General features: G+C 51.9%; 2 protein-coding genes across 4 annotated transcripts; both read left to right on the plus strand.

Annotated features, from left to right (window-relative positions):
* The first annotated feature begins 8376 nt into the window (after positions 1 to 8376).
* Positions 8377 to 32049, plus strand: MED12 (mediator complex subunit 12). 3 transcript variants are annotated; one of them, XM_078147750.1, is made up of 44 exons: positions 8377 to 8564; positions 8923 to 9027; positions 9709 to 9900; positions 10394 to 10553; positions 10655 to 10827; positions 10979 to 11089; positions 11224 to 11478; positions 11784 to 11930; positions 12060 to 12159; positions 12257 to 12393; positions 12788 to 12919; positions 13472 to 13598; positions 14406 to 14635; positions 14764 to 14844; positions 14982 to 15152; positions 15353 to 15496; positions 17068 to 17187; positions 17376 to 17519; positions 18222 to 18385; positions 18576 to 18707; positions 19011 to 19241; positions 19412 to 19556; positions 19687 to 19807; positions 20025 to 20126; positions 20811 to 20924; positions 21359 to 21525; positions 21653 to 21832; positions 23137 to 23208; positions 23637 to 23773; positions 23929 to 24090; positions 24414 to 24525; positions 24669 to 24758; positions 25067 to 25176; positions 25454 to 25589; positions 25770 to 25931; positions 26502 to 26876; positions 26987 to 27134; positions 27380 to 27585; positions 27789 to 27866; positions 27952 to 28169; positions 30667 to 30907; positions 31253 to 31399; positions 31571 to 31652; positions 31824 to 32049. In XM_078147750.1, exons 1-44 carry the CDS (start codon positions 8466 to 8468, stop codon positions 31865 to 31867), a joined length of 6504 nt encoding a protein of 2167 aa, XP_078003876.1. In that variant the 5' UTR covers positions 8377 to 8465; the 3' UTR covers positions 31868 to 32049. The 3 variants fall into 3 exon arrangements, with proteins under 3 accessions (XP_078003876.1, XP_078003878.1, XP_078003877.1); XM_078147752.1 differs by having other exon boundaries at positions 31253 to 31336; XM_078147751.1 differs by having other exon boundaries at positions 31256 to 31399.
* A 1542-nt stretch (positions 32050 to 33591) lies between these two features.
* NLGN3 (neuroligin 3) lies at positions 33592 to 51258 on the plus strand. Its single transcript, XM_020976601.2, is given in 10 exon segments — positions 33592 to 33753; positions 35344 to 35977; positions 36890 to 36949; positions 40220 to 40279; positions 41380 to 41433; positions 41978 to 42127; positions 45890 to 46075; positions 48138 to 48927; positions 49491 to 50199; positions 50201 to 51258. Coding segments are annotated over 9 exon segments (2604 nt in total). The 5' UTR covers positions 33592 to 33753; positions 35344 to 35520; the 3' UTR covers positions 50339 to 51258.
* Positions 51259 to 67444: the final 16186 nt, after the last annotated feature.

Raw genomic sequence — 67444 nt, forward strand, 5'->3', positions numbered from 1 at the left:
GCTTCACTGCATCCCCCCTTCCATCCCTCCATCCACCTGTCCTTCCCTCCACTTCCCCTCTATCCTAGAAGCTGATCAGCCTTCACTGTCTTCATCTAGTCCAGCCTCCCTAAGGTTGAGAAATGTCAATCACCTCCCTCAGGGTCATCAGACTGACACCCAAGGTGGTACTGGAGCCCCGCCTCTAATCTCAACTGGGCTCTCGCTGCTGCTCAGGAATACTCAGCATCCTTCTGTTGTTGATTTCCTAGCCAACTCCCCATAGCAGCTGGCCATGATCTTTTTCAAAATCACTCCCTGCCCCCTTTCTGCAGCTTTACTGAGGAGACAGGCTAGCCACCAGGCTTGCAATGCTCTCCCTCCTCACTTTGGGCTCCTAGTTTCCCTGGCTTACTTCAAGACTTCTGCAGGAGGCTTCTCCCAGTCTTCCAGCTGCTTCTGAGATTATCTTTTATTTAACTGTCTATGCCCTGTTTAAGGGGAAATGAGGTGGCACAGTGGATAGAATCCTGGGCCTGGAGTTAGGAGTTCAAAGCCAACCTCAGACACTTACAAGCTGTGTGATCCTGGGAAAGTCATTGCCTCAGTTTCCTCATCTGTAAAATGGAGATCATCAGGGTTGTTGTGAAGATCAAATGAATAATAATTATAAAGGGCTTAGCACAATGCATGACACAGAGGAAGTTCATACAATATAAATATTAGGTATTATTATTATTTTTTGTACGTTGTCTCCCCACATTAGAATGTGAGCTCCTTGACAGCAGGGGCCATATTTTTACCTTTCTTTGTGTTTCCAGCACTATGCTGGGCACAGAGTAAACACTCACAAATTCATTTTACAGATGAAGCCTGTAGCCTTTGGCCTAAGTACCAGAGAAAGTAAATGACTTATCCAACACCGCAATGGTTGTTGGGATTTGAATTCAGGTCCTTTGACTCCAAATGTAGTGCTTTCTCCCATGTTGTTGTTGTTCAGTCACGTCCAAATCTTTGTGACCCCATTTAAGGTTTTCTTGGCAAAGATGCTGGAGTGGTTTGCCATTGCCTTCTCCAGTTCATTTTACAAATGAGGAAACTGAGGCAAACAGGGTGAAGTGACTCACCCAGGGTCATCCAGCTAGTCAGTGTCTGAGGACAAATTTGAACTCAGGCCTTCCTGACTCCAGGCCCAGCACTCTATCCACTGCAGTGCCACCTAGCTCCTCATAATATATATTACATATGTACTAATGTTTAGTCCTTTTTTAGTCATTTCCTACTCTTTGTGACCCCATTTGGGGTTTTCTTGGCAAAGATACTGGAGTAGTTTGCCATTTCCTTCTTCAATGTAGTTAATTCCCAAATCTCTATCTCCAGACTTTCTAATCTCTCCCCTGAGCTCCCTCCAGGCTTAAACTTTCAGCTGCCTATTGGCCAAGCCTGGCAACCTTTCAAAGTTTACATGTTCCAAACAAAATCACAGAGTCTTCCTTCCCAAGCAAGCCTGCTTCCATACTGTTCTTACCTAGATCTTCCTCTACCCATCAGATAGCTCCTTTGCTGGCCCATCATCCATTTCTGGCCCACTGAGTGTGACTTCTGGAGAAAGGAGTGGGCCCTTGAGACTCTCTCTCTGTCCCTGACAGTGTCAGGGAATCCCAGTTTCCAGGAGTTCAAGTATCATCTCTGTGCAAATCACTCCCAAATCCAGATTTCTTGATCTCACTTTTACTCTTACTCTCAATCAGTTTCTGCATGATCAAGATGCCGGCTGGGCCTTGACTCTCCTTCTTCCCTCATGTCCTGCCTTCTTCCATCATTTGTCTAGGAGTCTTAGGAATTCCACCTCCTTAACACGCCTTACATTTGTCCTCTTCTCTCCATTTGTCCCTGAATTGTTGGAATAGTTTGTTAAGTGGTCTCCCCGTTTGCAGTCTCTCTCTTCCCCAATCTATCCTCCTCAGAACTGCCAAGAGAGTCTTCTTACAGATCTAACCATGCTCTGTCCCTACTCAAAAACTTTCAGGGACTAGCCTTCGATTGCTGAATAAAGCAGTTCTTTACCCCAGCATTGATGGCCCTTAATAATGTGGCTCCCACCTACTTTCCTCACTCCCCTTTGTACATTCCAGGGTTGAGGGACACCCAGATATTGGAGTGGTGGCCAAGAAGTGTTTGGTCTGGGAAATCCCAGTTGTAGTGGGTGGGATCATAGAACAATTGATTGACGTGCCCTTCCCAGAAATGGTAGGTTTTAAAAAAAATTTGTATTATTTATTTATTTTCAACATTTTTTTGGGTTCCAAATTTTTTCCCTTTCTCCTACCTCTCCCCCTCCATCTAGCAAGCAAAAAATGTGATATCAATTATATGTGTGAAATCATGCAAAACATATTTCCATATTAGCCATGTTGCAAAAAAAAAAGTAAGAAAAATAAAGTGATTAAAAATATGCTTCAGTCTGCACTCAGAGTTCATTAGTTCTCTATCTGGAGGTGGATAGCATTTTTCACCATGAGTTCTTTGGAATTGTCTTGGATCATTGTATTGATCAGAGTTAAGAGCTAAGTCTTTCACAGTTGGTTGTGGTTACAATATTGCTGTTACTGTATACAATGTTCTCTTGGTTTTGCTCACCTCACTTTGTATCAGTTCATATAAGCGTTCCCAGGTTTTTCTGAAACCATCCTACTCATCATTTCTTATAACACAATAGTATTCCTTCACAATCATATATCACAGAGCAGCTAGGTGGTGTAGTGGGTAGAGCACCAGCCTGGGAGTCAGGAGGACTTGAGTTCAAATCTGGCCTCAGACACTTGACACTTACTAGCTGTGTGACCCTGGGCAAGTCACTTAACCCCATTGCCTAGCCAAAAAAAAAAAGAAAAGGCTGACCACAACCATATATCACAACTCGTTCAGCCTTTCCCCAATTGATGGGCATCCTCTCAATTTCTGATTCTTTGCTACCACTAAAAGAACTGCTACAATTTTGCTTGTTAGGTGTTGTTTTTTTTTTTGTTTACCATAATTATTTTTGTACTTATAGGTCCTTTCCCCTTTTCTTTGATCTCTTTGGGATATAGACCTAGTAGTGGTATTGCTGGGTCTGAAGTTATGAACAGTTTTATAGTCCTTTGGGTATGGTTCCAAATTATTCTCCAGAATGGTTGGACCACTTCACAAGTCCACCAACACTGTATTAGTGTCCCTTTTTTTTTTTTACATCCCCTGTTGGATTTGTCATTTTCCTTTTCTGTCATGTTTTTGTTGTTAAGTTGTTTTCAGTCTTGCTCTACTCTTTGTGACCCCTTTTGGGGTTTTCTTGACAAAGATCCTGGAGTGGTTTGCCATTTCCTTCTCCAGCTCATTTTACAGATGAGGAAACTGAGGCAAACAGGGTAAAGTGACAGCTAGCAAGTGTCTGATGCCACATTTGAACTCATGAAGTTGAGTCTTCCGGCCCAGTGCCCTTTCCACTTTGCCACCTACCTGCCACTTCTGTCATCTTAGCCAATCTGATAGACGTAAGGTGATACTTCAAAGTTGTTTTAATTTTCATTTCTCTAATCAAGTAGTGATTTCAGGCATTTTTCCGCATGACTATAGGTAACTTTGATTTCTTCTCCTGAAAACTGCCAGTTCATATCCCTTGACCATTCATCAACTGGGGAATGGCTCATATTTTTGAAAATTTGACTCAGATCCCTGTAAATTTGAGAAATGAGGCCTTTATCAGAGAAACTTGCTGTAAACCCCCTCCCCCAGTTTCCTGCTTTCCTTCTAATCTTGCCTGCATTGATTTTGTTTGTATAAAATTTTTTTAAATTTCGTGTAATCAAAATTATCCATTTACTTCCTATGATCACCTCTATCTCTTGTTTAGTCATAAATTTTTCCCTTATCCATAGATCTGACAGGCACAATTTTCCATGATTCTCTAATCTGCTTACTATGTCACTTTTTAAAAAACCTTATCTTGACATGTGGTGTGAGATGTTGGTCTATACCTAGTTTCTGCCAAGCTGCTTTCCAGTTCCAAGAATGCTAGTATTGATTTGATTATTGCTCCCAGAGCTAGGGGAGGCAGAACGGGTCCTGAAACCAAGAAGACTTAGATTTTAGTCCCACTGCCTTTGACACATACTGGTTGTGTGACCCATGGCAAGGCACTTAATCTCCCAGTTTTGCAAATGTGCTCACTTGTCTTCACTCCCAGTGAGACCCCAGGAAACTCTACTTAAGACTAGAAGTTGATAGGCATACACCAAAATCTCGCACCATATACCAAAATAAAGTCAAAATGGGTTCATGATTTAGACATAAAGGCTGATACTATAAGCAAACTGGAAGAGCAAGGAACAGTTTACCTATAAGATCTATGGGGAACAGAAGAATTCATGACCAAACAGGAGACAGAGAACATCACAAAAAGCAAAATGGATAACTTTGATTATATTAAATTGAAAAGTTTTTGCACAAACAAAGCCAATGCAACTAAGATTAGAAGGAAGGTAGAAAATAGAGAAAAAATTTTTACAACCAGTCTCTCTGATGAGGGCCTCATTTCTAAAATATATAGAGAATTAAGTCCAATTTATAAGAATACAAGTCATTCCCCAATTGATAAATGGTCAAAGGATAGTTCTCAGATGAAGAAATTAAAGCTATCTATAGTCATATGAAAAAATGCTCTAAATCACTATTGATTAGAGCAATACAAATCAAAACAACTCTGAGGTACCATATCACACTGATCCAACCATTCTGGAGAGCAATTTGGAACTATGCCCAAAGGGTTATCAAAATATGCATACCCTTTGACCCAGCAATAGCACTTCTAGGGCTATATCCCAAAGAAATCATACAAATGGGAAAGGGACCCACATGAACAAAAATATTCATAGCAGCTCTTTTTGTGGTGGCAAAGAACTGGAAATTGAGAGGATGCCCATCCATTGGGGAATGGCTGAACAAGTTGTGGTCTATGAATGGAATGGAATACTATTGTGCTGTAAGAAATGACGAGCAGGCAGACTTCAGAAAAACCTGGAAAGACTTGTATGGTCTTATGCTGAGTGAAGTGAGCAGAACCAGGAGAACGTTGTACACAATAACAGCCACGTTGTGCAATGACTAATATTGCTAGACTTAACCCTTCTCAGCAATACAAGGATCTAAGACATTTCCAAAGGTGTCGGGATGGAAAATGCTATCCACATGCAAAGAAAGAACTGTGGAGTTTGAATGCAGATCAAAGCAGACTATTTGCTGTTTTTTTTTTCTTCTGTTGCGTTTTGTTTCCTCTTTCTGGTGGTTACTTCTATTGGTTCTAATCCTTCCTTACAACATGACTAATGTGAAAACATGTTTAATAGGAATGTATATGTATAGCCTATATCAGATTGCACACCACTTGGGGAGGGAGGGAGAGAAAAAATTTAAAACTCAAAAGCTTATGGAAGTGATTGTTGATAAATCAAAATAAACTAACTAAAAAAAAAAAAAGACTAGAAGTTGGAAAGAAGGTGTTGGTCTGCATTGATGAAGGAAAATTCCTCACCTGAAAGTTCTCCCATACCAATGGGAGGACTCTAGTCCTGTCTCCTGGATTTAGAGGTTCAGCTCAGGGGTTATTTCCCGTATGAAGCCTTCACTGTTATTGCCGAGGCCACAGCGCACAGAGCGCTGAGCCTGGAATCAGGAAGATCCTGAGTCCAAAATATGGAGCACAGCCACTTACTAGTTGGGTGACCCTGGGCAAGTCACCTAACTCCTGTTTGCCTCATATTTCTCATCTGTAAAATGGAGATAATACTGATTTCCAGAGTTTTTGTGAGGATCAAATAAGGTTATAGTTGTAAAGCACTTCGTAAACCTTAGAGTGCCATATGTTGTTGCATTTTGTTTTTTCAAACATGTACGGCTCTTAGCAACCCCTTTTGGGGTTTTCTTGGTGAAGATACCGGAGTGGTTTGCTATATTCTTCTCCAGCTCATTTTAACAGATGAGGAAACTAAGGCAAACAGGGTTAAGTGACTTGGCTAGGGTCACACAGCTAGTAAGTATCTGAGGCCACATTTTAACTTAGGTCTTCCTGACTCCAGGCCCAGCGCTCTATCCACTGCCCCTCAACCCCATTCACCCCATTTATAATTAGTGGTCTTATGGAATCTGCCTTCTCAACTAGCTTCTTGCAAACGTGCCCCCTCATCTCCCAAGAGTCCCCACTGGCATCACCTCTCTCAATATCGCAGTAGCCTTCACTGCTTCCAGGCTCTACGCACTTCATGCTCCAAGTTATCCTCCCCCAAAGCCGTGAAAGTGGTTTCCGGCTGAAAGCCTAGGCCTAAGCAAGGCCCTTCCTTTCTCCCAAGCTCTGCTGCTAGGTCTCTATTGCCTCTAGGAAAAACAAAGACAACAACAAACCGGCTGGCTCAGCTTGGCTTTGAAAGCCCTTCCCTTTCCTTCTGAGGCTTTAGTTTCAGCTGTGTGTTCCTCGGGGGCAAACACTGCTTTCGTCCTTCTTTGTATTACTCCCAGTGATTAACACCCTGCCGGGCACAGAAAGGTGCTCTATGCCGCTTGTCGACTGATCCAGTGGCTGATTGTTTCTTTACCTCCTACCTCCCTTTCTAGACAAAGGTCCAAGCCTCGGCGCCCTCCTTTGCACATTCATATGGCCCAGGCAACCTGGCTCACCTGCCTTGGCTCACACATGCCATTCTTTTGATTTTAAATTGTTATCGATATCTTTTGTTTTCATCTCCTGGGTGACTGTGGGGAACCAAAGAGATAATATATGTGAAGTATTGATTCTTAAAGCATCATCTACCCCCCTCCCCGCCCCCAACACACACATGCCCTTTCTCCCTCTTAGAGAATCTTATACCAAAGACTACAAAAGATAAGGGGGATGGAGAAGTGCACTTCAGCAGAACTAACCAACGTACTGAAAACATCTGACCTTCTAGACAGTCACGCAGGACATTCTAGGGCCTGCCTCTGTGTCTTTGCCCGTGCAGTCCCCCCATGCCTGGAATGCACTCCCTTTTCCTTTTTGGAATCGATCTCCAAGCCCATTCCGAGGTCGCACCAGCAGGGCCCAGAGCCGTTTCCCGATCTGCCCTGCTAGATACGAGTTCTTATCTATATAGCGCCTACTGTGTGCCAGGCATTTTACAAATATGATCACACTGGGTCCTCACAACAACCCCGGCAGGCAGGTGCTGGTGTTATCCCCATTTTACAGTGGACGAAACTGAGGAAGACAGAGGTTGAAATGACTTGGACAGGGTCACACAGCTAGTAGAGTGTTTGAAGCTGGATTTGAAGTCAGGTCCACGCCTGGCGCTCTATGCACTCACTGCGGCGCCACTGAATTACTTTGCATACGCTTTGTAAGGAGTTTGTATTGACTTGTATCTGTGAATGTTGCCTCCCAGTGTGTTTCTGCGGTGCTCCGGCCGGCTTTGATGGTCATTGTCGCTCCCTCCGCCCCGGAAGAGCCGAACCCCCGTAGATGTTCGGCATTCAGCAGGCCACTTTGCCTTGTATGCCTCGGACTTGGCCGAAGCACGCTGCGGGATTGCTGGAGCTAGCTAGACGGGAGCCTCCCTCCTGGAAGCTCTTCTGTCATGCTCTGTTCAACCATTTTCTAACTGGCCTCACACATACTTCTCTCAATCTATCTCCAGTTCCTACTAAACCATAAACTCCCTGAGGGCAGGGACTATGTTTTGCTTCATTTACTTATCTCGAGCGAGGTAAGAGCACTGACCGGGGGTAGCGGGGCACTCTGAGCAGAGCTGAGACTTTCTAAAGGGTCCTCGAATGTAAAGAAGTGGAAAAGAGCATGCGTAAAACGAGGCGGTGCCCGATGTGGCCTCTGAGGTCCTTTGGCTCTCTAGACAATGGGGACCCTGTGGTAGGGAGTGATAACATCAGTGGGCATCCCTTTGGGGCTCCTGAGGTAAGCGAAGTAAGCACTGGGCACACATCGGTTTCGGAGATGCTTGCCCCTTCCCTCCACCCTGGGCCGTATTGGACAGAGGAAGAAACTGAGGCGGCTCCGGAGGCATGGAGGGCCTGGGGTCCCGGGGCCGGCGAGTGGCTGAGGAGCAGGCAGGTGCCCTAGGACAGGCAGATGGGTGGAGTCTGGAAGGACGAAGGAACAGCGGGAAGGGGGCACAGAGGGGCGGAGGGAGGCCGGAGGCGGCCAGCCAGCCGCACGTGGCTCGGAGCTCAAAGGCTGTGCTCTTTCCCTTCCCCGGCCTGGCCGGCGCCGGGCGCTTGCCCGTTTCCGGCCCCGCCCACGAGCGCATGACCCCGCCCACGAGCCCGCCCCCGACCTTGCCCCGCCCTCGCCCGCCCCTGCCCCCGCCCCCTTCCGCTCTCGGCCCTCAGTCGTCTCTCGCTCGCTTTCCTCACTCCGGGCCGGGCCCAGCCGGCGCCGCCGCGGCTTGGGGCTGCTGGCCAAGATGGCGGCCTTCGGCATCCTGAGCTACGAGCACCGGCCCCTGAAGCGGCCGCGGCTGGGCCCGCCCGACGTCTACCCTCAGGACCCCAAGCAGAAGGAGGTACGCGCGGCGCGGCCCGGCCCGGGGGCGGGGGGGGATTGGAGCGAGGGGGGGGGGGGGAGGGGGAGGGGGAGGGGGGGAGGGGGCCTGCCGGCGATCCGGGGCTGGGGGCTGGGGGCTGGGGGCTGGAGGGGGGGGTGGCGCGCGGGCCGCCGGCCGCCGCTGTCCCGGCTCCTTCGGCCCGAGAGGATGCCGAGGGCCCCGCCCGCGGCGCCCCGCCAAAGTTGGCAGGCCGGGTCCCCCTTCCCCGGGAGAGTTGGGGACAGGCGGCCGGCCGGCGGCTAACTGTCACCAACTGTCAGCGAGGGTCCCCCCGGGGCCCAAGCGCCTATGGCTCAAGCGTCCCCCTGTCCCTCAGGATGAGCTGACTGCCTTGAACGTGAAGCAAGGCTTCAACAACCAGCCCGCCGTGTCCGGGGATGAGCACGGCAGCGCCAAGAACGTCAACTTCAACCCGGCCAAGGTGAGCTGGAACCCGGGGCCGGGCCCCTGCTGACCACCCCCGAACTCCTCCCCAAGGCCAGGAGGGCTCCTGGTGACTGCTACCCCGGTGACTCCCCCCCCACCAAGAGGGTCTCCAGTGATTGCTCCCCAGTTCTCAGCTAGTCCCCCCCAGCTCTCCTCAGCTAGCCCTCCCCCCAGAGTTCTCCTCAGCTAGTGGCGCCCCCCCTTCTCAGTCCCCTCCATGACTTCTTCTCAGCTAATCCCCACCAACTTATTTCTCACCTAGTCTCCCCACTTAGTTCTCCTCACTTAGTACCCCCTGCTTAGTTCTCAGCTATCCCCAGTCTGTCCCCCCTTCCTAGCCCTCCTCATCTAGCCCCAGAGGGAGTTTCTCCCCCAGAGAACCCCTTCCCATTTTGCCCACTCTAACCATTTCTCTTAAGGAGGCCCTCCAGCCAGCCAGCTAGCTCTCCTCAGCTAGCCTCCCCACCAGAGTTCTCCCTAGGCAGCCATTCTCACTGACTTCCAAAGAGGGTAGGGAGAGTGCATAGCACTGGCCCCTGGGAGAAGTGGGCCGCACTGGAGGACCCTTGCTACCCCATCTGCCAAGAGGGTGGGCTGGGGGGGGAGGGGAGGCTCCTTCCCAGCTGCAGCCTGGCCATGTGGCAGGACCACTTCTCCAATGTTCTCCCCATCTCAGATCAGCTCCAACTTCAGCAGCATCATTGCAGAGAAGCTTCGCTGTAATACCCTACCTGATACGGGGCGCCGAAAGCCCCAGGTGAATCAGAAGGATAACTTTTGGCTGGTCACTGCACGTTCCCAGAGTGCCATCCACGCCTGGTTCACAGACTTGGCTGGCACCAAGCCACTCACACACTTAGCCAAGAAGGTGAGGTGTTGCTTCCTGGGGCCTCCTGGCTCCCAGCTGTCAGCTCTCCCCTCTTGCCATTTGCAGCTTGTCCCAGCCTGACTTCGTATTGCTTCCCTTCCCATACTCTCTGTTGCCACCAAACCAGTGGCATTTCTGCCATTTCTCCCACTCATTGACCTGTCTCCTGCCTCCCTGCCTTTTATGCACAGTCAGTTCCCTAGGCCTGAAGGTGCTTTCCTCCACTTCGTAGACTCTCTAGTGTCCTTCAGAGCTAGCTCCATGGGGGCAAGCCATGTGCCACCTTCTGTGTGCAAACTTTCTTGGTGCGCTGAGCCATTCATGGTCTTTTTTCTCTGATAAGCCTGTTATTTTTGTATGTAAGGCCTTGAAGGGAGGCTTCTGATTTTGTAACTAGCCCCAAGGCCAGTGGGATTCAATTCACTTGGCTTAGAAATGGGTTCCATGGAAGCAGCTTTAGGATCCTCAGAATCCCTCTGGCATCCACTTGTAGGTGCCCATTTTTGGTAAGAAGGAGGAAGTGTTTGGCTATTTGGCTAAGTACACAGTACCAGTGATGAGGGCTGCCTGGCTCATCAAGATGACTTGTGCCTACTATGCAGCAATCACAGAGACCAAGGTTAAGAAGAAGCATGTCATTGACCCTTTCATGGGTGAGTAACACCAAAATCAGAACAGAGACACCTCCGATCCCCCTCACCCCCCCCCCCACCACTTGGCTTTCTCAACATCCCTTTCTTCGTCCCACTTCCAGAGTGGACCCAAATTATCACCAAGTATCTGTGGGAGCAGCTGCAGAAGATGGCTGAATTCTACCGGCCAGGGCCTGGGAGCTGTGTTTCTGCCTCAGGGTCCCTCCCCCATGAGGTGGAGACAGCCCTTCGGCAGTGGGACTACAATGAGAAGCTGGCCATGTTCATGTTCCAGGTAGCAGGAAATGGGGGGGGGGGGCGGCTAAATGTGCTGGGGACCAAGCGGAGCCTGATCCTGGTACAGTTCAATTCCCTCAAAATCCTAGGCTATCTCTCTCTATGCTGTTCTCTCTCCTCTGATTTTCCTCCTACCCCGGTACTTTCAGGACGGGATGTTGGACAGGCATGAGTTCCTGACTTGGGTCCTCGAGTGTTTTGAGAAAATCCGGCCTGGAGAGGATGAGCTGCTCAAGCTCCTGCTGCCCCTGCTGCTGCGGGTGAGGCCCTAGAGCCTGAGATTTGCAGGCAGGCCAGAGGCCAGCCTCTGAGCTACGACCCTTCAGTGCAAGGGGTCAGGCTGGAGGGAGGGGCCCAGAATTGGGAGGTTCTGAGTGCCATGTCTTCTCCACAGTACTCAGGGGAATTTGTTCAGTCTGCATACCTCTCTCGACGTCTTGCCTATTTTTGCACTCGGAGACTGGCCCTGCAGCTGGATGGTGTGAGCAGCCACCCTCCCCATGTGCTTGCGACTCAGCCCAGCAGCACATTGCCCCCCACTCCTGCTCCTCAGCCCCCAGCCGGCAGCCAGCCCTCCACACCCTTTGGTGAATTGCTTCAGTGTCCTCAGCATCGACCTCTGGTTTTTGGGCTCAGCTGTATCCTTCAGGTGAGTGGCCAAGCCTTTGGGGTGAGCTGGAGATGGGTCTGGCTCTGGGTGGTGGCCATGATGACTGTCTTACTAGGGTTGGGAGTCAGGGCCTGCAGCCCAGAGCTGGCATCCTAGGCTCCCAAGTCAAAGGGGTATAGTGTGTGTGTGTGAGGGGGGGGAAGTAGGGAAGGAGGCCTCTTGTTCAACTGCCTGCCCTCCATACTGGAGCTGGTGGGACTCATGCTGGGCAGGAGCCTACCGCTTTTGGCCTTGTCTCGGAGAGACTCCTGGTAACTGGCCTTTTTGGTCGGCTTGTCTCCCAGAGCATCCTTCTTTGCTGCCCCAGTGCGCTCGTCTGGCACTATTCACTGACTGATAGCAGGATTAAGACTGGCTCACCTCTTGACCACCTACCTATTGCTCCCTCCAACTTGCCCATGCCTGGGGGCAACTCGGCCTTCACTCAGCAGGTACCCTAACTAACTCATCGGCTGACGCTAGCGTGGCTCCCTGCGAGGGGCTCCTCATGGTGCTGCTTCTCCTCTTGGCTACGCTGAGAGCCTTAGGCTCCATCCCCACTCCCCCCTCTCTCGGTGCAGGTTCGGGCAAAATTACGTGAAATTGAACAGCAGATCAAGGAGCGGGGCCAGGCAGTTGAAGTTCGCTGGTCCTTTGAGAAATGCCAAGAGACAACTGCAGGTAGGTCCCTGGGTTTTTAAAGACAGTGCACAAGTGGTTGGGGATGCGCTGGGAATCCCTGAAGGAGGTCCACTTTAATCCACTGCCTCCCCTTCAGGGTTCACCATCGGCCGAGTGCTTCACACTTTGGAAGTGCTGGACAGCCACAGCTTTGAGCGTTCTGACTTCAGCAATTCTCTAGACTCTTTGTGTAATCGCATCTTTGGACTAGGGCCCAGTAAAGATGGCCATGAGGTACGCAGCCAGGGGCTGGGGCTCAAGGGGGCCTGGGGAATGGAGAGAGGAATGGGAAAGGCAAAGATGGATATGAGGCAAAGGAGTAGCGACATATGAAGCTGGCCAGTGTTTGTCCGAAGACTTGATGTTACCAGGCCTAAAATAGTGCTGATTGCTGTCTCTTCTGTCAGAGGGCCCAGAGTCAGGAAAACCTGAATTCAGATCTCAGAAATTTGCTAGCTGTGTGACCCAGTCACTTAACCTCTGTTTGCCTCAGTTTCCTCAACTGTAAAATATGATCATAATAGTGCCTATTTCCCAGGGTTATAGGGAGGCTTCAATGAGATAATATAGGTACTTATAACCTAAGTACTTAAGGAGACCCTTAATGACTATTTCCTTCTGTTCCCAGATTTCCCCAGATGATGATGCTGTGGTGGCACTGCTGTGTGAATGGGCTGTCAGCTGCAAACGCTCGGGCCGCCACCGGGCTATGGTGGTTGCCAAGCTCTTGGAGAAGAGACAGGCAGAGATTGAGGCGGAGGTCAGAAGGGAGAACAGAGAGGGAGGGGTTGTGGGGCCCAGCAGGAGGGAGCAGAGATGGCAAATAATGGAGGTCAGAGAGAGCCTCAGGGATGGAGAGCAGAATTCCAAGGTGGAGGTTGGAGTAGATAATTTGAGAGTGAGAGAACTAGAAGTCAAGAAATACTTTCCAATCTGAGACACCTCCCAAGGCCTCCTGCTGGAAAACGCTGTCCACATGCAAAGAGAGAACTATGGAGCTTGAGTAGAGATCGAAGCAGACTGTTTGCTATTGTTTTTCTTTTTCTTGTTGTGTTTTGTTTCCTCTTTCGGGTGGTTCCTCCTATTGGCTCTAATTCTTCCTTACAACATCACTAATGTGAAAACATGTTTAATAGGAATGTATATGTATAGCCTATATCAGATTGCACGCCTTCTTGGGGAAGGAGGTGGGGAGGGAGGGGGAGAAAAATTTTAAACTCAAAAAGCTTATGGAAGCGATGGTTGATAATTCAAAATAAATTAATTTTAAAAAAAAAGAAAGAAATGCCTTCCCTATTGTCTTTCCTGCCAGCGCTGTGGAGAGTCCGAGGCAGTGGATGAGAAGGGTTCCATCTCGTCAGGCTCCCTGTCTGCTCCCACTGCTCCCATTTTCCAGGATGTACTGTTGCAGTTCTTGGACACACAGGCACCCATGCTAAGTATGGTTCGCTGCCCCCTGGCAGCTGCTCCTTCCTCCTCCCCCATAAAAACCCAACCCAACCCGCACCTGATGATAAGCCTCCTAGGGGCCTCTCCACAGAGATACTTGGCTACTTTTTTTTTTTTTGCTTTTTTGGTGAGGCACTCAGGGTCAAGTCACACAGCTAGTAGGCGTCAAGTGTCTGAGGCTCGATATGGACTCAGGTCCTCCTGACTCCAAGACCAGAGCTCTATCCACTGTGCCACCTAGCTGCGCCTAGAGACACTTGGCTGGACGTGGGCCCAGTCACTGAAGACTGAGGAGTCTGACTGCAGCCCGAACCATACAGCTGTGTTGTCTCTGTAGGAGCCGGTCTACATGGCATTAGGGACAGCTAGGTGATTCATTGGATATAGCCCTAGACTTGAAGTCAGGAAGACCTGAGTTCAAATTTGACCATGGGAACTCAGGTCACTTTGTAACCCGGGGCAAGTCACTTTACCTCTGTCTGCCTCAGTTTCCTCATCTGTCAAATAGAGATAATAATAATAACACCAGATGTGTACTGTTCTTAGCAGTGCTTGGCACATAGCAGATACTTAATAGATATTTATTAAAATTGAAAATTTCATTTGAAAAAGACCCATGTAGGAGAATAATAGGACTCCTAGCAAACTGAGGCCAGCTCTCTGTATCAGTGAAGTTTTCTTGTTGTATCTAGGTCCAAGGTACATTCCCAGGAGTGTTGAGTGGGGCCAGGCAGGCACTCTCCACTTGGCTTCGTTCCCCTGTGCTTCCTCCTCCTCACCCCATTCTGTCTCTCCAGCTGATCCGAGAAGTGAGAGCGAGAGAGTGGAGTTCTTCAACCTGGTGCTCCTGTTCTGTGAGCTGATTCGCCATGACGTCTTCTCCCACAACATCTACACTTGCACCCTCATCTCCCGAGGCGACTTGGCCTTTGGAGCACCGGGGCCCCGACCCCCCTCTCCCTTTGATGACCCCCCAGATGACGCTGAGCGAAAAGATGCTGAAGGCAGTAGCAGCAGCAAGCTAGAAGTGAGTGCTTCATGTCCTTGGCCCCTGCCAAGCTAGCTGGCACCCAGAGAGCCTGGGCACTCTTCCCCCTAAGCTAGGTGGGAGGGGAAGAGCTCCCACTCACTGCCTGTGTCTACTTGTGGCCTCAGGACCCCGGACTCTCCGAGTCTATGGACATTGACCCTGGGTCCAGCACGCTCTTTGAGGACATGGAAAAGCCTGACTTCTCGGTAAGGTGGACCCTGGCTGTGGAGGGGTCCTGGTCCTCTCTTCTTTCCACTGCTCTTCTTCCTCTGCTCCTGGCTCTTCTCTCTCCCTAGGGCTTCTGCCCTCTCTCCAGATGTTCTGCCTTCTCTTCTTTCCTCAGATGTTCTCTCCTACTATGCACTGTGAGGGGAAAGGCAGCCCATCCCCTGAGAAACCAGATGGTGAGAAAGAGATGAAACCACTACTTAAGGAGAAAGCAGAGGGGACCTTGGGGGTTCTCTATGAGCAGCCACGCCATGTGCAGTATGCCACACACTTCCCCATCCCCCAGGTACATACCTCTTACCTCCTGCTGGTCTACCCACGCCTCATTAGCATTGTGCCCAGGGCATATGCTCCAGGGATGGGGTGTGGGTGTCCTTGGGAGAAGGGAGGTATATGCAAGAAAGAGTAATTAATGGGCTTCCCATGATCAAGGGTGGGCTTGTGGCCAAGTTGGGTGAGTCTGACAAGACTACTGGCACTACCCAGGAGGAGGCCTGCAGCCATGAGTGCAACCAGCGACTAGTAGTCCTGTTCGGGGTAGGAAAGCAGAGAGATGATGCCCGCCATGCCATCAAGAAGATTACCAAGGACATCCTGAAAGTGCTAAACCGCAAGGGCACAGCAGAAACTGGGAAGTATCAAGCCCTCCCAGGGGCAAGGCCCTTGAAGTCGCTCTATTTTTCATCTTCTCCCCCAGGACAGGGACTTCTCAAAGGTCAGGGCTCATCATCAAGAACCTTCAGGAAGAGCTACGCTCCCTCTGAAACTTCCCTTCTCATTCCCCTTCCATTCTGCAGACTGGCTGACGTTTGCTGGTCTTTTGAGAAATGTCAAGAGATCTCTGCAGATGGGTCCCTGGGAGATGCAGAAAGATCCCTGGGAAGTTCAGATAGGTCCCTGGGAAGTTCAGATGGGTCCTTGGGAAGTTCAGATGGGTCCTTGGGAAGTTCAGATGGGTCCCTGGGAGGTGCAGATGGGTCCCTGGGAGGTACAGAATGGTCCCTGGGAGGTGCAGATGGGTCCCTGAGAGGTGCAGAAGGGTCCCTGGGGGGTGCAGATGGGTCCCTGGGCGGTTTAGATGGGTCCTTGGGAGGTGCAGAAGGGTCTCTGGGAGGTGCAGAAGGGTCCCTGGGAGGCTTGGGGCAGAAGGTTCTCCTCGGAGAAGGAGTACAGTTCCTGGCAGCTCTTGCCCAGATACTTCCCCCTCTGTACTCATTTCTCTTTTGGTTAAAAACAAACAAATAAACCACAAGAGATAGATTGCCACATTTTCTTCAGACACAACAGATATTTGTCTCCAAACTCCCTTACAAAATCCATTCCAGAAGCAGGAATAGTTAGATTGTATATTGTTCCCAGAGAGGGGGAAGGCTGCCCTTCAGCTGTAGCAAGCAGGGAGGAGCCGGGTGGGAGGTGGCCTTGAAGCAACTTGGCTTTTTACTTTGATGCACTTAGGTTGCATGATGTTCTCTGGGCTCTGCCTTCTTGGCTCTGTTCTCCCCTTGTCTTGATCCTCCCATGCTCCTTGGAGCTCTCTCTATTCCTCCTTGCTTATCCCACTGTAATATTCCGTTCCATTGCAGTGAGCCAGCTGTAGTTGATTTGTGCTCCATTCACTGGGTCCTGATCCATTTCCCTACTCCCTTTGATCACAGACAGGATACTTGTCCAGCTGCTGGGCCTCTCCAGAGCCTCCTTGGGCTGTGGTAGTACTAGTGTAGGTCAGTTGGCAGCTTCTCCTGCCCAATCTCAAATAGACTTCCAGAACGATGGAATCTCTCTGCTGTTGCATTCCAAGTGGCGAAATTGCCTGCCTTTCCACAGCCCCTTCAACAGCGAGTTGCCCCACCTTTGTCTTGTTGGCTTAGCTTGATGGCTGGGAGGTGATACTTGAAGACTGTTGGCATTTGCATTTCTTGGGTTATTCAAACCTTTTTTTTAAGGGATTATTGACTTTATTCCATTGGAAACAGTTTCATGTCTTCTGAGGAGAGCTTATTCCTTGAAAGTTGTACTCTGACCTCTTAAACTTCAACATTTATTGTGTGTACTGTAAACAAAGCAAGCAATAGGCACCAGCCTCCCCAGACCAGCATGTAGCCCTCTACAAGGGCCCCTCTCTAGTCAGTCTCAAATGCCCAATGAGCTTCTCTCCAGTTGTAGTCTGTCCTTTGACTGTCCATCCTTCCCACTGTCCCACAGGTGGGGAAGATGGCCAGAAGAGGAGACGGAATCGGCCTGAAGCCTTCCCCACAGCAGAGGATATATTCTCCAAATTTCAACACCTTTCACATTATGATCAACACCAAGTCACAGCTCAGGTATGGGCCCTAGGCCTAGGCTTCAATACCTTCAGTCCTCCCTCCTCACTCTCATTTCCATCCTCCTGTCTCTTCCTTTTGCCTATTCTTTTCTTTTGAGCAAGCCAAGCCTCCCTGGCACATCCCTTCCCTTCTCCCCTGGCGCTTCTCAGCTCAGCCGCTCAGCCTCATTGCCCTGCCCTCCCCAGGTCTCCCGGAATGTCCTGGAGCAGATCACAAGCTTTGCCCTTGGCATGTCATACCACCTGCCCCTGGTACAGCACGTACAGTTCATTTTCGACCTCATGGAATATTCACTCAGCATCAGTGGCCTCATCGACTTTGCTATCCAGGTGGGGAGTTGGAGGGTGAGGGCTGGAGAGAGCGTTCCCTGGGGGCATGAGGTCATGATGTGCAACAGGCGAGGCTAGGCTAGGCTAGGCTAGACTGGGCTAGGCTAGGCTAGGCCAGGCCAGGCCAGGCTAGGCTAGGATAGGCAGGGCAGCAGCTAGCAGAAGGCCCAACGTGCAGAGACTGATGGGAGATGGTGCAGCAGGCTTGCTCACACAGCTCACACTCCTATAGGCTCTTAGCTTTCACAAAGCACTTTTCTCACAAGCAACTGAGATAGGTAGTATCATCCTCATTGGAAAACAGGGGCTTTTCTATGTATAGAGACTTGGCTGAGGTCACACAGCTAGTAAGTAAATGGAGGAGCTGGGCCTGGGACCCTGGTCTTTTCACTCCAAAGCTGTTATCCTCTGTGGCATGCCATATTGTCTCTACCTAATGCTTTGTGACTCCCTGAGGATCCCTACATTCTAAGGGCCAGATGAGAGGGAGGGTCCAAAGCCCTTCCCTTCCTCCCCCACCACCAGATTGTTGGGGAAAACCCTCCCCTGGAGGTGGTTCCTGTGTCACTAGTCACTGGGGAAGGGTAGTTGTGGGGTAAGGAGCCCAGGATCAGAGAGAGACTCTATGTAGGGAGAGGGCATAGGGCACAGAAGGGAAGGAAAAAGTCATCTTCTTACTTTCCTCCTGGCCTACATTGGCAGCTGCTGAATGAACTGAGCGTGGTGGAGGCCGAGCTGCTTCTCAAGTCCTCAGACCTTGTGGGCAGTTACACTACCAGCCTGTGCCTGTGCATTGTGGCTGTGCTGAGGCACTACCATGCCTGCCTCATCCTCAATCAGGACCAGATGGCACAGGTCTTTGAGGGGTGAGCATAGAGGCCTGGAATTCCTTGGGCCAGGGGAGGCCTAATTCCAAAGGCTGAGGGGTTAGTAGAGGAGCAGGTGGGCCCCCCACACCCCATCCCCACCACCTCTCACCCCAGGCCAGAACATGAAAGTCTACCCCTTCCCCCCAGCCATGAGCTAACCCTGCCTTCTTTTTTCATCCCCCATCAGTCTTTGTGGGGTGGTAAAGCATGGCATGAACCGGTCGGATGGCTCCTCTGCAGAACGTTGCATCCTAGCCTATCTGTATGATCTGTATACCTCCTGCAGCCACTTAAAGAGCAAGTTTGGGGAGCTCTTCAGGTGAGAGAAGGCTAGAGACCTAGGGACTAGGCTTGCTCCCCCCTTCCCCTTCCTGCCCAGCCTGGAGTAGCCTGATTGGGACTGCTGTTATCATTCATGGCCTAGGCTGAGCCCTCCATGTAGCCCTGGTGCTTCCTGGTGTCCTTGGCTTCCTGGGCCTAGGCACTGATTTGAGGCCTGTTTTGTGTGCCCTGAGGCCCTCTGTCCCTTTTAGTCTGTCCAAGTCTCTGCCCCTCCCCGTACCAGGTCTCCCTCACCTTTGTCATGCTTTGCTCTCTCCCTGCCCGCCCCCCCCCCCCACAGCGACTTTTGCTCAAAGGTGAAGAACACTATCTATTGCAACGTGGAGCCCTCTGAGTCAAACATGCGATGGGCCCCTGAATTCATGATTGACACACTGGAGAACCCAGCAGCACACACCTTCACCTACTACACCGGACTGGGCAAGAGCCTCAGTGAGAACCCCGCCAACAGATACAGCTTTGTCTGCAATGCCCTCATGCATGTCTGTGTGGGCCACCATGATCCTGACCGGTATGGGCTGGGCCCAGTGCCCCAGTGGGTGGGGGCAACACCCCTTCTTGCATTCTGCCATTAGGGTAGAAATGGCAATGGAGCTCCAGGCTGGGGCTGGTTCAGGGAGGAGGAGGGAAAGGGGAGCAGGAGGCCCTGACTTTTCCCAAGGAATGTCCCCTCTCTCCCAGGGTGAATGACATTGCCATCCTGTGTGCTGAACTGACTGGTTACTGCAAGGCCCTGAGTGCAGAGTGGCTTGGAGTACTGAAGGCCTTATGCTGCTCTTCTAATAATGGCACCTGTGGCTTTAATGACCTGCTCTGCAATGTAGATGTGAGCCTACAGGGAGGAAGTAGAGTGGGCGGAGCAGGGAGGGGGCAATGAGCCAGGCCTGGGGTCTAGTCATCAGGCTCCCAGCCGAAGGGTACTGCTTTGGATATCTGAGCTTACCTTTCTTTCCCAGGTCAGTGACCTGTCTTTTCATGACTCCCTTGCCACCTTTGTCGCCATCCTTATCGCCCGGCAGTGCCTTCTCCTAGAGGATCTCATCCGCTGTGCAGCCATCCCCTCACTGCTCAATGCTGGTGAGTAAGCACCCCAGAGGTCCTCCTGAGGCTTTTGAGCCCAGGCCCCTTGACTGACTTCTCATGGCAAGTCCTGGGTTCTGGCTTAGACACAGCCTCTTGGCTCCTGGCTTCACTGCCCTACTAACATTTACCACACCCCCATCTGTCCCCGCCCTTCCTTCTAGTCGGGGCAGCCTTGTCTTTCTCTTAGCTCAGTATCGCTTTGCCCTACCAGCTTGCAGTGAACAGGACTCTGAACCGGGTGCCCGCCTCACCTGCCGAATCCTGCTCCATCTTTTTAAGACACCTCAACTCAACCCCTGCCAGGCCGATGGCAGTAAGTAGGCCTGACTGCTGATCCTTACTAGCCAGGGACTTGGGGATGGTACCCTGGAGTATCTCACTGACTGTTCCATCCTGTTCCCTGATACACAGGCAGCACACACACAGTGCTGTGCCAAAAGTCAGGAATACCTGATTTTAAATCTGGCCTCAGACTCTTACTAGTGTGACCCTGGCCAAGTCACTTTACCCTGTCTGCCTCAGTTTCCTCATATGTAAAATGATCTGAAGAAGAAAATGGCAAACCACTCTAGTATCTCTGCCAAGAAAACCTCAAATGGGGTCACGGAGAGCTGGACGCGACTGAAAAACTACCGAACAATTCCCTGATATGAACTCTCTTGAAATTCCAATCTACTTTTTAGAGGCTGATTTCCCATTACTCCCCCGCTTCATGCATTTGGTATTGCAGCCTACCTGCTGCTCCCTGTATAGGACCTCACATATCCTGTCTCACCCTCTGCCTCTTGGAACCCTTAGCATGTCCCTTCCTCCGTGAGGACTCTCTCCCACATCAGCCAATGACTTGGCACTTATTTGGACTTACTTAGGGGCATGTGGGGAGTTTCCGCACAGTAGGCTGTAAGGTCCTTGAGGACAAGGGCCTGTTTTCATGTTTTATATTCTTAGTGCCTGGGACACAGTAGGCTTATTAAATTGACTAGCCTTCTCTCCACAGACAAGCCCGCTGTTGGGATCCGTTCATCTTGTGATCGGCACCTGTTGGCTGCCTCTCAGAACCGCATTGTAGATGGGGCTGTGTTTGCTGTGCTCAAGGCTGTATTTGTGCTTGGTAGGGGTTGGGGGGGGTTGGAGCATGGGCACGGTACCAGCTGAGCCACAGAGGACAGTCTTTCCGCCCCTAGGGCCCAGGTTCTTCACCTTTCTGTATGTCACGGAACCCCTTTTACAGTCAGTTTGGGAAAGCCCGTGTGTGGACCCTGCCTTCTCAGAATAACTTGTTTTGAAATGCATAACATGAAATACATAGAATTACAAAGAAAACCCATTTTATTTAAATAGAGTTATCAAGAAGTTTAAAAAAAAAAAAGCAAACCAGGTTCCAGGGCCCCTGGTTAAGAACCCCTGCTCTAGAGGGTGGTCATTTTAGGGAGGCTGGCGGGGGGAGGAGGGGCTAGGGGAAGCTGACGGGAGGAAAAGAGTCCCCTTCCTTCTCTTGTGTCCAGGCCTGACTGCCTTTCTTCCTTTCTCTTCCCTGGACCATAGGGGATGCTGAGCTGAAGGGTTCAGGCTTCACCTTAGCAGGAGGGGCAGATGAGCTCCCTGAGGAGGAGGGTGGGGGTGGCCGGAGGCCTGGGGGCCGAAGCTTCTCAGTGGAGACAGCCAGTCTGGACGTTTATGCCAAGTACGTGCTGCGCAGCATCTGCCAGCAGGTCAGTGCACCTTTAGGCCTTAGGCCATTCAATGACCCATTCTCCAGCCCATTCTCATCCTACCCCATTCTTTTCTCCACCTTGTTCCGCTCCCCCCATCACCATTTCTTCCCCTTTTCTCCCCCAGGAATGGGTAGGAGAACGCTGCCTCAAGTCCCTGTGTGAAGACAGCAATGACCTACAGGACCCTGTGCTGAGCAGCGCCCAGGCCCAGCGCCTCATGCAGCTCATCTGCTACCCACATCGGCTGCTAGACAATGAGGACGGAGACAACCCCCAACGGCAGCGAATCAAACGGATTCTCCAGGTATGGGAGAGAGACAGCCAAGATGCCAGGCAGGGTGGGAGGTGGGAGGTGGGAGATGTGCACTGAGGAGGAGGAAGAGGAAGCAGCCAAAGGGCCAGCAGGAGCTGAGGGCAGAGAGCTAGGGGTAGGTGTGTGCTGCTTGCTGGGCCGAGGAAGGCGTTCATGCCAAGACAAGGACCTGGGCCCAGAAGTTCCCAGTGGTCTTGGCAGTAGCTGGAGATGGCCAGCTAAGGGGCCGTTGTGGTCAGCAAGTGAGTAGGTTCTGTCATGGACTCATTGCACAAGTGTTTGGTAGAAATCCTGTATGTCACACAGCTGGGAAGCTGTCAGGGAGGGAGGCCATTTGTGCCCTCTGAGACCCATCTAGTAGGGATCCCATACAGAATAGGAACAGTGGCAGTGAGCATTGACATAGTACTGTTAGCTTTACCCAGCACCTTGGGTCCTCACAGCAACCCTGGGAAATAGGTGAGGAAACTCAGGTAGACACAGAGGTGAAGTGACTTATCCAGGGTCACACAAGCTAGTCAGTGTCTAAGGTCAGAATTGACTCCAGTTCTTCTGGCCTCCAGGTGGGGCTGGCACACTCTCCTCTGTGGCTCTCCCTCGTGGCTTAAATTGGGCTGTGTTAAGTACAAAGGAATCTAATACTAGTTCACCCTTCTACACTGGGGCCTAGGACAGTGCCTTGTTCATGGGGTACCCAGGGTGAATGCAGATTGTTTGAATTGAACCTGATTCAGTGGCACCTTTAAGGTTTGCAACCCCTCTCTGAGATAGGACTGTAAGTTTACAAATAAGGAAACTGAGGCTCCCAGAGGTTGAGTGGCCTGCCCAGATTCAGTAAGCATCAGAGTCGGGATTCCAGCTCAGGTTTCCTGGCCTCATTTAGGCTTCTTGGCATTACATGTGGCCGGGTTTGTCTGTCCGGTTAGTGTTGTCCTGTCTGAAGGAGCGGGACAAATGACTTCTCTGGGTCCCTTTTTGGTCAGCTCCCGTCTTGGTCAGACTTTAAGGTTTTATAATATAGACTTACTTCATTCAAAGTCTGTGAGGTTTAGGTAGTATATGTATGGGCCCCATTTCATTGATGAGGAAACTGAGGCTAAGGTGGAGTGACTTCTGTAAGGGTCACAAGAGTAAATGACTTCAACACTCCACCATGTTGCTTTTGAGACTTTGAAGTTTGTTGCTTGAGGTGAGGGCTTCTGGGCACTGGGTTGTGGGAGGTTTGGGTTCAGGGAGAAGGAGACCGGAGGCTAAGGAGGCTGGGGTGTTGGGGTCGGTTGGGACCTGTATTGCAGAATCTAGACCAGTGGACCATGCGGCAATCCTCCCTGGAGCTGCAGCTCATGATCAAACAGACCCCTAACAATGTGAGTACTAAAGTGCTCCCTTCTTCCCTTCCTACCCCCGCCTGGTGGGGGGTGGGGAGGGATAGGGAGTCGGGACAGCAGAGAAGGCCCCAGGGCTTCTGGTCTGGGAGAGGTAAAAGAGGAGGGAAGGTGACAGAAATGGGCGGCTGATGGTAGGGAAACATGCTGAGTGGGGCTCAGGGTCAGAGGTGTGTGGAGGGGTAAGACTGCTTTGGGGGCCGGTGATCTAGGTGGGGAGATGAAGTAGAGAGCAGGGGGGGGCGGTAGAGAAAATGGAGATGCTGGAGGGCAGGATTTCCAATGGAGTCCTGTCCCCCACCCTGCCATCTGCCCTCCTCCTCCTCCACCCCTGCCATCACCTCCCACCATCTGCCCTCCTGCGCCTCCAGCTGGCTATGTAGCCCTCCCATCCCCCTCGTCCTCCCCAGGAGATGAACTCCCTCCTGGAGAACATTGCCAAGGCTACCATTGAAGTTTTCCAGCAGTCAGCAGAGACGGGGGCAGCCGCAGGAGGCCCTGCTGCCACTGTGCCCCCCAGCAACAACAAGGCTAAGCCTGTTCTCAGGTGGGGTCAAAGCCTTTTGGGCCCCCATATGCCCATGGAGATACTGGCATGGACCCCTGGGAGGGGGAGGGGGAAATCCCTACTGGCCCTGCCTGCCACACTCTGCTCGCCCCTGACCCAACACAACCATATCTGCCTTCCTCCCCCCACCCCAGCTCCCTGGAGCGTTCTGGGGTGTGGCTAGTGGCTCCGCTCATTGCCAAGCTGCCCACCTCCGTGCAGGGCCATGTGCTGAAAGCTGCTGGGGAGGAGCTGGAGAAGGGGCAGCACCTGGGCTCCTCTTCCCGAAAGGAGCGGGACAGGCAGAAACAGAAGAGGTGAGTGGGCAGTGGAGGACCAGAGTGCATTGGGCTGGAGTGGGGTTGCTAGGTCAGGCCCTAGGAAGGACCCTGGGGTAGAAGAAATTAAAAGGTGCAAATCCAGAGTTGGCAGTTAAGTGGGAGATCAGATAGGGGATGGGCCTGGCCTGAGAACACAGAGGAGAGATCAATCCCAGGGAGTAGAAGCTGGGGCCTAGAAGAGAGCTGCTGAGCTCTAGGAACTGGAGGGGAAGCCCACTTAAAAGCGGGGAGGTTCCTAGGATCCCCATTTCCAGTCTCTGCTCCCTCTTTCTTCCCTTATCCCCGGCTTCTTCCACTAGCATGTCCCTGCTGAGCCAGCAGCCCTTCTTGTCCCTGGTGCTGACTTGTCTGAAGGGGCAGGATGAGCAGCGTGAGGGCCTCCTCACCTCCCTCTACAGCCAGGTACACCAGGTATGTACGGTAACCTAGAGTGGGCTGGGCCCAGCTAAGTGCGGGCAGTGGAAGGGCACACGTAGTGCTGTGGCATGCTTCCCAAAGGGCAGACCCTGCCTTCCCATCCCACAGTGGTATGGCTCTACCTGGCTTTTTCCTAGATTGTTAACAACTGGCGGGATGACCAATACTTGGACAATTGTAAGCCCAAGCAACTGATGCATGAGGCCCTGAAGCTGAGGCTTAACCTGGTGAGCCCTGGGGGCCGGGGGCAGGGCTCAGGGGCCAACACTGAGGGAGCAGGAGTCCTGGCACATCGAGGTGGGGGGGGGAGGACCACCAGCTGCCCCAAAGTGGGAGAGAGGGCAGGCTGGAACACTGGGCTGGCCCAGCAGGAGCTGGCAGACTCGAGCCTGGGTTGAGTGCTGCCTACAAAATGCAGGTAGCGCGCGCCGCCCCCCCCCCAGATGAGGATATTGAGATTCAGAGCAGGGGCAGTCACGCTCACTGTCAGGGTTGGCCCATCATTTCGGTCAGATTTTACCTGTGATCCTGGCAGGTAGGGGGCATGTTTGACACAGTCCAGCGAAGTACCCAGCAGACTACTGAGTGGGCCGTTCTGCTCCTGGAGATTATCATCAGCGGCACCGTCGACATGCAGTCCAACAAGTAACACCTCCCCCAGATCCCAGCCCAGCCACCAAATAGTCTCTGCTTTGATGTACCCCCACAGGTCCCCATCCCCCCACCCCCATCCACACTGCAAACTGCTGCTCTGACTCCCATGGATACCTTGGCCTTGGGAACACCACTGGTACCTTTTGTTCCCTCCACAGTGACTCACAGGTCACCTGGTCTGGCAAAAACATTACTGCCATCCTGTCCCTGTGTGTGTGTGTGCCCATCTGGGTGGGTGGCCCCATGTGTGTACCAACCCCTCTTGCAGTGAGCTCTTCACCACTGTGCTGGATATGCTGAGTGTGCTGATCAATGGGACATTGGCTGCAGACATGTCCAGCATTTCTCAGGGAAGCATGGAGGAAAACAAACGGGCATACATGAATTTGGTGAAGAAATTACGGGTGAGCAGAGGGGCTGGAGGGGGTCTCCCTGGGGCTGGCACCCTGGTCTCCAGCTTCGATTCCCTAGCCCTTTGTTCTAAGCTGAGCTCCGGCCTGCCTTCGGTTTGCCCCCTCTCCTGGTTCTTTGGGGCAGGGGTGGTTCCTGACCACGGGCCCTTCCCTGCCTTCTTGTGCCTGCAGAAGGAGCTAGGGGAACGTCAGTCTGACAGTCTGGAAAAGGTACGCCAGCTCCTGCCGCTGCCCAAGCAGACGCGAGATGTCATCACCTGCGAGCCACAGGGCTCCCTCATTGACACCAAAGGCAATAAGATTGCTGGCTTTGATTCCATCTTCAAGAAGGAGGCATGTTCCACTCCCTTTCACGGGTCCACCCAGCCTGACTCTCCCTCTCCCTGGCCATGAGCTCTTACTTGGCTGGTCTCTGGATTCCAGGGGACACTCTTGCCTCGCCATTGATCACTTGACGGGTCTTTCCCACCACCCTCCATGCCTTCCTGAAGCACCACTCGCCTCTCTTCCTAGCTCTTTCACTTTTCCAACCATGTCTGTGCACCCTGTCCCCTTCTTTGTACCCCATGCACCTTTCCTTGCCCAAGGTGTGTCCGCCTGTCCCACCCATCACATGGCTGGTGGCCCAGATCTAGGCCAAGTCCAACAAGATGAAGTGGAACAGAATTTCTGTTCAGCAGGCAGTCATTAAGAGCCCGCTAAGGTGAAGGCACTGGGCACAGAAGCAGCCACATGTCCATTATAGCCAGACACACATTTTCTCATCTCTTTCCACCCACTCCTTTCGCCTTGCATCCGCCTCTAGTGGAGCAGCTAGCTCTCTCCTCATGTGCCACAGTCTCTTTCTCTGCCCTGTGTTTCCAGGGTTTCACGCACATTGTCCTTCTCTCCTTCACTGGGCAGGGCCTCCAAGTCTCCACCAAGCAGAAGATCTCGCCTTGGGATCTCTTTGAAGGATTGAAGCCATCAGCACCACTGTCCTGGGGCTGGTTTGGGACTGTGCGTGTAGACCGGCGGGTGGCAAGGGGGGAAGAGCAGCAGCGCCTCTTGCTCTACCATACCCACTTGCGACCTCGGCCCCGAACCTACTACCTGGAGCCGCTGCCACTGCCCCCAGAGGATGAAGAGCCACCCGCCCCAACTCTTCTGGAGCCAGAGAAGAAGGCACCTGAGCCCCCCAAACCTGACAAGGCTGGGGCAGCTCCCCCTAGCACAGAGGAGCGCAAGAAGAAGCCTCCCAAAAGCAAGAAGCGTCCACAGGCAGCCAGCAAGACTGAGGTCAGCTCTCTGAGGGGTGGGCACTTAAGCCACAGAAGAAATTGTATAGCTTCAGGCTCTTCCCCATGTCCCCCACTCACCCACTCTCTCTTCTCCCTTGCCACATGCAGGACTATGGACTGGGCCCAGGGCGGAGTGCCTCTTATGTTCCAGTGCCCACAGACCTCCTGCATCATGCCACCGGAAGCTCCATATCTCGCTTTGGCTATCCCCAAACACCTGTGACTCTCTACACCCAGAACCAGCCTCTGCCTGCAGGTGAGTGTCAACTCCAGTGGGGAAAGTCATCCAGTTGAGAAGGGCCTTTTGATGGCTGGCTGGCTGCTCCCTGCCTGGCTTTGGCAGAATAGGAAGGTGACTGGCCCCAGAGCCTAAAAAAGGGACGAAAAGCCTAGAGAACCCAGGTGGTTGACCACTATTCTGAGCCTCCACACCCTCTATTAGAGCCCTGTGCCTACTTCTGAGCCCTCTGCTTTCCCAGTTCAGCCTCTTCTCCTTGCCAGGGGGCCCTCGCCTGGATACCACGTATCGCCCAGTAAGGATGCCAGTACCCAAGCTCCAGACCCGACCATCATACTCTGGGGTGTTACCTTCACCCATAACTGGGGTCATAAGTATTGACCCTTCCTACAAGACTCCTGTGTACCGGCAACAGCAGCCTCCAGTGCCACAGGGCCAACTCCTACGTCAGCAGCTCCAGGCCAAGCTGGTAAGAGGGGTGGAAGGAAGAGACTTTAGGAAAGGGAGTGTGGGATAGGGAGGGCATGGAAAGGGCCCTGAAGTGTCCAAGCTCCATCCAGAGCAGATGTTTAGGGTGGGAAATGTATAGAAGGAGATCTTGGAAAGGAGGGGATCAAGACAGGGAAAGGGGAAGGGGAGAAGGCCAAATCTCTGTGTCCTTTCCCTTTACAGAGTCAGGGGATGTTAGGCCAACCACCTGTCCGCCAGATGGCCCCAAATTCCTCCTATGGTTCACTGCAGGCTTCTCAGGTAAGGCAAGAGGAGGAAGGAAGGGAGAAGGGACCAAAGACTTTGGAGTTTTCTTGGTCCTGACCTGTTCTCCTGTTCTTCCCAGGGCTATACTCCCTATGGTTCCCACATCGGACTACAGCAGCACGCTGGCCCAGCAGGTACAATGGTGCCCCCCAGCTACTCCAGCCAGCCGTATCAGAGCCCTCACCCTGCTGCCAACCCCACTCTTGTGGACCCTGCACGCCACCTCCAGCAGAGGCCCAGTGGCTATGTGCACCAGCAGGCCCCAGGCTATGGGCATGGACTGCCCACCACTCAAAGGTAGCTAAGGGTATTGATGGGGGCTCAGAAGTGGGAAAGTGGGTGAGGTGGGGAGTACCACTGATGGCAGAGGTACATTTGGATTAGGAATGTGTATGTGACCAGTCTTGGGACTACTAGTCATGTACCTTGAGACTCCAATAAAATGAATCTGCCTTCAGATCCTAAAATCTTAGCATTCAAAGGTCCTTAGAGGTCACCCAGTCCACCAGAGTTTCTGACTTAGTAGGGAGCTGCAAGGGGTGTGTGTGTGTGTGTGTGTGTGTGTGTGTGTGTGTGTGTGCACACGTGTGTGTGTGTGTATGTGTGTGTGTGTGCACACATGCCCTCAAAGGCCATGCCATCTAGAATGGGGAAAAGATACCAACCCAGACACACTTCTCATGTAATATTGTGTGGCCTTTGGGGGGGGGGATGCGAAAGTCAGGTGGACTCACCCCAGGAGAAGGGAAGCTGCCTCCTCCCAACAGTGCAACCAGGCTTCCCATGGGACTGGGAGGACTGTGCCTGGCTGAGAAAGGAGGGCAGAGACTACCATTAAAGGCCTAGGGAAGCAGCCTGAGCCGAGACAGTCTAGGAGGTATTCTGGGTCAGAAAGAGAATCGATAAGAAAGGAGAGTGGCCAGGCTGTGGGTAAAGGAAGGCTGCAAGCAAATTCCCCTTTGATTGGGCAGCAGTGCCCAGTCAAAGCTGTCACCACAATGGCAGGGACATAATGACATGCCTTCCCAGTCACGAGCACAGCAGTTCTGGAGGAGAGAGAAAGAGGCATCAGTGTCCCCATTTTACAGATGAAAAGAATGAGGATCTGAGAAGGAAGCCACTTGCTCATGGCCACCAAATTGTTAAGCATCTACAGCAGTAGTAAAGCCCTTAAGATTCAATCCCACTTCCTCTGACTCCTAGCTCTTTCCCAGATTCTTTGCTGTGTCAGTAAATTGGCCTGAAGAAGCCTGAAACAAGAGGAGGGAAAGGGCGAGTAGCATCTGGTTGACCATGGAGCAGAACAGAGTATAAAGATAACAGTTATTGTCCATGCAAGAACACAGAGCCCTTAAAGGTCCAGAGGCAGGAATGACTAGACCACTGGAGAGGGGCAGGCATGGGGGGCAGCAGTCAGGAGAGCAATTGGCCTCAAGTTGGAGGTCGAGATTGTGTTGGAGAGAATTGGGAAGACGGATCTGTTGATAGAAGGCCTTGAATGGCAGGCTTAAGGTATTTGGACCCGATCCAGTAGGAAATAGGGAGCCATGGGCAGTTTTTGGTCAGGGTGAGGACCTGAAGAAATAAGTGGTTTACAAAGATGAATATGCCAGCAGTCGTGTGGAAGAGGGCTCATGGGAGAAAAAGCCTGGCAGTAGCAGGGTGGGAGTAGCTCTAGGAGGCTGCCATATTGAGCACAAAAGGAAGGGATAGCAACCTGGCCTCACTGTAGCAGCAGTGGGGGTGGAAAAGGAAGAGATGAATTTGAGGGCTAGACAAGACAAAGGAGGGCTTGGTGACTCCGTCACTGAGGATATGGGGGCTGCAAGAACCATAGGTAAGCGGGAATCTTGCAGCTGGAGGGGGCCTCTTAATAGCTGAGGCATTATTGGGGAGGAGGAAGGCCACCATTTGCATGGGAATTGTTTTTCCTTTGCAAAGGAGTTCTGGATGCTTCTGAACACTATTGCTGGCATTTGTCAGTGCTCCTAGTCACCCCAGACCCCCAGCTTGTTTGTGCCCAACAGCAAACATCTCTGTCATGTTGCTTGGCCCAGCTGTCCTGGGAGGAGGGAGGTATGTCCTCCCGGCAGGCCTCTGAATGACTGGCTGAGTCTTGACCTTGTTACATTGGAGGTAGGGGTTGTCTTGGGGAAAAGTGGGAGACAGGAAGTCGGGTGCATGCGCAAGGTTGATGCTGGAGGGATGTAGCTGTATTTGGGACTGGTTGGCGTAGGGATGATGGTCGAAGGCCTGGCAGTAGCTGAGTCCTCTGGGGGAGTGCAAGTATTGGACAAGAGAGGAAAAGGCTGATTGGTCTGGGCCCAGGGGGGCAAGCAGAGAAGAGGCAGAGGAAGGAAGAAGAGTCAGAGAAAGAATACATATATACAAAGGCTGGTAATGAAGGAGAAAAACTTCACCTACCATAGTCTGGAAAGGAGAATGTGAGAGGAGGGAGGTATGGGGAAAATCTCTGATCTTCAAGGCCCAGGCAAAGAGACTAATGAACATATCAAGTCTAATCGTCCACTCCCAAGGCCTGCTTTTCCTTCCTCCCTGAAGCCCAGACAGAAAACTGGCTGCTGCTGGCTAGTGGGAAAAATTGACATGTAAAGGCAGGCAGACAATGCTGAGGTGCTAGGATGCTGTCTCTCTCTCCCCCTGGAGGTCTCTTAAGAGCCTGGGCTGGGGAAGAGTGCTTATCCTTGGAAGCAGGGGAATGGATAAGATGATCCCTTCCAGCTCAGGTACCAATGGACTTTTCCTCTCCTTGGTGCTCTGCCCTGCCTTGCAGGTTTGCCCACCAGCCACTACAGCAAACATCTATGATGGGGACCATGACCCCCTTGAGTGCTCAGGGGGTTCCCACTGGTGTTCGCCCCAGTCCCATCTTGCCTGAGCAGCAGCAGCAGCAGCAGCAGCAGCAGCAACAGCAGCAGCAGCAGCAGCAGCAGCAGCAGCAGCAGCAGCAGCAGCAGCAGCAGCAGCAGCAGCAGCAATACCACATTCGGCAGCAGCAGCAGCAGATCCTGAGGGTGAGTGGGAGGTAGGGCTGGCCCTAGGCCTAGGGTTTCATCAGCTGACTGTATTAGGGGCCTTGGGCTCAGCCACTTATCCCATCCCTCCCCACCCCACCCCCCAGGATGGAGGAGGGCCAGGGGTTTGAGGCCTGGAGAGTAGCCCATGGGGCCTGGCCATGCTCCCCAGGGAACTCTAGGAAGAGGGAGTCAGGGTTGCCTCCCCAAGAAATTGCCCCTTAGGCCCTCTGAAAACTCTGGTTAGGGGCAAAATGGAGATCCCAAAGAGCTCCTTCCCATCCTTCTGCCCCTAAACCTGACTCAACTTGGACCCAATTGTGTCCCCTTTTTCTACTCCTGTAGCAGCAGCAGCAGCAGCAGCAGCAGCAGCAGCAGCAGCAACAGCAGGCGGCACCCCCGCCACCTCAGCCACAGCCGCAGCCCCAGGTAGCTGCCGTGCCACAGCCCCAGGCTCAGGGACAGCCGCCCGGGCTGGGCATGCAGCCCATTGTGAGTGGGACAGGGACAGGGACAGGGAGGAGCGGGGTTGGGGGGGGGAGCACGGGAGGAGGCATGGACCAAAGGCTGGGAGTGCCAAGTGTCGGGCAGCATGAGGATTCGGGGAGGACACTCCGATGCAAGGGCAGGTGTGATCAGGATCTTTCTCTCCTGTGCCCTTAGTTCCAGCGGCAGGGCCTCCAGCAGACCCAGCAGCAGCAGCAGACAGCAGCTCTGGTCCGGCAGCTGCAGCAGCAGCTCTCCAGTAAGCTAGCTTCCTCCTTCCTCAGGAGCATCCTGCCCCACCCTTGGGTTGTGGGGGCTTCTCCCTAATGGGGAGGGGGAGGAGAATTCAGGTACCCTCAGAGCAGCCCCTCCTTGCCCATATGACTTTGCCCCCTGCTGTCCCAGCCCTGATCATCTCTGATCTCTACAGATACCCAGCCTCAGCCCAACACCAACATGTTTGGACGATACTAAGCCACCTGAAGGAGCTGCCTGTTGACTGGACCTGACCCTGGCCCCTTCCTTGGGCTCCATTTTTAATGAGTTTTTCGTATTTTTGTTAAGATGAGGCTGCCGCATTGTCGGGTTTTGTACGCTATTTATACAGACACCCCGGGGCTGGCTGCAGCACCCAATACACAGAGCCTCTTTGCAAAGGGAGTGTTTGGGCTCTGTGTTCGCTGGGATAGGGGTGGGTGGCTGGGGCTTAGGGGAAGGTGTAAAAGTCATAGGTGACATGGCCTAGGACATGGTATTGAAAGGGGCCTTAGAGGTCATGAAGCCCAACCCCCTGGCCTTCAGCCTGTTCTTTCCCCAGTTCATAAAGTCAAAGATTTCAAACTGAACCTTAGAGGCCAACCTCCTGATCTTATAGAGGAGGAAACTGAGGCCCAGAAAGGTTAAATGACTTGTCCAGGATCCCCTTAAGTGTCTGAGGCAGAATTTGAACCCAGGACTTCTGACTGCAAGCCCACACTCTTTTCCCTATCTGGGGAATGCCCGTTGGCCTGATGATCAGCTTGTTAAGGGGAGGTGCAGGTATTCGAGCTGTGTAGCCCCAGCAGGGGAAGAGGCCCCCTGGACCCAAGTCTCAGTCTCAGAGCTCCCCTTCACAATGAGGCAGGAGTGTGTCAGCTGCTCACCGCCAAGGGGGCCTGTCTGCCGTCATCTGCCTTATTGGTCAATTTTCAGAGACTCTTCCTGAGCCGCAGGGGTGATAATGTCTTGATCCTTGCCATTACACAAAAGGAAAAGCTTAAGGACAAGCCCCGGTTAATGTGCATAGAAGCAAGTGAGGAGCTAGGTTGGGCCAGAAGTGGGTTACAATGAGAGCTGCCTAGCCAGCCAGAGTTCTAGTAGATATCTCTTCCCCAGATGAGTCCTTGGCCATCCCCAAAGCCTAAGGGTGTCGGGGTAGGGCTAACAATGCCTTTGGTAAATGACCTTGAGTGAGGAAATGACCCCAGAGCTGACCCACGCTAATGGGAGGTGCTGGGTGACCAGGGCGAAGACACAGATCCAACCCTCAAGTCATTGGAAAGAAACAGACGAGATTTGGGGATTGGGAGAGTCATTACTCATGGGGATCAAATGACCCCCCACTTTGGGAGAACCTGGGAAAAGCAGTGTGCACCACGTGGGAGGGGTGGGGTGGTATCTGCCCTCTGGGGCACAGAGCAGGGATGCAGCCTTCTACCCCTCTCTTGGTGGGCCAACATCCTGGGCCTGTCAGGGGATAGAAGGTCAGCTGGGAAGTGGGCTCAGAGGCATTTGGAGGTCAGCAGGGCTTCCATCCCAACTAGCGGCTGGCTGGCTGGCTGGATGATGGGCCGTGGGCCAGAGCAGGAGACTGGACAGGACTCCCCAGGGCGCCAATAAAGATGGCCAGAGCCAGAGGAGGGAAGATGGAAGCGGGCAGGCCGGGTAGACCCAGCCTTTCTTCATAAGTTCCTTCATTCCCTCCTTCCCAGATGGTCCCCGACGCGTCGGACCAAGTGGGCAAAAGGCTAGAGGAGAGCAGTGAGGGCTGCTCTGGGCACCAGAATGGGCCTCAGTTTCTCTCTGGTGCCGCGGCGGGAGGGCGTGGCGGGAAGGCGGCCCGGCGCCCAAGGAGTTAATGGCGGGGACCCCGCCCCCCCCGCGCCGCGCGCCCCCAGCCCGCCCCCACGCGCCGCGCGCCCCCGCGGTGCGCGGGCACAGCCAGGCTGCCGGCGAACAGATCGGCGGGGACTGGGCTGCGGAGTCCAAGCTGCCGCCTCGGAGGCCCCGCAGCCGCCGCTGCAGCGGCCACCCGCAGCCGTTCCGCCTCCACGACAGCGATCGTCATGGCCGCTCCGCGTGCCGCCCTGCCCGGGCAAGAGGTGAGGCCGTTGCGGGGCCCCCCTAGCCTCCCGCCTCCAACCCGGCCCCGCAGAGAACCGCCGTCCCCACGGCGGCCCCCAGACCGCAGCACCCTCTCCGGAGCCCACCGCAGCTATCCCCCCCGCTTGGCCTGGGACCCAGGGGGCGTTTGGGGGTCGCCCGACTTCGTTGAGGGCGGGTCGGTGGCGGCGCCCAGAGGGTTAATGGAGCCCGCCCAAGGGCGGGGGGGGGGGGCTCGATGATGGGGCGCGGCGCCGAAGGGGTTAATGGGGGTCGCCCTGGCGGAGGAGCCGCGTGAATGAGCGGTCTGTGCCCGGAGGTTGCCATGACGACGCTGAATGGGGGATTGTGTGAGCTCAGCTGCCGCCCGACACCCCCCCCCCCCCGCAAGCCCGCCTGCCCCCCGGCCGGTCTGTCCGCCCTCTTGCTTGGTCCCTCCTGCCCTGTGCCCCGTGCCTCGGTCTCCCTTCCCGCTCGGACCCTCGGCCCAGCACCCCTCCCCTCGGCGACATTGCCTGCCTGCCCCCTGTCATCCAGCGGTCCCCCCACCTCCCCAGACACTTTCGCATTCCCCTCTCGTCGCTGATGCTTGCCGGGCGTTCCCAGGCTCCCTCCTTTACCCCTTCAGCTCGCTCTTAAAGGGGCCACCCCTGTAAGCTGGGATGGCGGGAGAAACTGGGGAGGGGGGGGGGCGCAGACCGGGTGGGCAGGAGGCTGAGTATGTTTGTCACCGGGGAGAGAGAGTGCTTCTGTGTACGGAAGAGATGTATGCCAATCATGCTGGGTTGTCTCGTGTGTGTGTGTGTGTGTGTGTGTGTGTGTGTGTGTGTGTGTGTGTGTGTGTGTGTATGTGTGTGTGTGTGTGTGTGTGTGTGTGTGTCCGTGTCCCATTCCCTTGGCTCAAACACCTTGCCTACCTGTCTCTGTCCCTCCGAGCCACATGGCACCAAGAGTGCCCCTTTTCCTCCTGTTGATTTCACACTGACCGGGCATCAGGATACTTGCAGCATCCTTGCAGGCTCTGCTCTGGCGCTCCCTGTAAATTGGAGATGAGGGTCTGGGCTTGGGGACCAGGGAGCAAAGACTGAGGAACAGTTAACAGAAGACACATGGAAGGATCTGTGTCTGACCTCTTTGGTGCAGGCTCAGATGGGGGGACCTAGGACAGCTGCTCAGGCTCCCATCCTGGGCCTCAGTTTCCCTGAAGTGCTCTTGACAATCCTACCCTTTTGCAGCTGGTAAAAGAGCTGTTGGGGACATCTAATCCTGTGAGTAACAGCTTTGTGCCCACGGACATGCCCAGCCAGGACCAGATCTCCACCACCCCCCCTCCCTCACCCCTCCCATTCTTTCTATGGCTGTCCCCCTTTGCTTTGGGTGCCAGGGCTTTCGTCCCCTTGCCTCTTAATTCCCTTGGACTCTGCCTCCAAGGCAGGAGGAAATCTTCGGGAGCTGCCTGGCAAGCAGGCTCCCCTGACAGCTACCTTTGAGGCCTTTCCGAGATTAGGAGAGGAATCCAGAATGAGTCCCCAGAGCCCAGAGCCCTCACTAGCCATCTTGGCTGATCCTTCCTTCCCTTCTCTCCACAGGCTCATCGAGCCCTTAAGGTCTCCCCTCTCTGAAGCAGCAGAGCCCTGAGGACCTGCCTGCGTGGTTGCTGGTACCCACGAGTGTGTCCCTCAGGGGCTCAGCTATGAGGGGGTTGCCTAGTGGGCCAGTACCGTGACCCCGGAGTCTGCCTTTCCGCCAGTCCCCCTGCCCAGAACATGTGGCTACGCCTTTGTCCTCTCTTGCTTCCCCTGAGCCCCAAGCCCACAGCTGGCCGGACCCTGTGCCTTGCTCTCTGGATCCTCAGCTTGGTGCTAAAGGCCAGTGCCCAAGCCCCAGCACCCACAGTTAATACCCACTTTGGGAAGCTGAGGGGTTCCCGGGTGCCACTGCCCAGTGAGATCCTGGGACCTGTTGACCAGTACCTGGGGGTGCCCTATGCAGCACCCCCAATTGGTGAGAAGCGCTTTCTGCCCCCTGAACCACCCCCATCTTGGTCAGGCATCCGGAATGCCACGCACTTTCCCCCAGTGTGCCCTCAGAACATTCATACAGCTGTGCCTGAGGTTATGTTGCCTGTATGGTTTACTGCCAATCTCGACATTGTGGCCACTTACATCCAGGAGCCCAACGAGGATTGCCTGTATCTGAACGTCTATGTGCCCACAGAGGATGGTGAGTGTGGCCAGCCCCGGCACTGCTCTCCTCTTTCTCTTCTCCCTCCTTCTTCTCTTCTCCTTCCTCCTCCTCTCCCTCCTTTCTCCCTTCTCTCCTTCCTTCCTCCCTTCTCCTCTCCCTCCTCCTCTCCTTCCTCCTCTCCCTCCTCCTCTCTCTCTTGCTCTCCCTCCTCCTCTCTCTCCTCCTGTTTCTTCCCCCTTCCCCTCCTTTTCCTTCCCCTCTCCCTCCTCCTCTCTCTCCTCTTCTTCCCCCCTTTCCCCTGCTGCCCGGCCGCCTGCCCTTTTGTGTTGGAGGCGAGCATGCTTGTGTGTGCCCTGCAGCATGTAACTAGCTAGCTGTCTGTGCGGATGCTTCTCACCATCACTGCTTGGGTCCCACTCCTCTCTTCCCTCTCTCCTCGTTCCCTCCATCAGTCCTCCTCCCCTGGCTCCTCCCTCCTCCCTTGGCATTGGCCTAGCTCCCGTGTGTGAGAGTGACTGGGCCCAGGAGGAGGCCAGCCAGGGCCTGGGAGCAGTGACCGAGCTGGGCTCCAGAGCTGCACTGGGGGCCTCAGGGAAGTGTGGGTCACTGCTGACGGCTGCCCTCAGGAAGATGCTGGCTCGACCAGGCCCCCTGCCTTCTCCACCCACTTGCCCTGAGAGGCACTGGGTGGAGGCAGTTGGGGGAGCAGGGTATTCGTGGGGAGGGGGGACAGGCCCTGCAGGCAGCGCTTAGGTACATCCTCTGACTAACCGATTCCCCCCCGGTTCATGGGGTCACGCTCAGGTAAGTGGCAGTGCCAAGGAGATGGCGGGACAGGCTCGCCACCATGTGCCCTCCTGCCAAGAGGCTCCTGGGGGGGGTGGTGGAAGGTGCATGCCCCTGGCCTGAGGCCTCCTGTTATTTTTTAGTTTTTTATTCATTTTACAGTAAAGCGGATTTCCAAGGAATGTGCCCGAAAACCCAACAAGAAAATTTGTAGGAAAGGAGGTAGGTAGCGAGCCGGCCGGGAGGGAGAGAGAGAGAGATGGGGAGGACTGGCTGCCTGCCTGCCCGCCCTTGCCCCCGAGGACCCGGCCTTCAAGCTGCCTGGCCCAGGCTTCGAGGGGAAGTGAGCTTCCCTGCCTTGCCCCGCCCTCCCTTGCCCTGCCCTCTCCTGCCCTCCTCACCTTTCCTCTTGGGAAGAAGCTCTTTGGGGGGCCTGATGAGGGACTGGCAGGTAGAGAGGAGAAGCCCTGCTTCCTGCACATCCCCAGCCAGCTACCTGCAGCAGCTTTGGCTTCCCAGCTGGGTGAGAGAAGGAGCTAGCAGCTCTGTCCTGCTGTGTTCTTGCCCCGCCCCCCAGTGGTGCTGATGCCTGCCACCCTCCCCAGCCAAGGCTGGCAAGCAGCTCTGGGTGTTGGGATCAGTGAGCAGAGGGCAAGCTTTGCCCCAAGAACTTGTCACTTCAGTTTCTCCTCTTCCTTTCCAAAGTCCTCCCCTCCCCTCCCTCATCATTCACTTGGTTCCTCACAACCTCTCCAAATGAGGTCAGGTGGGTGGTAACATCCCCACTTATAAATGAGGAAAGGAAGGCACAGAGAGCTTTTCTGACTCACCTAGTCACACAGCAAAGAAGTGGCAGAGCCCAGCTGAGAACCCAGGTCTTCTGGTTGCCAGGCCAGTGGTCTGAGGGCAGCGCTCTTTCCACAACACCACATTGATTTTGTTCTTTGGGGCCTTCAGGCCCCCATTGGCCCCCCCCCTCCCTCCCTCCCTCCCTCCTCATTTCCTCTCTCCCTGCCAGGCAGCTTTGAGGGTGGCCTGCAGATGGGCCAGTTAGAGAGCTCAGGACCAGCTGGGAGGTACACAGAGATGCATTAGACTTGTGGGATTGACAGCAGAAATGGGCCTTAAAGATCATAGAGTCCCAGAGGAGAAAACTGAGGCCTGGAGAAGGAAAAGGGCTTGCCCCCGAACCTTGGGGACTCCCTCTCAGTTCTGCCTTTATTCAGCCTTTCCATGAGCAGGCAACTTGATTTCCCCTCAGGATGAGGCACCACCATTTCCCTTTTGCTGATCTCCCCTCTGGAGGGGCACTCAGTAAAAATGTGATGCCTACATGCCTGGAGGAGGAGCTTCCTGGCCCCTTTCCTGATCTAGAATGTGTGTTCTAGACATATCTGATCTATGTATACAGTAAGCATTCTGGAGTCCCTAGCATAGTGCACAGGAATGAGGGCTGGACCTCAGGGCCACCTCAGGCCCTGCCCCTCACTTGCCGTGTGACATGGGGCAAGTCTCTTGACCTCTCTGGGCCTCAGTATTCTCATCAGTGGCCTCGAAGGTCCTTCCTAGCTCTTAGTCTGTCAGTGGCCCTCCTGGCCAGCTCACCCTTTGACTTCCCAGAGCTCTTAGAGCTTCTGTCTCTTCTCAGATCGTGCGCCTGTCGTCCTCCCCCTTGACCTCCTTTGCTGAGTTTGGTAGCTGAATCCTTCCTATGTAGCCCCATTTAGAGAAGAGGAAAATGGATTCCTTTCTTGGGCAGCAGTCACCCAGTGAGAGCAGTGGCAAAAGTCTACATAGGTCAGACAGGTCTTGGCCAGCCCTTGGAAGTCAGGACTCTTAAAAGGACCCAGTGCTGACCCCGGAGCTGTCCTGACCCTACCCCCCGATTTCCATACTCTGAAAATTGGCCTTTCCCCAGGTCAAGGCTTCTCTGAACTATGCCTGAAGTCCTTTGGGAGCATTTTGACCCCAGGAAATACCTGCTATTGGGCCCCTACTACATATAAAGTCCTGCTAGGTGCTGGGGATACAAGGCCAGCAACCAGGCCCTGCCCTCAAGGATTTTCCAGTCCAACCTGTGCATTGATGGAGAGGAAGAATTCAGGGTCAGGGTGAAGGGGGCTCTGGGCACTGATGTGCTCGTTTTGCTTTGATTGCGTGCTAAGGTTCAGTGAGGGCTTTGCTCTCCTTGCAAGAATGGTCCCTGTGGGGCAGAGAGGGAAGACAATTTGAGAAGGAAAAGAGATCACTTTCAGAGCAGTAATAGTCCAACTTCTGGGGGAGCCCATCCCTCTGAGGAAGCCTGGTACGAGGAGGTCCCTCTGTCCCTGCTGTTTGGGCCCATGGCAGCAGCCTGGCAAGGCTGGGCCACTACAGCAGTTAGTGCAGTGAGGGGCTTTCCTGCCTGGCCGGTGCCATGCTGAGACTTGGCCAGGCTCTTTAAGCAGGAGAATGGAGGCACTGCAGGAGTGGCTGTGATGGGGTTCAGGTTGGGGGAGGACTTGCCTGAGTTGGGAAAGGCTGTCCGGGGAACCCTCTGCACTTAGTTGGGAAGGGATCCATATTCTGAGGTGGCATGACCAACTGACACTTTCTCTTGGCCAGATGATGCTCTGGTTGGGGGCTTTTGGCCTTTTCCTCTTGGATTTCAGGGTCAGTGCTGAAGGGATGGGCAGTTAGGGGAGCCCAAGGTGGTGCTTCCCTCTGGGCTTGGCCCTCTCGTTCAGGTATTGTTGGGCACGGGCCCTGTTCTGAGTAGCAGCCATATGGAAGGTCAAGGCACCAGAGTCCAGGACAGTTGAGGAAAAGAGGGCCATGTCATGCCAACAAGAGAGGAAGCCCCTAGAATTCTCTCTGTTCTTCCACACTAAATAGGCTTCCTGGGCATTTGTCCTCCCCATCCCCCATGCCCTGGTCAGGGGGTCCCTTGGGGTGTTCTTTCTTGAGGAAGCCCTGTGGCCAGAGGGGCCTCCCTGCCCAGACAGCAGGGACAAAAGGAAAGCTCCAGGCCAGACTTGCTCCCTGCACCAGGGACCCTTGGGATCACCTGGGATGAACCCTGACTCCCCCAGGTGTGGGCTCCCCTAGGTCCTGGGGAGGGGTGTGGTCTCTTAGGGAGGACTTGGTCATGGGGCCAAGCGAAACAAACCTGTCTCTGTTGGGCAGGGATGAGCCCTTGGCATTTCACACTGGTCTCCCCATACCACCTCTCACCCTGTGTGCCCAGCTCCCAGGCCCAGGCCTCTTGTCTCAACATCCCCAGGCCAGCACACATCCTGCCCCCCCTTCTTAGGCTTTGAGATGGAAGGAGGGGGCTGGGCAGGGAAGTGCCCAGGGCAGAGGAGCATCAGGCCTCAGTTTCCCCACTCCCCCAGTGACCACCTTCCCTCCTGCCAGCTGGGCCACATGGTGCTCGTGCTGTGTTTGAATTCTCTCTCTGTTTTGTTCTCTGTTCTGTGCTGTTGTGTCTCCCCGTGCGTGTCTGGTCCCCAGGATCCGGTGCTAAGAAACAGGGCGAGGACTTAGCGGATAATGAAGGGGACGAAGACGAAGGTATTTGGGGGCTGCAGGGCATGGAGGCTGGTGCATGGCACAGAGCCCTTCCCCCTCTGGCTGGGGAGAAGCCCCAGCTGTCTGTCTGTCTGTCCGTCCATCCGTCCGTCCGTCCGTCCGTCCGTTGGGGTGTTTCTGGTCCTGCACAAGGCGGTCGGTCTGTTCGTCCATCACCGTCGGGGGCGCTGGGTGGCCGTCAGGGGCTTAGAGCTGGGCCGGGGTGAGGGGGGGGCACTCCTGGGTAGTGGGAGCAGCTGATTGGAGCAAGGACCAAGAGCAGAGCCCTCTGAATGCCCAACATGCCGAAGGGGACAGATTCCCCAAACACACACTATTCCTGGGATGCTCTCAGATGGGCACCAGCCCCCTGAGGACAGGGATGGCTGGGCACTCCCCACCTCTGATGAGCTGTGGGAGAAATGGCAGGAACAGAGACGTGAATATGGGGAAAGACTGGTGAAATAAGTGTTGCCCTAAGACCAAGGACTCTAGAGAAACCAGCCCGGAGCCTGAGCCTGGCCATGTACTGAGCTGGGCTGGGCAACCAGCAGCAGGAGATGGCCCGTGAGGACTCTAGGTCAGTGGGGACAGCCCCGAAGAATACCTAAGCTGTAGAGATGCTGGCCCTAATCCTCCCCATGCCCCTCCTGTCTGAGGAGGCTGGGATGGAGATGGACCAGGCAGAGTCTGAAACACAGCTAGCTAAGCATCAGGCTGAGGTCAGGGCCCAGAGCTTGTCTGCTGGGGGCGGGCATGGGAGACACTAGATCCCTGGTCCTCAGACCAGATTTCCCTCTGTGACACTCTCTACCCAGCCGTCGGTCAGGCATTCCGTCTCCCCATCAGGGGTGAGTGAGTGCCCTACCTTGACCCCTCCCAGTGGTCAGTCAGAGCCTCCCCTGTCCCCCAAGGGCCCTCCCTGAGCACAGGGCAGCACCAATGTGCTCCTAAGGGTGTGTTCCTTCTTGCCGAGGGGATTGCTGCAAAGAAGGAGATGGCTGGTCAGCATTGGCATTGGCATTGGCATTGCCTCGGCTGGGTGGGGGGAAGGATGTTTCCCCCTTGGTCCCACCCTCTAGAGCTTTTCTGTCTGCCTGCAGTGGTGACCCTCCAGGACATGTGCACAGGCACAGGGGGCTCTGAGCCCAAGAGAAGTGAGCTCCACCCCACCCCAGTCCCCTCAGTCCTCTTTCTTTTCCCCTTGTGCTCCCCCACTTGTCTCTGTCTGCACTGGGGGGAGGGGGACACAGCAGCCACAGCTGCTACAGCCATGTTTCCATGTGACTGGTCTGGTCTCGGGAGTTGCGAGGCTCTCCAGACTCTCCCTAAAGCTGTGTCAGGTCCCAGGACTCTTGGGTGCCCAGGGCATGGACTCCATCTTGGGGGAGGGTCTAACCCTAACCCGCTCCCCTGGTCCATGTGGTGTCAGGCATGATGCCTGCCTTTAGCCCTCAACAAGAATGGACTAAGTAAGCCCGTGGGGAGCCTCATTTTCCTTTCCATAAAACCACTGAGACCAGAGTCCAGCTGTCTCTGTCTCTCTGGCTGCCCTCAGGATGGCGATGGTGTCCTGGCATCTGGGATCGCTTGACCACCTTCTCCCTGCCCAGCCTCTCCTAGGATGGTGGGCTGGGTTGGGGGCAGGGTGAGTGGGAGGCTACACCCCCCCAGCCTCTGTCTCACCTCTTCTCCTTGCAGACATCCGGGACAGTGGAGCCAAGCCAGTCATGGTCTACATCCATGGGGGCTCCTACATGGAGGGTACAGGCAACATGATCGATGGCAGCGTCCTCGCCAGCTATGGCAATGTGATCGTCATCACCCTCAACTACCGGGTTGGGGTGCTAGGTATGGCTGGGGAAATGGCAGGCCAGGATGAATGCTCAGTGGGCCAAGCTGGTGGGCCAGGACAGGAAGCTGCCCTCAGCAGTACCGTCAACCTTGCCGTGACTGGGTCAGGCTGAGCTACACTGTGGCATAGGAGATGCAGTTCCTCTGGGCCTTGGTGACCACAGGAAACTTTGCACCAACTTTCTGTCCCGTTTCTGGTCCCAGTTTCAGAGTCTGATAACTTTAGAGCTGGCAGGAACCTTGGAGCTCCCAAGTCCTGCCCTCTCAAGACTCCCTTCCCCAAAGGTTGCTCCCTTCTGGGATTTCAATCTGTGCATTCCTCCTGTTTACTCATTCATTCGTCTGCTCACTGGGCTGCATTGCTTCTGCGTCTCTCACCCCTGGTGGGGCCCAGCGTGGTTCTCATGGGTAAGGCGGGTACTATCTGAGCAGGACCCTCAGGAGCCCAGTTGTGAGAGCTTCTGGCCTCTGAGGGGCCACTCCCTGGGCCTCCTCAGAGGCCAGGTGCCAATTCTCTAGGGCCGGGCCTGCCTCCTGGCCAGAAGGGCAGAGAGCACCTTTGTTCATTTCAGTGCCTGGTTTGTTACTTTGCTAGTCCCAGGCCTGTGTGTGACTCTGGTGCACATGTCCCTGGGCCCATGGCATGAGTTCTCAGCTCAGTGGGAGAAGACTAGCTGGAGCGTGTGGAAGAAGAGAGTGCCGTGCCCCACCCCGGACCTGGAGGCCACCAGAGGAGCCCAGCTTGTCCCAGCAGCCCAAGGGCACTCCTGGGTCAGTGAGAGGCCTGTGGTCTTGCTCAGCAGGTTGGGGGGCTACTGGCCCCATTGGAAAAACCCTAGGGAAGCCTCCCTTCTCTCTCTCATGGCTTCACTTCTTCCTGAGAAGATGGAAAGCACCGCCCCTTCTGGCTTTTGCATTTGAATTGGCAGCACATTTCGTGAAGGTCTTCTTGGGAAATGGAGCAAGTGTTTCCACCTGAACTCCGTGTCATATTATAGTTGAGTTGGGGAAAAAAGGAGAAAGGAAGGAGATGAGGAGGGAAAGGAAGGTGGGAGGATCCAAGTGTTAGAACCAGACAGGCACTTAAGGGTCCCAGAAGCCTAGGCCTCATGGTGGAATGGACCTTAGGGTCCATTCTGGTCTATTCTTCTCCCTCCTTTTTCCAGTTTAGGAAATTGAGGAAAGAGAAAGCAGGAGGGGGCAGGAATGAGGAAAGGATAAAGACTGAACCGTATGTGTCTGCGGTCTGCTCCACTGCCCACTTAGCATTGCCCTTGGAAATGCCGCCTCTTCCCCTTCATTGCTTAGAGCACTGTCTCTGGACTGAGGAAAGTACCATGAGAGCTTGGTTGAAGGAGTAGGCTACAGGGCACAGGCCAAATTGGTTTTTCAGAAGGCATTGCTTTTGCCAAGTCAGGGCCTTTGCTAGAAACAGTTCTGTGGATTCGTGGTAGAAACAGTTCTGTGGATTCCTGTCACACTGGTTTAGAGGCTCCTTTCTCGAGTGGGATAGTCTGATCAACCCACTAGGGGGAGAAGTTTCTGTATCAGCTGTAACCAGAAACAATCTTTCCCTGAGGACTGGAGGAAATCGGGCCAAGGGCTGGATCTGGGCCCACAGCCAGAGGCTCCCCCTGCTGCCGCCGCCGCCACCACCGCCTCCGCCGCCTAGTCTGTCCCCTTCAGTCCCTGCTCTGGTTTGAGCCTGAACTATGGTGAAGAGCGTGGCCAGGATCTGTGGAACCTCAGGGCCATCCAGGCCAGCAGCACTGGAACAAGATGCCTCCGAACAAGGGGCCCTCCAGCCTGGGCCACGGAGGAACAGCTGGACCCGTTAGGAAGTCTTTGCCTGTGCCCAGCCCCAGCCTTGCTCCCTGCACCCCCTCATCCCGCTAGCCCCAGCCAGTGCATTGATCCCACTAAGCCAACAGTCAGGTAGCATCTCTGGCACTGGGGGAGGTAGGCCAAAGACTCACTCTGGGCTGCTTCTTGGTCTTCTCAGGCCTTGGATATAGTGAGAGGGCATGGGCAGGGTGAAGTGAAGACAGCTCACAGCTCCCCAAATCATCTGGGGACTCCAGAGGGCAGGCGGAGGGCATGAGTATCTCTAAAACTGAGAGAAGAGCACTCTGGGGAGCTTTTGTTCAGAACCTTGGAGTTTGACATTCTCCCTGTTGGGCCCAAAACCTGGATGCCCGCCCATGGCTCTCAGCCTTGGGCCAGGGCAGTTGGCTGGGAATGACAGAGGCAGACAGCATTTGCTATTTGTCCTCCTCTCTGATTCCATTCCAATCCCTAGCATGCTGAGTTGCCCAGCCTAGTAGAGTGGCCCCTGGCCCCTGGCCCTGCACTGAGCTGCAGGTTTGTATGCTTGTGGCCACAAGAGCTTGTGATGGGCCTTCCTGCCATTCCTTCATGGTACTTCACAGCTCTCTCCCTAAGAAGTTGTCTGTTGTATGGGAGCCAACGGGGCATCAGCCAGAGGGCAGCAATCCTCCCATCTATAGGCTGTTAGCGCTGGCTTAGTTCTGGGCCCTTTGAGGTCCTGAGGCAAGCTCCCCTTACTCATCAGGGCAATCCTGGCTGACACCAACCAAGGCTGCTACTGCCCAAATGAGAGAAAGGAAGAGAGGGAGTGCAGATGGCAGGAAGAGAGAGAGAGAGAGACAGGAGCACCCTGGGATTTGTACTGGAGGAGCCAAGGGTGTAGCCAACTGGGGGCAAGGCAGAGGCTAAGGGCCCTGTTTTGGCCTTGCCTCGTCTTTCTCCTGTTTCCCAGAATCCCTTGTTCTACCTATCTTCAGCCTGGAGCTGAACTCCGCCTATCTGTAGAAGACAGGCTGACCCCCATGTAGCTGCCTGGACCCATTTCGGATGGATTCACTTTCTAGCTGTGGCATGGATACAGGGACTCAAGGAATCCTTTGGGGTCTAGGGACCTTCCTACCATGGCCTCACTACAAATGGGTACAAGGCTAGGGACAGGTGGAGGTGCCCATTGTTCATTCCAGTTACCCAATAGGAAATTCTCAGAAGGAAGGCTGGATGCTCAGCAGCAGGGGAGACAGGGAGTGGGGTAGGTAGGTCCTTCCTATGGGATAGCCAGTAGGTGGGTGGGAAGGGCATTGCCATGGCAATGTGGCTCCACAGCAGCAAATCCCAGCAGGTGGGTGGGAAGGTGGTCTCCATGGTGACATGTCTCCTCAGCAGCAAATCCCAGTGGGTGGACGGGAAGACCTGTTTCTATGGTAATGTTTCTAAAGCAGTGCCACTTTCCTTCCTCTTTCAGACCAAGAGGGTTTAAACCAAATCCCTTGGAATGGGATCCATAGTAGGAGCAGAGAAATGGAAGGTCTTGGGACTATGTAGGCCTCTTGAGGGCTCTGCTGAGACCAAAGGAGAGAGGGGTGGGGGTGGAGGCCCCCAAGGAGTAGCTTCTCTTGGGCCTCTGCTGCTATTAACAGAAGGAGCTTGGGAGCTTTGGGCCCTTAAGAGGCTCTCAGTCCTTTACCCTGAGCAGGGTCAGAGGTTGATGCCCTCCCTGGGCTTGAGAGGGGAGGGGGGCACTCAAGGCTCCTGATATGAGGTAGATATTTCAGGTGGGAGATATCAGCCTATGCTTTCCCAGAATGGTGCCAATCCTTGAAGAAAGGGAGCCTTGATCGGGGCATCAGTGAGGCAAGGAGATCTAGACGTGGTACTTGTCTAGCTCTCCCAGCCAACAGGCTCCACTCTTCTCACCTGTTTTGCTGGGCCTAGGTTTCCTGAGCACGGGGGACCAGGCTGCCAAGGGAAACTATGGTCTGCTGGACCAGATTCAGGCCTTGCGCTGGGTGAGCGAGAACATTGCCTTCTTTGGTGGAGATCCTCGCCGCATCACGGTCTTTGGTTCTGGCATCGGGGCCTCCTGTGTCAGCCTCCTCACGCTGTCCCATCATTCTGAGGGTGAGTAATTCCTCAGGGGTACAGTATATGTGGGAATCAGGGGAGGGGCCTGGTTTCTACTGACTGCCCCCTTAGCCCTTGGGCCTGCCAGACTCTGGAGTGGCCACTGAGAATGTGTTTGCACCACCCCTCAGGCAAAGGAGAGAGAGGCCTTTCTTTCTAGAGAAAAGACCTTTGCCACAGGCATCCATGTCACTGGGTGGGGAAGAGGCCCCTTCTTCCTGTTAGAGGTTAGGATGCGTTCTTCTGGAGGGGCTAGGTCTCAGGTTGAGGTGGAAGAAGGGGAAAGTTCCTTCATGTCTCTCTGTGGGACGGGGTCTTTCCCGCAAGACTCATTGGAGCCTACCTTCTCTTGAGCCAGGGAGATGCTGTGAGGGGAAAGTTCTCATCTTCATCCTTTCCTTTGCCCTCTCTTCCCCTCTTCTCTCCTTTCCTCTGGCAGTGTAGTATGGTGGTTAGAGGGTCAGTCTTGGCTAGTGTTAGGAAGACCTGGGCTTTCTGATCTCACCACTGGGGGCAGTTTCCATACCAGGAGTTCCTCTACACTTAGGAAATCACAGAATAGCAGCTTCTGTTATAGGATGAAGGCTGGAGTGGTAAAATGGATCTGGGCCTCAGTTTCCTCTCCTGGCACTGTGGAGCTTGGCCTGGTGCTCTCAGCTCTCATCCAGCTTTGCAACTCTGTGTTCCTTTAGTGAGAATCTCTTATTTCTGAGAGGGGGCAGTCTTCTCTCTGGCTTAGGGCATCACCCAGTGTCTCTGGGAGGCTGGTCTCCCCTAGGAAAACTCCCTGAGATAGGAAAGAGGGCATGGCCCCCACGACTGTATTCACAAACCTCCCCAGGCTGGCATAATTCAGGGTCTCTGGTCTCTGGTAGCCTTAGGAATGACCCACGGGTCTCCAAAAAGGGAGGCCATGTTTCAGGCTCTATCTGGCTAAGGAGGAGTGGTCAGAGGCGGTGCCTGTGACTCTTCCTGCCTCCTCCTCCATTCTCTCCAGCCTCCCTGGCACTGGCTTATATCCCGAGACATGTCTTTGGGATGGGATCTGCAGCAGAGGAAGGGATATGTGTCTGAGGACTGGTTGCTGTTTCCCAGCTAGGGAATCCCTTTTTCTTGGGAGTCCTGGGCTGGGGTGGGGGCATCCCGCTCTCCTGCCGAGAAGGGCGAATCAGTCTCCTCCTGAGGCACAAGGGCGTGAGAAGATGTGAGGATGCAGTTGGTGAGGGACAACTCTGAGGTCTTGGAGCCCTGGTAATGATGTTTGCTGGAGACCTGGTGACCTCAGGGCCTTGGGCCTACCAGGCTCTCCTGGAACCTCCCAGAGTATGTGCGACTTCTCTTCCAGTCCTTGTTTCTGGCCTCTCAGGAGAAAGGTCCCTTTGTCGTACAAGAGCCAGCTAGCTGGTAGTGCTTTGGCACAGAGCTGGGCCCAGCTGGGCAGGAAGCAAGTGAGGAAGCCGGGGCGGGGTGCAGTTCAGAGAGACAGAGACACAGCCAGCCAGCCAGAGACAGAGACACAGAGAGAGACACAGCCAGCCAGAGACAGACACAGACAGATACACAGACAGAGACACAGAGGACAGAGGAGAAGAGAGAAAAGTAGACAAAGTCACAAGGCCCAAGAAGGACAAGCGTTGGTTCCGTGCTCCAGCACTGCCTGGCATAGCGGGTGAAGCAGTGGCTTAGAACTCAGGATGCTCAGGATGAGCTCAGTTCAGGTCCCTTCTCTGACACATTAGTCATGTGACCTTGGCAAAGAAAACTCGAAGACAGAGAGGAGGGGCTGCTCTGGAGCAGTGAAATCCCAGCCAAGGGCAGGCTTCCTTGGGTAGGAGAGCAGGCCCTTTGGGTCTGTGCCCCAATCCCTAGCACAGAGAGGCCCAGAACAGATCAAATAGCAGTGTGTGAGAGACCTGGTGCCATCTGCACACTGGGGTCAGGGAGGGAGTTCTAGGCAGGCTGACATTCTGTCCAGGAGGCTCTAGGAAATGGGTAGAGCCTTGGTGGTTAGGGCTAGTGCAGTGGGAAGCTCTGACATGGTGCTGCCTGTCTCCTGTAGGGCTGTTTCAGAGGGCCATCATCCAGAGTGGCTCGGCCCTGTCCAGCTGGGCAGTCAACTACCAGCCAGTTAAGTACACTAGCTTGCTTGCGGACAAGGTGGGGTGCAATGTGCTGGACACCGTGGACATGGTGGATTGCCTGCGTCAGAAGAGTGCCAAAGAGCTGGTGGAACAGGACATCCAGCCAGCTCGTTACCATGTGGCCTTTGGTCCTGTGATCGATGGGGATGTGATCCCCGATGACCCCGAGATCCTCATGGAGCAGGGCGAGTTCCTCAACTATGACATCATGCTTGGTGTCAACCAGGGGGAGGGACTCAAGTTTGTGGAGGCTGTGGTGGACCCTGAGGATGGAGTTTCAGGTACTGACTTTGACTACTCGGTCTCCAACTTTGTGGACAACCTGTATGGCTATCCAGAGGGCAAGGACACCCTTCGAGAAACCATCAAATTCATGTACACAGACTGGGCAGACCGGGACAACCCTGAGACCCGCCGTAAAACTCTGGTGGCCCTTTTCACTGACCACCAATGGGTAGAGCCCTCCGTGGTGACAGCTGACCTGCATGCCCGCTACGGCTCACCCACCTATTTCTACGCCTTCTACCATCACTGCCAGAGCCTCATGAAGCCAGCTTGGTCTGACGCAGCCCATGGGGATGAGGTGCCCTATGTCTTTGGCATCCCCATGGTGGGCCCCACTGACCTCTTCCCCTGCAACTTCTCCAAGAATGACGTCATGCTCAGTGCTGTTGTCATGACCTACTGGACCAACTTTGCCAAGACTGGGTGAGGAGATGTCCAGGTCCCTGCCTCTTAGGATCCCAGCATGCCTTCCCCTCTAGCCAAACCCTGTCCATCACTTATCTCCTTTTACCCCCGAGTTACTCTCCTGCCTTACCATCCATCCCTCTCATACTGGGTCATTTCTTTTTTGACAAAAACTCTTGTGGGGGTTGGGGAAGCGGCTCTAACTTGGGGATGCAAGAGGGCTTGAGGGGGGCCTGGCAGAACTAGGGCTAAGTGGGAATGAGGGGGTCCCGAACATCCAGGGAGTGCCAGGGCATGACCCAATGCTCTCACATTCATGCATGGGGAAAGCCAAAGCAACATCTCTCCAGCATCTTTGAACGTGAGGCGGGACTAGGGCTATCCGGGGCCACAGGGCCAGTGGTAACAGGAGTCCAAGATCTAGGGAAATTAGAAGTTGAGGAGAATGTAGTGAGGGGTGTTGGAAGGAGATGGAATCAGTGGGGAACCTATGACTGGGAAAGAAGAGAAACTGCCAAGCCCTCTTCATCCACCATCCCCAAGGCAGGGTGATGACCCCAGATTTCCATACGGTATTTCAGGGATCCCAACAAGCCTGTCCCCCAGGACACCAAATTCATCCACACCAAGGCCAACCGCTTCGAGGAGGTGGCCTGGTCCAAGTATAACCCCCGGGACCAGCTGTACCTTCACATCGGGCTGAAGCCCCGGGTCCGTGACCACTACCGGGCCACCAAGGTGGCCTTCTGGAAGCACCTGGTGCCCCACCTGTACAACCTGCACGACATGTTCCACTACACGTCCACCACCACCAAAGTGCCGCCCCCGGACACCACCCACAGCTCCCACATCACCCGCCGTCCCAATGGCAAGGCCTGGAGCACCAAGCGGCCGGCCATTTCGCCAGCCTACAGCAATGAAAATGCCCAGGGCACCTGGAATGGGGACCAGGATGCTGGGCCGCTTCTAGTGGAGAACCCTCGGGACTACTCCACTGAGCTGAGTGTCACCATTGCTGTGGGGGCCTCCCTCCTGTTTCTCAACGTGCTAGCTTTTGCTGCCCTGTACTACCGCAAGGACAAGAGGCGGCAGGAGCCCCTGCGGCAGCCCAGTCCCCAGCGGGGTCCCGGGGCTCCTGGGGAGATGGGAGCGGCCCCTGAGGAGGAGCTGGCAGCCCTACAACTAGGTCCCTCGCATCATGAGTGTGAAGGCCCCCCCCCCCACGATCCACTCCGCCTCAGCGCCCTTCCTGACTATACCCTGACACTGCGACGTTCCCCTGATGACATCCCCCCTCATGACCCCCAATACCATCACCATGATCCCCAACTCCCTGGTGGGGCTGCAGACGCTGCACCCCTATAACACCTTTGCTTCTGGCTTCAATAGTACTGGGTTGCCCCACTCACACTCCACCACACGGGTATAGCTCTTACCTAGAGCCTTTGCCCAGCCCTGCTTTCCCCTCCCCCCAGCCCCCATCTGTGCACACCCATACACCCAACCCCACAGATACACACACGCACAGAGCAGATCCCCCCCCATGTACAAATACATATCCAGAATGAATCATGAACGGATTCTTAAAAGAAGAAAGCCCCCAGCAGCCCCTCCCCCCCACCCCCACCCCCCGGGAGGCAGCATCTCTCCCTGGTGCTGGCCAGCCCTTGGCCCCAGCCTTCCCCTCCCACCCACAGACTTGGGATATCTCCCCCTCACACTGGGGCTCTTCTGGAGCTTGGGTTTGGCTTGGTCTTTTTTTTTTTTTAATTTTTGAATAAGTGCTTTCTTCTCCCCAGGAAAGGCAGAGAGGGGAAGGAAAGGCCCCTTCCCTCCAGTCCCCCATTGCTCACATAGCCAGAGACCAGGAAGCAGGGTCGGTTAGGCAGAACATGACCCAAGGAAGAACGTGGGCTAGAAAGAGGAAGGGGAAAGGGATGCAAGGTGCCTGGCACTGTTCAGGTCAGCCCTCACCTAGGCCTGCTAAGCAGCCTCTGGGAGGGGATTGCTTTGGAGCAGGGCCAGCTTTGGCCCTGGTACCAGGCCCTGGGAGTCTACACTGAGGACCTGGACCACTCGCCTGCTGCGGGCCACCCAAGTACACCCTTGGGTGCTGCCCTTCCCCACCCTTGGGCTACTGCTGTTAGGAGCTTGCCGCCTTTTTCTTTTCAGAGTCTCTTTTGTGTCATTTCTCTTTCAAAAGGACTTTTTAAAAAAAAAGAAAAGAAAAAAGAAAAAAAAGAAATTAGTTCTTAAAACACTAATGGAAACCCCTGGAGTTTGTTCTTTGTACAGATTTTAAACACGGTGTCTTGATATAAAAATAAAAACTCCGGTTAGCGCTCCCAACCTGTGTCCCTTGTACAGGCCCTGCTGTAGCAGCCTCTGCTCCCCCACCCCTCCAAGTCCAGGATTGGGCCTCCTGTGCCTTGAACCTTCTCTGCCCTGTTCCCTCGGCTCTCCCAGGGTCCTGGAACTGAGGCTGCCTGAAATGGCAAAACTGAATATGTTCCCCCTGGCAGAGGCAGGTGGAACTTCCCAGCTTTCTCCCTGACAGGTACCTTGGCTTGCCCTCAGATTTACCCCAATCCACAGTTACATCGGAATGCCCAGGGAGCTCCAAACATGACAATGAGTTCTCCTAGAGAGACCAGATAGGCAGGACCATCGGCTTCCGTAGAGACCTGCTCTCTCATCCAGGAAACTCAATTGGAGAAGGCTTTGGGGTCCCGGGAGCAATCTTCACAACAGTCATCAGCCCCGGGGAATGGGTGGAGCAGGACTTATCTCAGGGACACACGTGGCTTTTCATGTTCCCAGTAACTTGGCAGATTCATTTGCGATATTACCAGAGCTCTAATAGCAGTCTTTGCACCTGAGGCAAGCTTCTGAAAAGATTCCCAACACGAAAAGCATCCCCAAATTATCACTTAACAGACATTCATTTGAAGTGGGAAAGTGACAAAGACTGGGAGAGATGCTCAGGTTGTCCCTGGCGCATGTGTGTGTGTTGGGGGGAACATCCCTGAGTTGTGTTCTATTCCAGCTAGCAGCTTCCAATTTGAATGAATTGTCCTTGCTACCTTAGGGCTAAGGTCCCTTGTTTCTAGACTGCTGCTAGAGCAGCAGTGCTGTTGGCAGCCGTAGGCCCAGCTGCAGATGGCCCTTAACATCCTAGAAACCAGGAAGAGAATTCTTCAGAGACCTTGACTGTGCCCTGATGCTTAACTGGACTGGACCCTCAGGCCCAAGCTACTAGTGTAGCTTCTATTCAAACATTAAGCGCAAAGATGCAGAGAGGCTCCCTGCCTTCAGAGAGCTTACAGTCTAGGAAAGATTGGCTAGGGGAGGGGAATGCCAGACTCACGGACAACAGTAACAAGCCAAGTTGAATGTGCACACTGGGAAGAGAGAGAACTCGCTTCTGGTGCAAGGTATCGGGGCAGATTTCCGAGTTGGGAGTGTGGCCCAGAGTCCAACGGCCAGTGCGGAGGATATGGTTTGTAGTCACGGGCCGTGAAGCCTGACAAGAACAACTCCAGCTCAGTTTGGCAATGGGCTTTGTGGGCACTACATCCTTCCGTAAGGACCCAGGTTAGGGCCTCCCTAGGCTGACACTTCCCGAACACGTTCCTCGGGGTTCAAGGCTCACTCCCCAAATGCCAGGCAGGGCCGTATCTCAGTTCATCATATGTGTGGGGAGAGCAGATGCTGGGCCTGGCCGGGCCTGGAGGATTCCTTAGACTCCTAGGGACCAGGTAGGCCAAGCTTGCTGTCGAGGGAGAGGGGAGGAGGGGAGAATCGGAGGAGTTCCAGGGCTCCCAGGGATGATTTTCTCTTACTCTCTGTTAATTGTGGACAGAGTCTAGTGTCATCTTGTGGTAGAATTGGAAACTAGCAGGTCTGTGCTGCCACGCTGCCCAGGCCCCAAGAACCACCAGGCTCATGTCTCAGAGCTGGGGGTGGAGCCTGCTTCCTCCAGGCCCAGGCTCTGAGTGATGTCAGCACAGGGAGAGGGTGGGGCCAGGCCTGCCCTTTCTCCAAGGCTACCAGCTTTGGCATTCCCTGACACCCTCTCCCTTCCAGCTACACACACACAGAGCAGGTATGAACTGGCGCAGGACCACTGGAAGCACAAACCTGTAGCCAGCCCAGACTCGTAGCACATCTGGCAGCTATGTGAGCCCTGGAATGGATAGAGGTGGCAGGTATTTGACAATGAGGTAACCATCCAATCTCTGCTTTGAGATGCCAGTGACAGGGGCTCCTTCTCTCCTAAGGCAGTCCGGCCTGTGTAGGGGTAGCTTTCACTGCCAGAAAGTTTTTCCTTGCACCTAACCAAATCTGCTGTGTGGCAACCTCAACCCCTCATTCGGGTGGCCTTCAAGGCCAAGAAGAACAGGCCTAATCCCTTTTGCATGTAACCCTTCAAAGACTTGAAGAGCATCAGATCATGTCCCCACCCCCTTATCAACCTTCTTTTCTCCAGGCTAAACATCTCTGCTTCCTGGACCCTTTCTCATATGGCACAGTTTCTGTTCCCCTCATAACACTGGTTGCCCTTCTCTGACTTTCTCCACCTTGTCAATTTCCTCCTGAAAGTGTGGCACCCAGACCAGAACACGATCCCCCAAGCAAGCACAGCCTCTAATGGCTGCGGTCAGCTATCTTCCAGAGTTCTTGTCCAATTCCCAGCAATCTGGGATGCTGCCATTGGATGAGCAAGGGAGCTGTCACTTCCCTAGTCCTGAATACTATGCCTCTCCATCTCGGTGGAGCCCAAGATGAAGTGAGCTCTCTTTGGATGGGTATTGAGCTTGTCAGCCACACAGCCTCCCAGGTCTTTTTCAGACATGCTGCTATCTTGACTGCTCACGCTTCCCTCATCTGATGCGTGTGAGCCCAAAGTGTAGTGGTTTTGTTTATCCTGATTATTAGATTTAGCCCTGCATTGTTCCAACCTATCAAGACCTGTGTGACCCTTGGCAAGTCCCTTCAGCTCTCTGAGCTTCCCTTCCCTTCTAGCTTTGTGCCTTCATCCAGATCACTGAGGAAAACTGTCGGACAGAATGAGGCCAAAACCAACACAAAACCCCTGATAGGTAGGGCTGGAAGATGACTTGGAGGCCATTTAGGCCAACCCCTTCATTTTACAGAGGGAGAAACTGAGGCTTAGAGAGCTTAAGGGCCTAGTGGTAATTAGAAGGGATGGAATTCAAACCTAGATCCTCTGACTCTCATTCCTTTCTCTATGCTGCACCAACTCCAGCTTGACATTGCTCCATTAATCTTTGAGAGCGTCGTTCCATTCTGAATCCACCCAACCTGGATCTCTCCATCTTGTCCTCAAGGATACTCTAGGTATAATCTGATCCCAGTTTGACCCTAATCCACATCAGTTACTGGGCTCTCAGAGCCATGGCTAGAAAGGACACACGAGGCCCAAGGAGTCTGGAGATGCCAGTTCTTAAAGACCCTTTTTCTTTTTCTTCCTTTTTCTTTTTTTAAAATTTTATATATTTGGGGCAGAGCCAAGATGGTGGAGTGAAAGCAGTGACTTGCTTGAGCTCTCCCCCAAACCCCTCCAAACACTCATAAAAAAAATGGCTCTAAACAAATCTGAAGCAGCAGAACCCACAAAAAGACAGAGCGAAACAAATTTCCAGCCCAAGACAACCTGGATGATTGATCACAAAGGTGTATCGCGCCGGGCTGGGAGTGGCGTGGGTGCACAGGCTGCAGCGAACCTGGAGCAGGCCTCAGAGGACTGAATCTCGGGCACCTGTGGAGGTTTCCAGACTCCTCAATCCACCAATGCCAAAGACAACTTAGAAGGTCAGTGGGAAAAGTCTGTTTCTGTCGGTTGAGAAAGGAAGGCGGGGGTTTCAGCTCCATCCCCCAAGAGCGTGGCCCTGGTGGGGGGGCAGCTGCTTCCCAAGCTTCTGGCCCACAGACTGAGGGGGATTCCAGTGGCTGATCAGAGGGATCGTGGGGATCTCTTTGCCAGTGCTGAGGCAGGAATCTCTTGCTTTGCCTGTGTTTGGATCTGGGCCACAGTTCTGGGTGGCGGTGCTGGGGTGAGGAGGAGTGCTGGCGTGGAGGAGCTTGTAGTGGCGGTAGAGAGGAGCCCCTCCTCACAGTTACAGGACAGAAAGGAGTACTTGTAGTCGCAGGCCAGGAAAGGAGTAAACACCTCGCCCCTTATCATACCACCTTGGTAGAACTGAAAATTTACAGGTCCCTACAAGTATCTCTGAAAACACCTGTACAAACCCCCTGAAGCTTGGGACAGTACATTCTCCACATTGGAAGCAGACTCTTACCTTAACAGAGTTTAAAACTCAAGTCATTGGCTGGGATCATGAGCAAGCAGTGCAAAAAGAGTCAGACTATATTATCTTACTTTGGTGAAAAAGAAGATCAAAATATACAACCAGAAGAAGACAACAAAGTCAAAGCTCCTACATCCAAAGCCTCCAAGAAAAATATGAATCAGTCCCAGGCCTTGGAAGAGCTCAAAAGGGATTTTGAGAAGCAAGTAAGGGAAGTAGAGGAAAAACTGGGAAAAGAAATGAGAGTGATGCAAGAAAATCATGAAAAACAAGTCAACAGCTTGCTAAAGGAGACCCAAAAAAATACTGAAGAAAATAACACCTTAAAAAATAGCCTAACCCAAATGGCAAAAGAGGTCCAAAAAGCCAATGAGGAGAAAATGCCCTAAAAAGAAAAATTGGCCAAATGGAAAAGGAAGTCCAAAAGCTTACTGAAGAAAATACTTCCTTAAAAATTAGAATAGAGCAATTGGAAGATAGTGACTTTATGAGAAATCAACACAGTAGAACAAATCCAAAAGAATGAAAAAATTAGAAAAACAAGTGAAATATCTCATTGGAAAAACAACTGACCTGGAAAATAGATCCAGGAGAGAGAATTTAAAAATTATTGGACTATCTGAAAGCCATGATCAAAAAAAGAGCCTAGACATCATCTTTCAAGAAATTACAAGGAAAACTGCCCTGATATATTAGAACCAGAGGGCAAAATAGAAATTGAAAGAATCCACAGATCTCCTCCTGAAAGAGATCCCCAAAGGAAAACTCCTAGGAATATTGTAGCCAAATTCCAGAGTTCCCAGGTCAAGGAGAAAATATTACAAGCTGCCAGAAGGAAACAGTTCAAGTACTATGGAAACACAATCAGGATAACACAAGATTTAGCAGCTTCTACATTAAAGGACCACAGGGCATGGAATATAATATTCTGGAGGGCAAAGGAGATAGGATTACAACCAAGAATCAGCTACCCAGCAAAACTGAGTATAATCCTTCAGGGGAAAAAATGGTCATTCAGTGAAATAGAGGACTTTCAAGCATTCTTGATGAAAAGACCAGAGCTGAATAGAAAATTTGACTTTCAAATACAGGACTCCAGTGGAACATGAAGAGGTAAACAGGAAAGAGAAATCATAAGAGACTTATTAAGATTGAACTGTTTACATTCCTGCATGGAAAGATGATATTTATAACTCATGAGACCTTTGTCAGTATTAGGGTAGTTGGAGGAAAAATATTACATGTATGTATATGTAGATAGATAGATAGATAGATAGAGGGCACAGGGTGAGCTGAAGATTAAGGGGGTTATAATATGTTGACTAAGAAATATTGAACAAATGTTTGAGTCATATAGACTTGTATTTGGAAATGGAGACTTCATGAGAGCAAATCAGGACCGTGTGGTAGCCAGAACCCACAGAAAAATAATTCTTAAGGAGCACAAACATTGATCAAGGAAATAGCAAACTTTCTACAACATATTATTGCAGACTAAAACTTAGCACCTACCAAATTATCCAACAAGACATGACCTGAGGAATAGAATTATAAATCAGAAGTTTTCTATCCCACATAGACTGACAGGTCACAAGTCCCAATACTACCACACCACCTCAATATCTTAGAGAAGTAAACAAATTAAAAGAAAATAGACCATTATCAGAGATGTCCATTTGCTTAATATCATCTTGTTTTAAAATGTATTTAACATCTTTTTAATAGATTTTGCTATTCCAAATGTCCATATTCTCCAGCAAAATTTTCAAAATATGGAGAATGGGCAAGGGAGTCAAAATCATGTGGGAATAAGATGAGGTATATGTCAGCTGAGGTCATAGTGAAGCCGTTTTTAGTGCATCTACAAGGAATAACTTATATTCTAACACTTTTATTTAAGACCAAAAAGAAGTGATTGAATCCACTTGTACAACTACATGCAGAAAAATAAATATCAAAGAACAATAAAAAGGATTGGAACTTGTTGGGAAAAAAAAGATTAAGGGGTTATATCTGGAGAATAAAATTAAGAGATGAGAGAGGATTATACTCGGAGAAGAAGAAAGGGAGAGGTAGAATGGGGTAAATTATCTCACAAAATAAAACAGAAAAGAAAAGTCTCTTACAGTGGAAGGGGAAATGGGGGAAGGTGAGAGGGAATGAGTGAATCTTATTCTCATAGGATTTGGCTTAAGGAGGGAATAACATACACATTCAATTGGGTATGGAAGTCTGTCTTACCCTATAGGAAAATAGGGGGAGAAGGGGACAAGAGAGCAGGGGGGATGATAGAGAGGAGGGCAGATTGGGAAAGGGGGTAATCAGAAGTAAATACTTCTGAGGAGGGACAGGGTTAAAAGAAAGAATAGAATAAATGGGAGGGCAGGATAGGATTAAGGGAAATAGAGTTCATTTTTCACAACATGTCTACTATGGATGTGTTTTGCATAACTGCACATGTACAACCTATATTGAGTTGCTTGCCTTTTCAATGAGGATGGGTGGGGAGGGAGGAAGAGAGAAAATTTGAAACCTAAAGTTTTCAAAACATGTGTTTTAAAAAAATGTTTTCACATGCTACTGGGAAATAAGAAATATAGGAAATCAGGTACAGAAGTCTATCCTGCCCTACAGGAAAATAGAAGGGGAAGGGGATAAGAGAAGGGAGGGAAGAGATAGAAGAGAGGACAGACTAGGGGAAGGGATATCCAGAATGCGTGCCATTGTGGGGTGGGGGTAGAGAGGAGATGGGGTGAAAATCTGGAACTCAAAAACTTGTGGAAGTGAATGTTGACAACTAAAAATAAATAAATTTATATATGTTTTAAAAAATTTTATATATTTGTTTTTAGTTGTCAACATTCACTTCTATAAGATTTTGAGTTCTAAATTTTCTCCCCTCCCTCCTCTCTCGCCTCCCTGAGACAGCATGCAATCTGATATAGGATCTATATGAATAATCATATTAAACACATTTCCATGTTAGTCATAGGCCAACACTTTACTAAAGTATTCTAGAGTATTGACAGGAATCCAGGCTAAACTAGTGACCTGCATTTTCTTCCCCACATTTGCTCCTGTCCAGAGGTGGTTCTTTTGGACCTGGTGACTTAAACTCATTGAAGGCATCTAGCTGCCTCCTTACTGTCTCCTTCCTTATATTGGGTTTCAGTTCTCTGTTAAACCCTCCATGTAAAGCTCATTATTCTTGGGGAAGCAACAGCAGCAAGTTGCAATTGGAATAGTCAGACTTCTGTCATGTACCCATTATCCTTGTCCTATTGATTAAAAAATGAAAGTATCATTGAGGCAAACCAAGAATTTATCAGCTGCTCTGGGTGGTTTCAGCACCCTATCACTACCATATTATGCTACCATGCCAATTTGGTGAACTGTTTCTAAAAGTTTTCATCTATTTTCTTCTTCTGACTTGGTGATACGTAGTATTCTCTCATCACAGCATCTTTTCCTTCACTCAAATGTTCTCCCTAATTCTCTGCTGCAGTCCATGTATTTCCTTCTGGGAATATGTTTTCGTAATGTGTGCTCCTCCATTTCCCCTTTTAATATCATCTGTCCCTTTTGGATTAGACCCATTGCTATATTCTAGTCATGAGTCTTCTCCAATTGGTCCCTGTGATACCTGTAAGGTTGATTTACACTCAGCTTTGCATTAAGGTTTGTAGTTCACTTTATTTCAGCAGCTAGGTGGCGCCACAGTGCATAGAGCACCAGGCCTGGAATCAGGAAGCCCTGAGTTCATATTCAATCTCAGACACTTAGTAGCTGTTTGACCCTGGGCAAGTCATTTAACCTCTGTCTACCTCAGTTTCGTCATCTGTAAAATAGGGATAATAATGGCACCCACCTCCAAGAGTTATTGTGAAGATCCAATTAGATAATATTTGTAAAGCATTTAGCACACAGTAAGTGCCACATTAGCTCTTATTATCATCATCATTATCATGGTCATTATTATGCACCCTGTGCATTTGCATATAGTCACCTGAAGCCACATGCATTATTACTACCCTTCTCCTTGGATATTGCCTCCTTTACATTACTAGTTTCTCCTGCCCCCTCCATTTTTTTTCAGTTTTAAGGCTGTTTGATCCATAAATCTCCAGGCAAATCATGTTCTGCTCAACCTTCATTAGATGCACTCCACACATGGTCAAGGAGTTCACTCGGACTCAAATCCTTTCTCTCTTTTTCATATCCCAGGTACTTGCCTCCCTAATTTTCATGTCAGGACTCCTCAGTTGAAAAATACTATCAACAATGAATTAATATCAATATTAAACAGATGTGCCAAATGGCATGGCAACTAAATCCCTAAAGGAGAAATAAAAAGTAAAGTTATGATAGCAGGGGACCTCAATGTGTACCCCTTTCAGGCCTAGACAAATCAAACAAAATTTTAGAAAAGTTAGATATGATAGGACTCTTTACATTAAATGGAAATAGAAAGAAATTTTTCATTTGTGCATGATACCTTTGCAAAAATTGACTACATATTAGTGCATAAAAGCCTCACAAACAAATGCAAAAAAGAAGAAATATTAGATGAATCTTTTCCAGACCATAATACAATATAAATTATATTCAACAAAGGCCATGGATGACTGGGAAATGATGTGGGCTAGTCACATCTATTGAGATCCAGGGATAATAGGTGAGTGGCTTAAGGGAAACATACACAGCAGATTGGCTAAACCAGGTTGAGAGTAACTGATAGGCCTCAAACCCATTAGTGAGTTGGGGGTGGGGGGGTGTCTACCCCGAGCATGTGAAGACTTGGACAATTTGTTCCCATGGCCACGAAGGTGGCTGAAGCAGGTGCTGTGGAGCTCTTAGAGCTTGGGCAGACAGCAAAGACACCGAGGCCATCCACTGCATCCTGGGCCATCGCCAGTCATCTTGACTTTTGTCTTGTTGCTGGACTCTGATGACTCTGAAGGAGAGAGTGAGGCTTTGTGCAATTCTGCCTCATGGAAATCCAATTCATGCACAAGTCAAATCAAAACATTACCCTGTGATGTCATTGGTCCTCTTCAAAAACAAAGGATAAACAACAACAAAATCATGCATGGAGGCTTTGTGGGAATCCTATGTGATAAGGTGTGGGTGACCCATGCTGGAGCAGTCCAGGTGGGATGGAATGAGGACCTAAACTAAGTGGGTAGCATTAGGAAAGGGAGAGATTTTATGAAGAATTTAAAAGACTTGGTAAGCGAGTGGCTGGGTGGGGAGTCTGGAAAGGGAGCTAGTTTGGGGACAATGACGTTGAGTTGGAAGTGCCATCAGGTGGACAACTCTGTCCAATAGGCAGCTTCAAAGGTGGGACTGATGCTGAAGAGAGAAGTGGGGGTTGGAGATGTAATTTTGGGAAGGTATCCCCACAAGGGCAAGAGTTGAAGCTGTGAGAATGAATGAACTCTCTGAGGGATCTCCCTGATGATGCCCCCACTTAGGGGGCAGGAGTTACAAGTAGGTTCTTCAAAGGAAGGACAGCACTCTCAGAGTTAGAAAGACCGGAGTCGTGAGGTCTCAATCAATTGATGAATCAAGGCACAAGTATTTAAGGGCCTACTGTGTGCCAGGCATTATGCCAGGCCCTGGGGATACAGAGCCAAAAGCAAAACTGCCCCTGACCTCAAGGATCTTGTGTTGGGGGGGCGGGGTCCACATCTGGGCAGTGAGGCAGTAAGCCAAATCAAAGTATAGCTGCAAGTTCATTTGGGAGGAGGAAGTGCTAGCAGCTGGGAAGGCTGGCTTGGGCCTCCTATAGGAGACTGATACTTCTGAGAGGTGAAGGTGAGAAGGGAGGAAGTGCCAGGACTGGGAGATGGTGTGTCTGAGGAGGAGCAACGTGTTGACTGGAGGCAAGCTGGGGAGGGCTTTCAATGTGATTCAGAGGAGTCTGGATTCAATGTTAGCAGGCCTAGAGAGCCCCACTGGACTTTATGGAGAGGGGGAGAGTCGGAGTCGGACGCACTGTCCGCCCTGCATTTTGGGGACATCACTTTGGCAGCTGAGTGAAGGATGCACGGGGGAAGGCTCTGCTCTTCTCCTCTTCACTCCTAGCTCCAGCCCCACATTTGCCACAAGCTGCCCCAGAATAGGGCTTCCCGGAGAGAAGGCCCTTGATAAATATTTGTAGAATGACTAAAGGAAGGGTAGCTAGGTGGAGCAGCGCCCAGGTTTCCATGGTCCCATGCATGCTGCCTCCTACAAAGCCTTTCAAGAGCAATTTGATTCTACAGGCCGCCCTCTCCAGTTTAGGCCCTTAGCACCTCTAGCTCTTTCCCTCTTCTGATCCATCCTGAACTTTGTCTGTTCGATAGCCTCACCAAAAAGGGCTCTCAGAGACTCTAGGTCCACCTGGGCCTCAATCAGATAACATCCTCAAGTGCTCCTCTCGCCTTTTCTTGCAGACCTCCAATGAGGGGGAGTTCACTACCTGGCAAGGCCCCCCATTGCATTTTGGGATAGCCCTCCTTGTTAGCAAGTTTTTCTTCTTCCTCAGCAGGATCTCTCCAAGCTCCTGGCTCGGCCCCCTGGGGCCAAACAGAGCAAGGCAATCCCTCTCCTTTCCAAATATTTAAAGATGGCTATCATGGTGTGAATGGGGGTGGGGAGAGGGCTGGCTAAATGTCCCAGGTTCCTGCAATGAGTCCTTATATGGCACGGACTCCGAGGTGGCTAGCCTTTGGACTCTCTCTAGCTTACCTCTGGCCTTCCTAAAATGTGGTGTCCCATGCTCATCATGATCCTCCAGCTGTCTTCTGACCAGGGCAAAGGGCAGAGGGGCACACATCCCTCCCTAGTCCCAGACGGCATGCCTCTCTTAGCCGAATAGCATGTTAGGTTTGGGGCCTGCCATGGCACCTTGTTGATCCATATGGAGCTTGCTATGAGGATGCCATCTTTGTCTTTACTCAAATCACTGATAAAAATGTGAAGCAACAGGTAGTCAAGCACAGATCCCTGGGGCACTCCACAGGAGACCTCTCTCCTAGTTGGTATGAGTATATTCATTCCACCAATTCCAAAGCCATTTAGTTGCACTGTCAGACAGCCCCAATCTATAGCCATCTTGGCCAGTAGAATGTCATGAGCTTCTTTATCAAATAGGCATGGGTGAGCCAGGAGAGGGGGCTCCAGAAAGAGAGAATTACCTCTACAAAGGCAGCTGGGCACCTTCTCTCCAATTTCAAATCTTCCAGAGTTCCTAAGAATTCAGAGAACTGACTTGCCCAAGGTCCCACAGACAGGATGAGTCAGAGATGGCATTCAAACCTGGGGCTCACTAGCCACGGTCCCATCCTGCCTTTCTTTCAACAATGCTTTGCTAAAATCTAGGTAACCCATATCTACAGCATTGCCCCTGGCCTATTAGGATAGGAACCCTGGCAAAAAAAGGAAACGGGCTGAGTCAAGCTTTTAAAAACTAAAGGTTATTGTTGCCTTTCATTTACCTCAGGGTCACTTCTGGACATGTACGACCTGTTCTGGATGGAGCCACGTTGACTCATATTGTCTGTAGGATAAAGTCCAAGCTTACTGGCCTACCATTCAAAGTTCTCCAAAATCTTGCCTCAACTTACCTTTCCAGCCTTATTTTCTACTCCTCCCCAACAGAAATATCCTAATTCAGGAAAACTGGTTTACTCCCCCATTGTCCCCATGGTACAAGGGACAGAGCATGGGATTTGGAGTCAGAGGACCTGAGTTCAAATTCTGTTCCTGCTAATTACTACCTGAGTGACCTTGGGCAAGTCACTTATGGCTTCTAAGGCTATTTCCAACTCAAAAATTCTATGATTTTGATTGCCCCAGGCATGCCTCCATACCTTTGCTCATGCTCTTCCTTCATCCCACCTATTCAAAGCACCCATTCTTTCTTTTTATCTTTTTTTAAATTTTTAAATTTTTTTAAAATTTTATTAATTTATTTTGATTTATCAACAATCACTTCCATATGCTTTTGAGTTGAAAATTTTTCTCCCCCTTCCTCCCCCCACCCTCCCGAAGATGGCGCACAATCTGATATAGGCTTTACATTTACATACCCATTAAACATATTTTCACATTAGTGAAGTTGTAAGTAAAAATCAAAACCAATAGGAGGAACCATCAGAAAGATGAAACAAAACTCAACAGAAAGTAAAAGTAAGTGATAGCAATTCGATGCGCATAATTCTTTCTTTGGATGTGGGCAACATTTTCCATCCCGAGGCCTCTGGAGATGTCTTAGATCCTCGTAATGCTGAGAAGGGTTCAGTTTAACAATATTAGTCATCACACAACGTGGCTGTTATTGTGTACAAAGTTATCTTGGTTCTGCTCACTTCACTCAGCATCAGACCATACAAGTCTTTCCAAGTTTTTCTGAAGTCAGCCTGTTCATCATTTCTTATAGCACAATAGTATTCCATTACATTCATAGACCACAACTTGTTCAGCCATTCCCCAATGGATGGGCATCCTCTCAATTTCCAATTCTTTGCCACCACAAAAAGAGCTGCTATGAATATTTTTGTTCATGTGGGTCCCTTTCCCATTTGTGTGATTTCTTTGGGATATAGCCCTAGAAGTGCTATTGCTGTGTCAAAGGGTATGCACATTTTTATAGCCCTTTGGGCATAGCTCCAAATTGTTCTCCAAAATGGTTGGATCATTTCACAACTCCACCAGACATGTATTAGTGTTCCAATTTTCCCACGTCTTCTCCAACATTTATCATTTTCCTGTTTTGTCATGTTGGCCAATCTGATAGGTGTGATGTGGTAACTCAGAGTTGTTTTGATTTGCATTTCTCTAATTACGAGTGATTTAGAGCATTTTTTCATATGACTATAGATGGCTTTAATTTCTTCATCTGAGAACTGTCTGTTCATATCCTTTGGACATTTATCAATTGGGGAATGGCTTGTGTTCTTACAAATTTGTCTTAATTCTCTATATATTTTAGAAATGAGGCCTTTATCAGAGAGACTGGTTGTAAAAATTCTTTCCCAATTTTCTACCTTCCTTCTAATCTTAGTTGCATTGGCTTTGTTTGTGCAAAAACTTTTCAATTTAATGTAATCAAAATTATCCATTTTGCTTTTCATAATGTTCTCTATCTCCTGTTTGGTCATGAATTCTTCTGTTCTCCATAGATCTGATAGGTAAACTATTCCTTGTTCTCCCAGTTTACTTATGGTATCAGCCTTTATATCTAAGTCATGAACCCATTTTGACTTTATTTTGGTATATGGTGTGAGATTTGGGTTTCTGCCATACTCATTTCCAGTTTTCCCAGCAGTTTTTTTCAAAGAGTGGGTTCTTATCCCAGAAGCTGGGGTCTTTGGGTTTATCAAATAATAGATTACTATAGTCATTGACTACTGTGTCTTGCATATTTAACCTATTCCACTGATCCACTGCTCTATTTCTTGGCCAGTACCAAGCAGTTTTGATGATTGCTGCTTTATAATACAATTTAAGATCTGGAATGGCTAGGCCACCTTCCCCTGCATTTCTTTTCATTAGCTCCTTTGATATTCTGGACCTTTTGTTTTTCCAAATGAATCTCGTTATTATTTTTTCTAACTCTATAAAACAATTTTTTGGTAGTTTGGTATGGCACTGAATAAGTAAATTAGGTTAGGTAGGATTGTCATTTTTATTATATTAGCTCAGCCTACCCATGAGCAACTGATGTTTTTCCAATTATTTAGATCTGATTTTATTTGTGTGAAAAGTGTCTTGTAATTGTGTTCATAGAGTTCCTGGGTTTGTTTTGGGAGGTAGACTCCTAAATATTTTATGTCTACAGTAAGTTTAAATGGGATTTCTCTTTCTATCTCTTGCTGTTGGGCTTTGTTGGTAATATATAGAAATGCTGATGATTTGTGTGGGTTTACTTTATAGCCTGCAACTTTGCTAAAGTTGTTTATTATTTCAAGTAGCTTTTTACTTGATTCTCTAGGATTCTCTAAGTATATCATCATGTCATCTGCAAAGAGTGATAGCTTTGTTTCTTCTTTGCCTATTCTAATGTCTTCAATTTCTTTTTCTTCTTTTATTACTAAAGCTAAGGCTTCCAGTACAATGTTGAATAATAGTGGTGATAATGGACATCCTTCTTTCACCCCCTTCTTTCATCTTATTGGAAATGCTTCTAGCCTGTCCCCATTACATATAATGCTTGCTGAAGGTTTTAGATAAATGTTATTTATTATTTTAAGGAAGACTCCATTTATACCTATGTTTTCTAGTGTTTTTAATATCCAAGCACCCATTCTTTGAGGAGTCACTTCTTCCTTAAAACCTTCCCCAACTAGTCCAACCCCAATAATCTCTCCTTTTTTTGAAAGATGAGATCACAAATGTAGGGGTTTTCAAACCTTTAAGTGCCATAGAAATGCTAGTGATTATTATTATTAAATCAATATATTTAGAATCTATACATAGAATATGTGACATATTTGCTATTCAATCAAGAAAGCAAGGGGCAGCTAGGTGGCACAGTGGATAGAGCACTGGCCCTGAAGTCAGGAGGACCTGAGTTCAAATCCAGCCTCAGACCAAACACTTGACACTTACTAGCTGTGTGACCCTGGGCAAGTCACTTAACCCCAATTGCCTTAAAAACAAAAAACCAAAATGAGATATAAAGAAAGCAAGAAAATAAGCAGGAAAGAAAAGAAAAAAAGAAAGGAAGGAAGCAAGGAGAAAAGAAAGAAAAGGAAGGAAAAAAGAAAGACAAAGAAGAAAGATTGAAGAAGCATCTTCCAAGCAAGGCCCTGGCCTCATTGCTAGGGATACAGAAACCAAAAATGCCATGGGTCTTGTCCTTGAGGGGTTGTTGGGGGAAGGGTGGAGCAGGTTAGATTGTGATGTATAGACAAGGTGAGGGACAAAGAGAGAAGAGCTGGAAAGAGAGAGGCATCACTTCTAGGTTGGGGGAGGAGAAACCAGGGCAGGCTTCATGGAGAGGTGGCCCCTGAGCTGGGCCTTGACAGAAGAGAAGAATTTCACAAGGAAAGGTCTTTAGGGAGTCCAGGGGAGGTGCCAGCATGTGCAAGTATACGCAGGCAAGAGAGGGAGGGCCAAGATGAGAAGAGCAGCAGTTCACCTGGGGTCTAGATAGTCTGTGAAATATGTGTGTGAGAGTGGAGGGCCTTGAAGGCTGGGCCATTCCCATTGGGTTCTGTAGGAATCACAGCTGACAGGTGACCAAGCACTTTCTGACAACCTGGTGCTGGCCGGGTGGGGCACTCTAGGTGTCATTGTTTGATGAGGGAACCCAGGTTTAGTCAGGGAGGGACTCTGGAGAATTGGGGGGGTAGGGGTGGGGCATAGCCAAAGAGGAGTGGGAGAGCAGCTCCCCCAGGGCTCCTGGCTGCCTGTGGCTTCCTGAGGATCAGCTGCATGGGGGAAGAGTCCCCCCCCCCTCCCAGCTTTATCCTGGACCCAGATCCCTGAGCCTCTCAACTCCATCCACTATTCCATGCTCCATGATCATGAGAGGCCGGTCTCAGGTCTCCAGGAAGATCTTTGACCCCTCTTTGTGGCCCAGCAAATCCCAGGCCTATACACACAGTTGGAGTTGGATAAAGGCATAGTGGGAACAACACCGGCTCTAGGCCTTGGCACCTCCACTCAGCCACACACACTCACTGTGGGGCCCTACCCAGCTCACTTCTGAGCTTGCTTCCTGCTGTCTACACTGGAGTCGATCTTCCTTGGGTGTGGGGATGGGGTGGGGTGAGAGGAGAGCAGGGCTGGGAGGTAGCTAGATCCAGGCCAGTCACTGGGTGGGCTCCTTGCCTTCTGCAGCCCACCACATGGGCTCTGCTCTGTGCCTGAATTGGACCAATAGAGGGTCAGGCCAAGAGCCCAGCCCCAAAGGGAGCCTGACCTGGAACAGAGAGTGAAAGCCAGGGGACTAGGTCTAAAGTTCTATCTCCCCTGGCCATGGGCTGGGACTGCCCAGGCTCGGCTGCCTTTGGGGGCTTTGGCCTGCACCCTCAACAGTGGGACCTTGGATCTGGGCTAAGAAGGCAGTTACTGGTTGACAATCTATATTTATCTTAATGATTTCCGAGAGTGGGTGCTGCTCACAGCATGCTTTGCAGTCCAACCCCCACCTCCTAGGCCCTTGGACCCTCCACCCAGGCCTCTGATCCCTGGCTCCAGGCATCTGAACG

The sequence above is a fragment of the Phascolarctos cinereus genome, unplaced genomic scaffold (genome assembly GCF_003287225.1).
Source record: "Phascolarctos cinereus isolate Bilbo 61053 unplaced genomic scaffold, phaCin_HiC Scaffold_8;HRSCAF=390, whole genome shotgun sequence".
Taxonomy (NCBI): Eukaryota; Metazoa; Chordata; class Mammalia; order Diprotodontia; family Phascolarctidae; genus Phascolarctos; species Phascolarctos cinereus.

Bases quoted from the DNA above. Each gene is read 5' to 3' on its own strand.
- MED12 (XM_078147750.1), top strand. From the start codon at position 8,466: ATGGCGGCCTTCGGCATCCTGAGCTACGAGCACCGGCCCCTGAAGCGG. The intron at 9,901-10,393 runs GTGAGGTGTTGC...ATCCACTTGTAG, and splicing joins TCACACACTTAGCCAAGAAG to GTGCCCATTTTTGGTAAGAA. The intron at 31,653-31,823 runs GTAAGCTAGCTT...TGATCTCTACAG, and splicing joins GCTGCAGCAGCAGCTCTCCA to ATACCCAGCCTCAGCCCAAC.